Source organism: Nicrophorus vespilloides, unplaced genomic scaffold (genome assembly GCF_001412225.1).
Source record: "Nicrophorus vespilloides isolate i.1.1-1 unplaced genomic scaffold, Nicve_v1.0, whole genome shotgun sequence".
Classification (NCBI taxonomy): domain Eukaryota; kingdom Metazoa; phylum Arthropoda; class Insecta; order Coleoptera; family Silphidae; genus Nicrophorus; species Nicrophorus vespilloides.
The window spans coordinates 1-59,449 of NW_017099933.1; the positions used below are offsets into that span (position 1 = coordinate 1).

Below are 59,449 nucleotides of genomic sequence, written 5' to 3' on the forward strand. Positions count from 1 at the left end.
GAAGAAGACGCAACAACTTTGGACTTGTGGTACAAAATTACCACGGTCAGAGAAAACATTCATATAAACCTTATTAAATATGACGAACTGATGTTGTTTTGAAGGGCGTCTAATAGCCGAATGGTTAAGTCGCCATACCCACGTGCCAGTGGTCACAGGCTCAAATCCTGGTCAACAAGCCAGGCGCTTTGTGAGCACTCTCAGTGCTTGTAGCAATAGGGCCATCGTTCATCACAGATGCACTGTGAAATGAATGAGGTTCAGCATATGGACCTTCAGCCAAGTCGATGGACAGTGTTATAGATAGTAGCAGATTCACAGTCAAAGGAAATAGTGGAATCGCAGAGTATCAATGTATTACTGAAGTTATCCTACAAGACGGCAGCTAACCAACAAATTAAAATCAAATCATCATAATGGTAACTATCTACCGGGAAAGATTACCTAGCTAATGTCAGCCGCGATCTTAAATTTTCACAATCTTCACATTGATGAACAGATTGTATATAAAATTACACGACATAAAAAAAATGTTATTTGTAGAAAATTATTTGCATATGTGTAATATTATAAAACATATTAATATGATTCTATACAAATTTGTATTATATATTTTTTTTTCCAAAATATACTTTTTTAAATTAAATAAAGCTTTTTTTATGGTACTATTAAGTGTAACATCTCTCTTTTATTAATTATGAAATCGTAAAAATTATTTCAACATTATCAGTATTCGATCGGTCCAGATTGAAAACAAACTTAATTTAATGAATGAAAAATGATTTAAATTTATGCTATACATATTTCTATTAAATACTCCGATTTGTGCGGTTTCAAACAGCTTTGGCTTTATGCGAAGTATTGGCCATTGCACAAAGCTTCCTTACATTAAATGAATAGATTACTTTTTTAAAAATAATTAGTTTAAATAATAAATGTTAATTGATTGACAGACCAAACGTGATTTAATCAAAAACAAAATCCCCTCAAGTTATTCCTGGATGGAAATGAATTATATAAGGAAGGAAGTAAGTTGATTGTTGTACTACAGCAAAAAGGTTATATAGAATTATTTGTAAAATAAATTAAGTCTTAGGCTTTCTTGAAATATTAAGGTACGTCCTGCTGATATTATGTTTTATAGAGATTTTTTTTAATTAAAAAATAATTAAATTAATAATATTAGACATATGATTATTTTTAAATATATTTATATATAAATTTATTTAAAGTAGTTGTTTGAATCAATTGAAATTACAAATATACATTCAGCTACAAACAAGGGAAATATTGTATAATATTAAAATTAATAAGGTTTATATGAATGTTTTCTCTGGCCGTGGTAATTTTGTACCACATGTCCAAAGTTGTTGCGTCTTCTTCCATATGTTCCATTCGACATGTACATGGCTCCCTCGACTTCTGGACCATTCACAGTTTCCATGAATGTTCTGGGTATTCCCGAACTCTTCTTAATCGGCATTCTGTCTTTGCCTAAAGGACAATCATTAATCCAATGCCCTGGTATATAACATTTTCGGCAAACATAATTTGCAGGCATCATCCTATTTATTGGGGCAGTTTGGTTTCTAAAAATAAAAAGTTGCTCAATTAACATCTACATTATCATGAAATTATCATGGAAAAGTGTACTTACTTCTTAGAATTGTTATTTGTAGGGTTTCGATTGATGATTGCATCAATCTTGTCAGTCGTCACAGTTGCATTTTTATCTATCAATGTTTTAGGACCTTGTTTCTTAACAGCTACTGGTATTCTTCCATATAAAACACTGCTATTACTCGAGATTAACATTTTGTCATCAGCATATACTAAAAATAATATTGGAAATTAAAATACAAATTTATCGTGTGTGTTTTTTTGCATATCACTTACCTTTATTGGTATCTGCATCCATCAATTGAATGTAGAAATCGTTCAACTTGCCAAGACGATTCTTGATTAAAATTTCACGTTTAACATCTTCTACAGAGATGAAAAAATCACCAAAGTTCAATCTTTTAAATTCCTTTTCGGATTTCAGCTTGTAGAAAATCGACATAATTAAGTAGTCTGAAAAAACTGAAAGAAATTGTGATATATATATGCATAAAAATATCTTAAGAAAAACTTACCTTGAGTAAATGTTGTAATTTGAGGTGTTGCTACTTCTGATCTAAAGTGCAAACTGATAAATTGTGAATACTGTGTTAGTAAATATATACAATATTGTTGTAGTGGCAACAGAAGGTATTAAGAAATCTATTTTATTGCTGACATAGCCAAAGGTAACTTTTATAATAGTGCTATAGAAATGGTCGAAAAAAGGATAATATTTATTGCACATGTACTTATTAGCAGGTACAGAATACAATAACAAAAATGAAAGTCAATTGCTACAAAGGGCCATTTTCTTAACAACTATGTTTTGATAATAGAATATGAGTGTTGATATTTTTCTTAAATTTCACCGAAAAACTTTGGATCGTGGAAACATCAATTTTATTTGAATGGAAAATTCTCAATTCGTGGACCTGCTTATAATCGACTAATTTTATGGAGTGCAATAAACCGCTAGTCAATCCGAAATTTTCAAACAATAAAAATAATAATTTAAGTGTTAAATATGATCTGTTAATGAAATTATTACGTTAAACGTTAATTAGCAACATTTTTTATTCATTTTAAAAAATAGCACGAAAAATAGCACTGTTGTCTATGCAAGAATACCGGTAGCTTTAAGAAACAACGTCCTAAAACATTGATTGACAAAAATGGAGCGGTGATGACTGACAAGCTTGATGCAATCATCAAACAAAACCCTACAAATAACAATTCTAAGAAGTAAGTTCACTTTTTCATTATAATACATGTAGATGTTAATTAAGCCACTTTTTACAAAATAACCAACTGCACCAAGAAATAGTGAGGTGTCTGCAAATTATGTTTGCCGAAAATGTCATATACCAGGGCATTGGATTAATGAATGTTCAATAGGTAAAGACAGAATGCCGATTAAGAACAGTTCGGGAATTCCCAGACCATTCATGAAAGATTTGAAAGATTGAACTTTGATGATTCTTTCATATATGTTGAAGATGTAAAACGCGAAATTTTAATTTCTAGATTCAATTGATGAATGCAGATACCAAAGAAGTGATATGCAAAGAAACACAAACGAGATCACGAAAAATAGCAGTGTTGTCTATACAAGAATACCGGTACTTTAAGAAACAACGTCCTAAAACATTGATTGACAAAAATGGAGCGGTGATGACTGACAAGCTTGATGCAATCATCAAACAAAACCCTACAAATAACAATTCTAAGAAGTAAGTTCACTTTTTCATTATAATACATGTAGATGTTAATTAAGCCACTTTTTACAAATTATGTTTGCCGAAAATGTCATATACCAGGGCATTGGATTAATGAATGTTCAATAGGTAAAAACAGAATGCCGATTAAGAACAGTTCGGGAATTCCCAGAACATTCATGGAAACTGTGAATGGTCCAATAGCCGATGGAGCTATGTACATGTCGAATGGTACATACGGAAGAAGACGCAACAACTTTGACTTGTGGTACAAAATTATCACGGTCAGAGAAAACAATCATATAAACCTTATTAAATATGACAAACTGATGTTGTTTTGTAGGGCGTCTAATAGCCGAATGGTTAAGTCGCCATACCCACGTGCCAGTGGTCACAGGCTCAAATCCTGGTCAACAAGCCAGGCGCTTTGTGAGCACTCTCAGTGCTTGTAGCAATAGGGCCATCGTTCATCACAGATGCACTGTGAAATGAATGAGGTTGAGTATATGGATCTTCAGCCAAGTCGATGGACAATGACAGTGTTAAAGATATCAGCAGATTCACAGTGAAGGAAAATAGTGGAATCGGAGAGCATCAATATACTACTGAAATTAAAAAATTACAAAATTGTTGTCGCAACTACAATACAGTAAAAGAATATAAAAAAAGTGTTTGTTTTCGTTTAAATCGTCGATCGTTCAAAAACAATTTTCGTACTGAGACTAATTAATGCGTCTTGTCATTATTTCATAACATCGTCTAACCACGTTACGAGTAAATAAATTAAAAAAATATAATTAATCGAGTACAGAAAAACAATCGTGTATAACCACGTATTTCAAACACGACGAGCATATTTAAATCTAAAATACTGTGTTTTTTTGCAATTATTTGTAACAATTAAAATTAATTAAAGTAAGTTACATTGTCTAAGGTAGTTTTGAAATAAAAGAAATTTCCTATATTTTTCTTTGTTAGTCACTACTATACTGAGTTCAAAACGCGCAAACATTTTGTATGAATACAAGAAAAACCCTGATTTGAAAATGGAGGATGTTGAAAGTTTATTGGGATGGTTGAAAATGCAACCACATTTGCCTTCCAAAATATTTATCTTTTTACGAAGAGTTATAGTTAATTTGGATTTTTTATAAGTTACACATACTCCAGAGTTCTTTGCAAATAGGAATCCAAATAGTAAACAATTGAAGAAATGATTGGATATAACGTAATAATGTATTTACTAAACAAATTAATAATATATAAGTATAGTTATATTATACGTCTTATACATAGCAATTTTTTGCATAGTGCAAGTAATCGGTTCCGGCAATATCCCCAATCCAGATTTTTTCACACATTAAATTTTTTTGATATGGTTGCATCACTCCATCTGGAATAAGATGGCACAACGAATGGTCGCATAATCATCATCGATCTTGAAGGATGTACTTGGTCATGAAACTTGGTCTCCTTTCCAAGAAGAAGTATTTAATATATCTTCAAGTAATTAGATAATTTGCTTATTTATACACAAGTAATTGCACAACGCGTTTGAAACATGCACATTTCAAATACACGAATGTTCATTTTATTTTTAAATTTCTGTTATTACTTGAACATTATATAACTACACACGAGCAATATAAGTACATTTTGCAATGGTCGAATAATCAAGATCGACGAAAATATATTCAATGTTACTCATTTATTTAATTGATTTCAGAAATATTAAGTACAAGAACTTATCGTCTTTAATACATTATTGATTTTAATAATTTTATTACAAAAAGAATTAAAACAGAAAAAAATATTAATTGAATAGCATATTTATTGAAATAATTCTGCTAAACTCTTCACCATTACGTGATACTTCCCAAGTCACCTTTTTATAAAATATTGTAAGTAATAGTCTTCATGACTAATATTCTTTATTTCACAAGCTTATAATTCCCATAGTAACTGCCAATACTTTGGTTTACATACAAAAAGCTTATGATATAGTAAAAAGTTGATAATTTAAACAGAGTTGAATATAATTAGGATGCAATACCTTTTCGCCTGAAGGCCTTTCATTTTGTGAACGCTATTCCATTTATGGATAAATTTATGGCTATTATGAAGCCGTTCATGAAAAAGGAATTGATGGATATGCGTATTACAATTATCAATAAGTCAAAAACAAATCATCAAACGTCAACATCAATTCGATAACAAAGGAATGATTACCCCAAGAAAGTGGAGGAACCTGTGGTTCTATAAAAAATATATTTGGTTTTATTATTTTATAATATTGATTTTTAAATGATTACAGGAAGAATATTAATGAAAACGTAAAATTTTGTTTGTTTTTAATGAAATAATATCATTTCAATATCCTCCATCTTCTTGTTAACACGTAATGACTCTTTCTAATGCATTTCTGGATAGAAATTTCATATTTCATATTTCTTCAGGAATATTTTGCTTAAGTTGGTTAATTGTTTGGGGTTAATTCTTTTAAACCGTCCCAACAAAAATAAATTAAGCGCTGTTAAATCGGGAGAATTGGGAGGCTAAGCAAAATCTGAATTTTTCGAAATAATTCGGTCACCTAATTTATTGGCATAGCAAAGGCATTGTTCTGAATCCGGTGCCAATTTAATTTTCTATGGAAATATATTTAAATCAAGTTTCAATATTCGTCTTGGCAATGTTCTGGAGATGTCCAACTATGTAGCACGTCGACGTACTATGTCCTACAACCACCACATCTTCTTCATAGCTAATAGGTCGATGAATATTTCATCGTTGATGAACGACGTTCCTAAAAACGGATGTTTAAGATTTCAATCATGTTTGCACTGGGATATGTTTGGAACATTTTATTTATGATATGCAACAAAAAAAATCTTAAAAGTTATAAATAATTTAAAACAGTTGGCTTACCCTGTATATATTTTATTTTTTTATGTTTTAATAATTTTTATTTAAAATCTATCCAAAGTGAGCAATATGTAAATTTGATCGGGGGAAACATTAAATAGATAAATTTTGGTATTGCAGCCATCCTATATTTGTCTATTACTTATATATTTTGATAGAAACCTTTAGGTAATTTGTATATTCAATTTCATGGCTGCATTCCACAATTGTATATCATACGTACATATTAGTATTTTATATTAATAATAATATTTTTTTGCCCAGACAGCAAATACAAAAAAAAACATGGAAAATAAGAAGAATGGAAAGCAGGAACTGGTTTCAATCAAGGGTATTGGAATAGGGATAATGTGTGATATTTAAATTTGGGAAGGATATTTGAGTATCGTGGAGTACAGAATTTAGAGTGGGAGGCGATGCTGGACTGTTTGCATTTAAATTTCGGCATCGGGAATGTAGTGGGAAACCGTTGTCAAGGATAGGACGGCATATGGATTTGTAAATGGATGTTTGGCACTGTATGGATATTTCGGAGTTACGGAAAGTTAAGGAACGTAAATGACAGGATCTAAATATGATTTGTTTGGAATGGGAATTGATGTTGAGTTTAGGATGAAGAAGGATTCCAAGGTATTTAGCAAGTGGTGATGGGAAAATGGATTGATTATCTAACATAACATGGGGAGACGAAGGTGTTAGTATTTGATTATCCACTGATAATTCATATCCTAGACAAACATATTTCTAAACTTTAAACAGAAAACAAATCGTGTATACATACATATTTAATACATAACGTGCATATTTCAATCTAAAATACTGTGTTTTTTTTTGCCATCTAATTATTTGAACAATTATGTTCTATTTAAAGCTGTGTGGATATAAAAAAGATTTACGAGCGTTTTTTTTGTCAGTCACTACTGCAATGAGTTCGAAACGCGCAAACATTTTAAATGAATACAAGAAAAACCCTGATTTGAAGAAGGAGGATGTTGAAAGTTTGTTGGGATGGTTGAAAATGCAACCGCATTTGCCTTCCATTGATGGTAAATAAGTATGTTTTTACGAAGAGTTATGGTTAATATGGATTTTTAAGAGTTACAGGTTATATTGTTCTTGAATGCGTGCTATTATAGCAACGAAGCAACTAAACGGTGCATCGATATCTTCTATACAATTCGAACACATTGTCCAGAGTTCTTTGCAAACAGGAATCCAAATAGTAAACAATTGAAAGAAGGATTGAATATATCGTAATAATTTATTTACTAAACAGTATAGATTATATACATAACAATTACTTGCATAGTGCGGGTAATCGGTTGCGCCAATATCCCGGACTGTTTAAATCAAAGAACTAATACAAAAATTAGCCGCACAAACAAATAATTTGACTTCATAAAGGAAAAAAAAAACTTTTAATGTAAAAAATAATTGCGTTGTATATCGGACTATAATAAATCCGGATTGATCGAAACCGCACTATTTCACCATTTATAATTATTAATTAAATATGTTACCAAATACCAAAACTACCAGACAATACCAAAACTGAGATTTACTCATTTTGAAAGTATAACTAACTATTCCATTTTGTAGCTTGCATTGTCCTTTACCGAAGTTAACACCAGAAGGTTACACCATTTTCTACAACTGTTTGATCAACAAGAATCCAGATTTGTTCGTTTTCAACACCACCTTAAAACTTTTCGATATGGTCGCATCGCTTCATCTGCATGAATGTGGCACTTCGAATGGTCATATAATCATCTTCGACCTCGAAGGATGCACTTTAACGCACATCATGAAAATTGGTCTCCTCTCCATGAAGAAGTATTTAATATATCTTCAGGTAATTAGATGGTTTACTTGTTTATACATAACTAATTATACAACACGATGGAATATGTAAATACATGAACGTTAGTTTTTTTCTTTAAATTTCTGTCATTACTTGTATATTACATAACTATTCACAAGCAATATTAGTACATTTCGCAATAGTCAAATAATTGCTACGGATTCGACGAAAACATAATTAGTATTACTTATTTGTTTAATTAATTTTATATTTGTTAAACAATAATTATTTGTAGACGTCTTGAGTTTTGTTGACATATTAAGTTGTTACATAGATGATAAATAGATTCTTTAATATTTCGTAGCACAGACATTTTATTATGAGGAATCTTAAATGAGCAAAAGCATGAACATAATAATTTACAGGAAACTTATTGAAATAATACTGCTTAACTATTCATCATTATACAAAACTTACCAAATAACTTATCACCGTATTATCAAATATTGTAAGTGCTAATCTACATCAGGGGTACGCAACGTGGTGACCGCAATGCAATTCTAAATTGCTCGTGATCACCATTTTAAGCTTTAAAATGCCCGTTGGTCAAATATTCAATGATCTAAAAAACATAAAAAGTTTGGAAATTGTACCCGCCGAACTCCCGAGTTCGTGTGTTCATAGTCGAAAAGGTTACCGAGCCCCGGTCTACATTCTTCATTTTTTGGCAAATACTTGTTTCACATACAAAGCTTATTATACAGCTGAAAGTTGAGAATTAAAACTATGTTGAATTTAATTAGGATGCATTGCCTTTCCGCCTGAAAGGCTTTCATTTTGTTAATGCTGTTCCCTTCATGGATAAACTTATGGCTATTATGAACCCATTCATGAAAAAGGAATTGATGGATATGGTAAGCTTATGAATATTATTATTTTAAATACCTGACAAAAAATACCTTTAATGATATAGCTTCAAATACACACATCACCGAATACCAATCTCTTTAATTCAATACAAAAGGAATGCTTGCCTCAAGAAATAGGAGGAAGCTGCGGATCCATAAAAAATATATTTGGTAATATTTTATATTGTATTAAGGTTTCAATTAATAGTTATATATAATATATTTTTTCAGATGACTATAGGAACAATATTAATGAAAACGCAAAGTTTTTCATTGAAGAAGAAACTTTGGTAGTCAATGAATCTCGTAGATCTGGAAGGCCGAAAAATGCTGGAGACTTGTTTGGCGTTGAAGGAACTTTTAAGAAATTGGATATTGATTGAATATTATTGTTAATTACTTATACATAAAAAATATACCTGAGCAGAAAGACATATGGTCAATAGTCCTTCGTAGCAGTTAATCTTTTTTCTTTTTTTTTACTGTTGCAATAAACATTATTATTTTTTAAATATACTTTAATTATTATTACTTATTAGATTTTATTACAATAATAAACTAACTTCTATAGAAATAAAATATACATTAATTATTAAACTTAATTAAATTTGATCTACTCGTTTCTAATTTTCTTGTTTAGTTAAGTATTGATCGTGGTTTTCAAATGGCAGAGCAAATATGTTTCGCTTTTATATAAGCCAATTAAGTGATTATGTCGTATATATTCGTCATTGCCTCTTGTATTGCCTAACACTTATATATATTCGCACAATTAATAATAAAATACGATAGCGACAAAAATATGTGGCCACTAGATATCACATTTGATTTCATACTTGATGCACTGCTCATTTGTTAATTATTGAAAAAATAATTTTTTAATTTTATTTCAAGTTCAATACAAAAATATGGTTTCTTAATTTTGTGAATAATTATTTATTGGGAATACATCCAATTGCAATTAAACCGTTTTAATATTGTTATAATTAAATACAGTTTATGTATGATACGTTTAACAGTAATAACAGTAATTATAAAATTGATGATAATAATTAATATAAATTATATACTAAACACTGGTAGTGTATATCCAGCCATATTAATATGAAGATCTTCTTATATTTGTCTATTTCTTATATATTTTGTTAGAAATCTACGTATAATTTGTATGTTCATTTTGATGGCTGCATCCCATAATTATACCAACCAAACATCCATAATGGTTTTAATATTACCTTGTATATTAGTAAGTTATTATTCACTGATAATACCTATCTTAGAGAAAAAGATTTCTAAACTTTATTTCCAAATGTTCATTCATCTAAGCAAGTTCCGAGTAAATAACATTAAAAAAATATAATTAATGGAGTGCAGAAAAAAAGTTTAAATACACATATTTCATACATGACGTGCATATTTCAATCTAAAATACTGTGTTTTTTGCCATCTAATTGTAACTAATTTAGTAATTAAACTGTTTTGATTAATAATATTCTTTTAATGCAGTGTAGATATAAAAGAGATTTCCGATATTTTTGTTTGTTAGTCACTACTGCAATGAGTTTGAAACGCGCAAACATTTTGAATGAATACAAGAAAAATCCTGATTTGAAGAAGGAAGATGTTGAAAGTATATTGGGATGGTTGAAAATGCAACCACATTTGCCTTCCATTGATGGTAAATAAGTATGTTTTTATGAAGAGTTAAGATTAATTTGATTTTTTTTTAAGAGTTACAGGTTATATTGTTCTTGAATGCGTGCTATTATAGCAACGAAGCAACTAAACGGTGCATCGATAACTTCTATACAATTCGAACACATTGTCCAGAGTTCTTTGCAAACAGAAATCCAAAGAGTAAACAATTGAAAGAAGGATTGGATATATCGTAATAATTTATTTACTAAACATAAAATTAGTATTACATAACTATAGTTATATTATACATCATATACATAGCAATTTCTCACATAGTGCGGGTAATCGGTTCCGCCAATAACTCGGACTATTTGAAACCGAACTAATCAAGAAATGAATACAAAATTAAACCGCCCCAACAGAGATTTAACTTTATAAAAAGAAAAATAAATATTTTAATACAAAAAAATAATTGTGTGTAAATGAATTCGGATTTATCAATACCGCACTATGTAAGGTATTGCTGTATTCACTATTAATACTGTCATTTAACACTTTCAAATATTTTACTTTTCACAATTAATAATTTCTATTAATTACATATATTTTGACAAAACTGAGATTTACTCATTTTGAAAGTATAGCTAACTATTCCATTTTGTAGCTTGCATTGTCCTTTACCGAAGTTATCACCAGAAGGTTACACCATTTTCTATAACAGTTTCATCAACAACAATCCAGATTTTTTCGTTTTCAACACCACCTTAAAACTTTTTGATATGGTTGCATCACTTCATCTGCAAGAATATGGCACATCGAACGGTCACATAATCATCGTCGATCTTGAAGGATGTACTTTAACACATGTCATGAAACTTGGTCTCCTCTCCATGAAGAAGTATTTAATTTATCTTCAGGTAATTAGATGATTCGCTTGTTTATACACAACTAATTGCACAATACATATGAAACATGCACATATCAAATACACGAACGTTCGTTTTTTTCTTTTAATTTCTGTCATTACTTGAATATTACGTAACTACTCACGAATAATATAAGTACATTTCGCAATAATTGTTAAACAACAATATTTTTTAGACGTCTTTAGCTTGGTATTAATGCATAAATTATTGATTTACATAATAAATTGTTACACAACTAAGTTAATTAAACAAATGCTTCAATATTTTGTAAACAGACATATTATTACAGAAAGAATTAAAAGATAAAAAATATTACTGCTAAACTCTTTACCATTACGCAATTCACCAATTTTCATATATTGTAAGTGTTAGTCTCCATGATTTATATAGGATTCCCATAATACTTGACAAATACTTTGCTTAACATACAAGTAATTTATGATACAGTAAACAGTTGACAATTTAAACCTGAGTTGAATGTAATTAGGATGCAATACCTTTTCGCCTGAAAGGCTTCCATTTCGTGAACGCTGTTCCATTTATGGATAAAATTATGGCTATTATGAAGCCGTTCATGAAAAAGGAATTGATGGATATGGTAAGCTTATGCGTATTACAAATTTAAATACCTGAAAATCATACAATGCCATAGCTTCAAATACACACCTCACCGAACACCAATCTATTCAATTCGATACCAAAGGAATGTTTACCCCAAGAAAGTGGAGGAAGCTGCGGACCAATAAAAAATATATTTGGTAATATTGTATTAATGTTTGAATAAATAACTATATATAATTTTGATTGATTTTTAGATGATTACAGGAAGAATATTAATGAAAACGTCAAGTTTTTCGTTGAAGAAGAAACTTTGGTAGTTGATGAATCTCGTAGACCTGGAAAACCAAAAAACGCTGGAGACTTGTTTGGCGTTGAAGGAACTTTTAAGAAATTGGATATTGATTGAATATTATTATTAATTAAATTTCAAATTCAATAAAAAATGATTTCTTACTTTATGAGAAATCATGTATGATACAACTAACATAACAGTAATTTTGAAAGAAAATTAATAACTTGATGATAATAATTAATATAATAATTTCAAATTGAATAATATTTAAATTTGATTGCGTATAAAATTAAATAGATAAACTTTCTAGACAGATGTTTACCATTATTATAATTTACTTAAATCTATATACTAAGTCAATTTGTTGTTTTGCTTTGTATCAAGCAGATTAATAGCTATGACATGAATTTGTTACTATGTATTTGTTACTAAACTTTGGTGTTGTATCCTTAATCAGATTGATATAGAGATATTTAATTTAATTAAATAACGATGGTTAAGTATTTGATACTTTATTTGGTTTAATTTCTTCCTACTTCTTCAGTTTTCAAAATGTTAAAGATCTACGAATAATGTGATTATTGTAGTTACGATCTATTTTTTTTATTTACTTATTTATTTTTATTTAAATTTAAATTTAATACAATTCACGTAAGAAAATTAAATAAAAATATAATAATAAACAAAATTTATTATATTATATAAATAAAAATATTAACTAAATTTCAATATAGGCCAAATAATTAAAATGTGATTAATATTTTTTAAATTATTTTATTTTATTTGAACATTAAATTTAATTTAATATATCTTCCAAATGTGTTAAACATACTAAATATTTAAAATTTTGTAAAATATGTTGATATAATCAATTAAAAGTACATATATAAAGTTAAACTTAATTTTATGTATTTGTTATTGTACTAATTGAATGTCAAATGTACTTTAACATTTAATTGATATTTTTTTTAAATGTATAAATTAATTATAAATGAATTATTTTAATTCAAAAAGTGGTTTACAAAATAGATTTTAAAATAATATTATTAGTATATACAAGGTCGTTCCTTAATATAAATTGCTTTGTATTGCCACATTTCGAATTGAAAACAACAATTTCCGCTAGATTTATAAGACTATAATTTGTACCCAACCTCGTCTCTCAGAGAAAACTTGATCGTTAAAGTCGTGTAATCTCAACTTGAGTCGTGTCGTGCTTCATTTGGGCGTAAACTTTCCATTATTCTTTCAATTTATAAATATTTTCATTTCCAAGTGGACGATACGATTCTCATTAGAAATGTCGGACTGTGAAGTGCACTACGCCAACAACAAAGACCTGAAGAAGGAAGACGTTCAGGCCCTCAGGGATTGGTTGAAACATCAGCCGCATTTTCCACCACTTACAGGTAATAAAAATTGATAAAATAGAAAGTTTTAATCTACGATTTTTTTTTAAATTACAAGTTAAACTAATATCAAAAGAAATGATCATCAATAAAATAAATAACTTAATCCGAATTTACTATAGTCCGATTTGAAAATTTGTAAATAAATTAAAAATTAATTGAGAAATATCAGAATTATATTATATACAAAATTATTATATTTTATATTTAAATAATAGTTTTATATCTTTTATAAAGTCAAGTCTATTTATTTTCGTTTAGTCCGGTTTCAAAAGTCCACAATATTGGCGGAACCAATTACCCATTACTATGTGATGTAACAAGTAATTTATAGCAATTATTATAAAAAAAAAATGCAGGTTATATAATTATTTTAGATGAATTGTATTTCTACGAGACGTAAGATTATTTAACACTTAGATCAGATGCAATTATATTATATATTTTATAATTAAAACAAATAATGGAATTTGCACACGCTGAAATTTTTCACACAAACGTACTTAGATAGTGGATAGTGGCCATGAAATATTATATAACTTTAAAAAATATTAATTATAAAATTTAAAGAAAACATAGTTTTTATAAAAAAAAAAATAAGTAAATATATAATATTGACCGTCGCCAAGTTGGTTGGTCGCCGACTTGACCCTCGCCACTTGTCCGTCGCCGAGCTGTCGCGTACCCATAACAATATTCATAATAATATTGAAATAATTATAGAAATGATGAAATAAATAAAATTGATAACAATAATATTTATTCTAATACTAAATTACAAAATATAAAAAACTGATTACATATTTAAAAATAAAATAAAAATTCGACAACTTCAAAAGACTACTACTTTTCTTCAAATAATGATACCGCATTTAATTTAAAAAAAACATGCGACTAACACTTAGAGCTAAAAATGTATCACATTATAATTTTATTACTATTTCAAAAGTAGTTGAATTTTATATATATATTCGTAATATTGTTTGTATTTTTTTTAGAATATCAGGTGATAATATTTCTTCATAGTTGCTACTACAGCAACGAAACAGCAAAGAAAACTATAGATAATTACTTAACTGTGAGGAAAATCTGTCCGGAGTTCTTCGCAAATCGCAATCCTAGCAATCCCGACATCCAGACTGCTATAGATCTTTTGTAAGTTACATTATCAAACTTTAGTAAAAGGATTTAACAAATATTTGTAGAACAATTTCACCTCTACCAAAATTAACCAAAGACGGATACTGCGTAATGTATTACCGTTTGATCGATTCGAATCCTGACCACTTCAACTTCAACCATGTCATCAAAATGTTCGATATGGCCGCATCCTTAGCTCTGGAAGAATTCGGAACTGTGAATGGACACATCATTATTATAGATTTACATGGGTATACTCTAACACACGTCATGAAGATGGGGGTGATGTCCGTAAAAAAATACATGTTCTTTCTACAGGTATAAAATGTCTTTCTAACAAAACACATTTTAAATAATATTTTATTTAGGAAGCTTTACCCTTCAGACTAAAAGGTTTGCATTACGCGAATGCCGTTCCTTTTATGGATAAACTTCTAGCTCTAATAAAGCCCTTCATGAAAAAGGATTTGTTGGACTCGGTATAAACTATAAACAATAGTTGTAAAATACGTTATTTTCATAATCATTCTTTCAGTTACAAGTGCACACTGGGAATAACGAGACTCTCTTCGAAGTCGTGGATAAAAGCTGTTTGCCGAATGAAATTGGAGGAAGCGTTGGATCAGTATTCGAAATACACAGTAAATATTTGTGATTGTATAAATTATATTTGTTAATATTTTACGGAATTCATTTTTTTTAGATGCGTTCAGACAGAAATTTTTGGATAATACAGAATTTTTTAAGGAAGAAGAAAAATTGGTGGTGGATGAAAGCAAAAGACCGGGTAGTCCGAGGAATGAGGGAGATATTTTTGGAGTTGAAGGAACTTTTAAGAAATTGGATATAGATTAAAGATTATTAATTTGTTTGATTAATCTTTTGACACATAATTAAGAAACGCTACATTTTATATATATTTTTATAATAGTAATTAAATCAATTTAAATGGTTGTTTATTAAATGATGCTTTTTATAATTCTAGTTTGTTATTATTGTTGTAATTTTATAAGACGTCATATGATTTATAATGTGACTCTGATAAGATACAATTATATTACTTGATTTATGAACTATTATTATAATTAATGTAAATAATTAAACTTGAGGCGTGAAAAAAATTCCACACGAATATTGTTATAGAGAAACTTCGGTTCTCAGATGTCTCGTTTTCCGAACATAATTTCGGTTCTCGAATTTTTTTTCAGCAGAAAATCAGGGAACGAGGTTTGCACAATCTTCCATTTAATTCTATTCCATTTAATACTTAAGTGGTAAAATCTTTCCCGCACAGATTAAGTGATGTTAAATGTTCATCAACATTTTATCTATTTATTAAGATTATTATTACAATTTTGAATAAGATTTAATGCATATTATACAGGTCTTTTTTTGTCAGTTTTTATGACGTGACGTTTATAATATTGGTTTATTTATTCTTTACTTAAATCTAAATTGAAGTTCCAAGATCTAAATTGAAGCGGTTTAATTTTCTTGTTGTCACGCCATTATCGAGAAGGTTGACCGCCAACAAGTTCGTATGCGAATCAAGTCTGTGTATTTTTTGGAGAAATCTTTGGCAACCCCTTCCACCATTTTCATTTCAAAGTCCTTGTGCAGTCTCTTATTGGTGATGTACCATGGTGCACCCGCGAGTCTTCTAATACATTTAGATTGCAATACTTAGATTTTTTTAATATTACTTGCGCTTGCTGTTCCCATAATTGGATACCGTATGTCCAGACTGGTTTTAATATGACTTTGTACACTATCAACTTGTTCTCCAAAGTCTACTGAGAATTTGCGCGCAGCAGCCTATGCATCTATCTAAATTTTATTTCTAGTTGTTCACGTTTTGCCTGGATATGGTACTTCCAAGTCATTCTCGTGCCTAGGTGCATTCCCAATGTAAGTCTAGTGTTTTAAAACTGAATATTTCTATTTAGAATTAATTTGAAGAAAATGACTCGGTTTTAGAACAAATCCGTTTTGGAACTAGTTACGAATTATGTTCGACAACTGAGGTTTCACTCTATAGCAATACTTTGTCCAGATAATCGGTTCTATCTAAATACCACACTTTTTAAAACCGGACTAATCGAGGAATGCAGTAAACCTCACAAGAAGATATTTAAATCTATAAAGAATAAAATCATAGGTATAAAATATAATTTTCTGTAAAATTTCTTTAGAATTTACAGCATTATATTGACCAGACTAGAAGAGGTATTAATAAAGTATTTTAACAAAATCATGAAACATTAATAATTACAGCGTATCAAGGTTACTCATTCATATTATAATTTCATCACAATCAGCTTGCATTTTTCAATTTCTGTCCTGTATGCGTGCGCTTTATTGTGCATCCTCCAATTTGTTCATAAATTGCTTTAGATCCAGATCGAACACGTTTCATTAGCAATGTCGAACTGTGAAGTGCAGTACGCCAACAACAAAGACTTGAAGTTTGAGGATGTGCAGATTCTCATGGATTGGTTGAAACATCAGCCACATTTCCCACCACTTACAGGTAATAATCTACAAAAGTAGAAATAATCTACAAAAATCTAGAAATAAAAATATTTATCAAAAATCATAGGCAATAAACACATTTTCACACGATTCAAACATGAGACGACAATAGCTATGCATTCATTATAGTTGGCTAATTATTTACAAAAGCATACAAAGTTATATTTTTTTAATTAATTTAGATTGTAGCTATATTATATAATAAAGTAAAAATGATGACTTGGCAATTTTTATTACAGTAGTGTATGTACAATTTTATTTTCTATTTTATGGCCTGCTATATGCATTAGCCTTGTCTATGTCTATTATTTATTTCAAAATTATTATGTTTTTTAGTAATTAATTCACCTAACATGTTTGTCAATAGAAATAATAAAATTTTACAAGTTATGACATTGGTATTTCTCAAATTATTTATATAAAAATTGTATTTCTAGTTTTTCTAATGATGTATTTAACATGTAATTCAATTATTAATATTTATACTTAATGTTATTATTGACTTACAACTTTTAAACACCAAATATTTGAAATATTGTATCCTACAGTGACCGGTTTATAATGAATAATAAATTATATTTATTTATACATTTCCATTCATATTATGTCGTTTAACATATCCTGTCTGATCTAATTAAATTCTCAAACATTTTGCAAAATGGAATTTTTCAGAGTTAGAAACATTCTTTTATTTCACCTCAAACTGTCCGATCGGTAATAGTTTCCATTCGATGGTCTCCTAATTCACTTGGAACTCAATAACAATTTGCATTTCATTTGCCTTCTACTTTGTTCAAAATAATTTCTTCTCAACTATCCGTGACTCATATTTATCATAACTTCCTAATCAATGTTCAATAGATTGTTAATGAAATTGACAAAAAAATATCTTAGAAATGCTTTTTTTTTTTCAGAAAATCAGGTGATAACATTTCTTCATAGTTGTTACTATAGCAACGAAGCTACAAAAAAAACAATAGATAATTACTTAACGGTGCGAAAAATCTGTCCGGAATTCTTCAAAAATCGTAATCCAAGCAACACCGACATCCAAAGCACTTTGAATTTGCTGTAAGTTTCAGCTTTAAATGTATATGAGAGGAATACATATTTTTTTTAGCACTATTGCAACTCTTCCAAAACTAACCCAAGAAGGATATAGCGTAATATATTACCGTCTGATTGATTCAAATCCTGATAAATTCATTTTAAACCATGTTATCAAAGTGTTTGATATGGCCTCATCCATTATTGTTAAAGAGATTGGGATGGTGAACGGACACATCATCATTATAGATTTACATGGGTACACTCTCGCGCATATCATGAAGATAGGTGTGTTAGCCGTGAAAAAATATATGTTCTTCCTGCAGGTATTGAATCTCTTTTTTTACATTCAAATATTATACATGTAACTTCTCTTAGGAAGCGTTGCCGTTCAGGTTGAAAGGTTTACACATCGTGAATGCTGCTTCTCTCATCGACACTTTTATGGCCTTATTAAAACCCTTCATAAAAAACGAATTGTTGGAGACGGTATTATACTTATAAATATAGAATTAAAAGGTATTTTTTACATTTTCATTATTTCAGTTACAAGTGCATTCTGGAAACCAAACTCTATTCAAAATAGTCGATAAAAGCTGTTTACCGATAGAAATTGGAGGAAGCGTGGGTTCAGTAATCGAAATGCACAGTAATTATTGTGATTAAATTGGTAAATTTCTTAGAATTAAATTGATTATTTTTTAGGTGAGCTCAAAAAGAAATTTTTGGAGAATACAGAATATTTTAAGGAAGAAGAGAAATTGATAGTTGATGAAAGTAAAAGACCGGGTAGCCCGAGGAATGAAGGAGATATTTTTGGAGTCGAAGGAACTTTTAAGAAATTGGATATCGATTAGAATTAAAATATATTTTATTAATTTTACGTCACATTGAGATATAAAAAAAGACAATAAGTCAATTTTTATGTTTGAAAGAGCATTTATGCAATAAATTATGTTTATTATTATTAAAATGGCAGAAAAACATTTGATCGATAGCCCTTTGCCCTTTGCGTTGAATTTTATATTATTTTTATCATGGTATCATTGTATTGAGTGTAATTATTTTGTAATTTATTGTTGCAATAAATATTATCATTTTTAATAAAATTGTATATACACACTGTTGTATGATTTATCAATAACAAAATATTTTCTAAATTTGTTTATAAAAATTAAATTACTAATTATTGGGACAGCCAACTTTATGGTCTGTTTGACGAAAGGATCGGATCAGCCAAAATATTTCGTTAAACAAAATTACGTTTTTAGAACGAGAATAAAAGCTTTAACAATTTTAAAATATGAATCTAAACTTGTTTATTTTTCTCATTAATTTAACAATTACCTGTACTAAGTTTTTTCATAAATCATCTTTAAAATTTATCATTTTTTAAATATTTATCATTAATTTAGTCGTCATTTTCTTTCTAACCTGACAAGGTTTTATAAATCTTCCAATAAAAACCCATCATATTCTATATTCAATCAACTTATAACATTATTTTCATCAACCATGTTGAAACCATGTTCATTTTCAATTTATACAATGTTATTTTCGCGGTTTGTCCATAAATTTGAACATTTTTTATGGAAAATCGAAGTTTCGTTATCCGAGGTACTACTGTATTATATTTTGCGGTAAGAAAAATAATAGAAGCTGAAAAAATATTACATGAATATCGTAAAAATAACTAATGATAACGATACATTTGGAAAATTGTACGCAAACCTTTGAAGGTTAGTGTTACAAGAATAAATATAGCAACTATGGGCGAATGTGACTCCGAGGAACATAAGGTATTGAAACAGGGATAATGTGGGATATTTAAATTTGGGAAGGATATTTGGGTGAATAATTATATTTTTTATGTTTTCTTATATTTTTGTATGTGAAAATATGCAATTACATTAAATACCAAAAATGAATTTGTGTTTCTACGCGTGGCTCTTTATAAAACTGGATTGCGACTCTCTTTGCCCTCATGTGTGCTTACCTCTGAAATATAGCATCGAGTTTTGTTTCATGCATTGCTGCAGAATTTATATGTAAAATTTAGATGATATGTACGTGTTTCAAATATTTCTAAAATAAATACGAAATACAGTGGAACGAGCAGAATTCATTCCAGAATCTTACGTGAAACATTCGTTAAGCAAAACATTTTTTCCATTTAAATTAATTAAAAAAAACTCAATATTTTTAAGTATTAAGTATTTTATCTTTTTATCAATAATCTTTATATTTTTTATCGTGGAATTAGTGGAATGGAATACGAATTCGATTTGCAAAGAACAACAAAAAATCGAAATATCTAGTTTATTAATTATGACCACATTATTTTCTACTTCTCTTTTTTTATTTTTAGTCTGTCTTTTTCTTCAGAGACCTTTTTACAATGGTTGCTAAACTTTGCGCAAAAAACAAACCAATATGTCTGAACACAAGTTTGGAAAATGATGTAGTAGGCGAACAATCTGGGACTTCCCTTTTTCTTGTCACTAGTTTTGCTGTTTGTATGTTATTAAATTAATATTTATATAAAATCAGAAATAATTATATAACTATAAAAATTAATAATTAACAAATGCGAAAAGACAAACATATTAATTATATTTACGTCATTTTGTCCTTTGTACGTATGCGTGCGCTTTATATTTTCCAATAAATAATTTGACTTTTTACTGACAAGTCAATACTAACTAGCAATGTCGGACTGCGAAGTATACTACTCAAAAAATAAAGATTTGAGGAAGGAGGACGTCCAGCTCCTTATGGATTGGTTGAAACATCAGCCACATTTTCCACCGCTCACAGGTAATGGTTTAAAATTTGTCTTTTTTTAACGTAGTTTTCATTTCTCATAAAGCAATATTAAATTTTATTCAGATTAAAATAAAAATTGTGAATATACTAATAATAAATAACTTCTATTAACGTTTTTAACATTATTTATTTATGTGAAACTAATAATATAACTAACAAAATAATTATGTCTTATAATAAATAAAATAAGTTTATTTTGGAATAATAATCAGTTCCACCAATAAAAGCGCACAAAAAATACCGGTTATTGATGTATTAAAAATAATTATGTGTAGTACTTTTTTACAATATATTTATATTTTGTCAATAAAAAATTCATTTCATCCACACAATGTGAGAAATTCTTACTGCTAAATAATGTAATGATAAAATATATATAAGTACATACATCTTTATAATACCTATTATTAAAACAAAATATTCCAAATTGCTTCCTAAGCTTCACTTCATTTTTTATATATTTTATAATATTAAATACTTAAATTATCACTTTTTTGCACATAGAACAATCAAACAATTTAATATATGCATGCAATAGTTTCCAGCAAAAAACAAACTTGTCATAATAGTTCATAATTGAATACTTGGCATTAGTTATAAGCAGATATTGAACAGAATTTTTAGTTATATTTTTTATTTTATCGTCGATGTAATTTATTCGATGCCGCTTATTTCTTTATTTACTTGCAACACGTTTTTTAATGAAAAACTGGACTATTGAATGGCAATTAATAGTAAATTTATTTATATTTTGATAAATTGATATCATCGTTTTATTTCCAAGGTAATTACAATTTTAACTTCCAATGTTATAAAAACAATTATTATTGAAAATTATTGTTTAATTAATGAAAACATAAATGCAATTGCGTTTTCAGAATATCAGGTGATAATATTTCTTCATAGTTGTTACTATAGCAACGAAGCAGCAAAGACAACTATAGATAATTATTTGACTGTGAGAAAACTCTGCCCGGAATTCTTTGCAAATCGTAATCCAAGTAATCCAGAGATACAAAGCGTTTTAAATATACTGTAAGTTTTAGTTCGAAGATTATGTTAGAAGAATAACAGATTGTTTGTAGCACGGTTTCAGCGCTACCGAAGTTAACCAAAGATGGATACTGCGTAATGTATTACCGTCTGATTGATCCGAATCCTGATAACTTCAACTTCAACCATATGGTCAAAACGTTCGATATGGCCATATCATTGGCTCTGAAAAAGTTTGGAACTGTAAACGGACACATCATTATTTTAGATTTACAAGGGATTACTCTTACTCACATCATGAAGTTAGGTGTAATGTCTATAAAAAAATATTTCTTCTTTCTACAGGTATTAAATCTCTTTCTAATATGGTAAATATTAATCTAACTTCTCTTAGGAAGCGTTGCCTTTTAGGTTGAAGGGTATGCACTTAATTAATGGCGTTACATTCGTGGACAAATTGCTGGCTTTAATAAAACCATTCCTAAAAAAGGATTTATTGGATTCGGTATACATTTGATCCTTATGTAAATGTTTATTTATTAAAATTAAAAATTATTGTAACAGTTACAAGTTCACGATAGCAATAACGAGACCCTCTTTGAAATCGTCGATAAAAGTTGTTTGCCAAATGAAATTGGAGGAAGCGTTGGATCAATATTCGAAATACACAGTAAATATATGAGCTTTATTATATTTGGTGAAATTAAATGAATATTTTTAGCTGCGATTAAAAGGTTTTTTTTGGAAAACGCAGATTATTTTAAGGAAGAAGAAAAAATGGTGGTAGACGAAAGCAAGAGGTCAGGAAATCCGAGGGATGCAAAAGATATTTTTGGTATCGAAGGAACTTTCAAGAAATTAGACATTGATTAAAGATCATTAGATCTTGTAACTAAAATTATGTTTAATAAAGAACCATTTCCTCGATTATTTAGTTAAATTTAATTATATCAGTTCGATTCAGGACACGGTGCTGAGGTCTTCAAAACGTTACAAGAGCCTGTTTGTCCAACAGATACGGAAAAGTACCAAATAAAAAACTTTGGACGGTTTCAAGCTAAACGTGCGTGAAGTGATAACGAGATCGCAGCTGTCTAATCCCACAAAAATTTAGATCATTTTCAAAAAAGGAAGGTCCAATTACACCTCCAGTCCATAATTCACACCAAACATTGACTATTTATGGGTTCATCGTTTTTCATTAATAACTCAAGGTTTTTCATTGCCCCAAATTCGACTGCGTGAATTGCGTGACTGCCCCTATGAGCTACCCTATACAAGAGAACATTTCTAAGGTGATGAGGCAACTAACCTACAAAATGCGCCGTAAAGATGTGCACAAATACTTTCCGATACCTTGAGCTGGATGTCAGGATTTCACGTATGCAATGGACGATTGTCCAAACAAAAACAAGTGCTCCAAATGCCTGCATCCAACCAACCAATGCACGTTGCCACTTCCACCTAAGTGTATGACTTTCAACTTTGAGGACCACTTTGCCAAATGTATCTAGATACCAACTAAACATAATATCATTATAAGGTTATATCTAGACAAAAAGACCTAGCGGACAAGAGAATATTCAAGCCGACAACGATCTATTACCAGATAATGAACACTTATATAAATATGTTGAATTCGCAAAGAAACACTGAAAATTGTGAGGAGTCTAGATCTAACCGTGAAAAAAGACGGTTGAGGACTCTGGTGGAGAAGATATTTGTACGAGTCTAGGTAGAGAAGAAATGTGTGTGCTTCTAGAAGACGGTGTTGTTGCTAGTTACTTTTTAATATATTGGAAAGATAGCAAGATAAGATTTTATAATAAACTAAAAATACATCAAAATTATAAAGAAATTCCTGAAACTGCGACTAGCTTCTGTTCATAAACAGTGAATGCATAAAATTTGACTTTATAATAATTCTTGACTTTTGAGTTACAAAACCGAGTTTGAAAAATTTGGAACAAAAATTTGGAAAACAAGTAAATGCAAACTAATTATTATTCATTATAATTGATCAAATGGTAGAAAGACCTATTTATTTTCTTATTATGTTATTTTGTTGAGTTTGTACTATGGTGATTTGTAGCAATGAATGTTTTTATTATTAATCGATCATATATTTATATTGGGGTACACGACAGCTCAACGACGGACAAGTGGACGACAAACACGTGGGCGACTAACAAGTTGGCGATGATCAAGTCGGAGACGTTCAATTGGGCCGTCTGGACCTGAAAACTCGACGACGGTCAAGTCGGCGTCGGATACTCAAAAAATAAATGTATTTCATTATTTTTTGTCATTGAATCTGAACAAAAATATGTTTTTATTTATACAAATACATAATTAGATATATATGCTAGTGGTGGACAGACTTTTTGCAGCAGGAGCCATAGTGAGCAACCTGAAAATATAAGGAGCCGCACCTATACTTTTTTGGTAAATAAATTTAACAAAATTCTGAATGTATAATATGTACATAAAGAAATCTAAATATTAAATAATTAAGTTCAAATATTTTTTTATGTCGTGTAATTTTATTCACAATATGTTCATCAATGTGAACATTGAGTAAATTTAAGATCGCGGTTGACATTAATTGGATAATCTTTCCCGGCGTATAGTTCACCATTATAATGATTTGTAAGGTTCAAATTATAATAAATAATGTATGCATTTGCAACAAAAAGCATGATCTTGTTTACGTATTTTTTTGCAGTGTAAAGCGCACGCAGCTTTACATTTTCCAATTAATAATTTAATTTTCGATTGTATAAGTCAATACTAGCAAGTGATGTCGGACCGTGAAGTGTACTACGCCAAAAAACAAAGATTTGAGAAGGGACGACGTTCAGATCCTTATGGACTGGTTAAAACATCAGCCACATTTTCCACAACTCACAGGTAATAATGGTCCAAAAAATAATTTTTCATTACGTAGTTTTCATTTATTTTAACTATTTGAGGGGCAAGAAATTCCTAAATTTCTAGACGTGCGCTTTACATTTTCCAATAAATAATTTCATTTTTGATTGCATAAATCAATGCTAGCAAATAATGTCGGACTATGAAGTTTACTACGCCATAAACAGAGATTTGATTTAAAACATTAAACAAATTTTCCACCACTCACAAGTAATGATAATCAAAAAAATCAGTTTTCATTTTTATAACAAATAAAAATGTAATAATAATTTAGTTTTATTTTTAAATGTTCAGTATTGTCTAATAAATTCATAGTGTGTTAGGCTGCTTTTATAACCGGTTTTTATATCGCTCACAGACTGGTATTTACATTTAGGAATATATATTTTTAATATAGAAATAACAACTATTTGAACAGTCATAAATAAACACATCTTTATAATTCCAATTATTTCAATAAAATATTTCAAAACATTATTTTTGCGCACCTTGAATATTCCACTAATTAAAGTTAAAATTGCAGTTTCGCTGCAATTGCTATTTTAGAATTTCAGGTGATAATATATCTTCATAGTTGTTACTATAGCATGAAGCAGCAAAGAAAACTATAGATTAATAAGTCAAGGGATTGGTCCAGTAACCAACCTTAACATAAATACATTGAAGACTCACGCACAATCAAGACACGCACTAACGAACTGCTTATTCTAAAAACGATTTGGTAGGTCTTGGCGATTGTAAAGTTTGTAATTAATTCTGAGTTTACTTATTTCTTCCTTAATTAATCTGGTGTCGGTGAAGGAATAAATATCGTCGTTTGTGACCATTCTTAGCGTCTTTGATTGAAATCTCTGGATCACATCAATAGTGGTGTCAAGCCCCCATAATTGAATGCCGTATATCCAAAAGAGTTTTATAATAACTTTTAATATATAAAGAAAACATATATTAGTTTCAACTGAGATATGTGAATTTCTGCCAAGTTATTTCCTTTTCTTTTATCCTTTATGTGGTTCCTCCAGTGTTGAGGTGAATACCCAGGTACTTGGCTCCATTAGCTTATGGTAAGGGGTTGTTGTTGACAGCGAGCAACCGGTGAACCAGTTGTCGGGTTGTCCTGTGGAGCAAGAATTGCAATGTCGTCGGCGAAAGTAGCCACTATAACGTTCTGCAATGTCGCAAATAATAATTGATCAAACAATAATATTTATTCACAAACCCTCTCTATGTTTCATAATTCCGAATGTCAATGGTTTTTCGACGAATAACTTACCAAAGTGTTTTTTAAGTCGAGTTACAGAGTTACAGTTTTTTTCCGTTAAGAAAATTAAGCAAAGACATGAACAACAGGAAATCACAAGATCTAATTTGTGATGAATATGTCGAGTGGATTAACACATACCAGTCTAACTCCAAGAATAATGAGTAGTCAGATTAAAATTGTCGTTACGAAACAAGGCACATTGCCGATTTCATCATGATAGACGATTTTCCTGAATTGTTGTTTTTTACTAGTCTGGTTGTTTGGGTTTGAGTTTCTACACAACACAATATTTATTTCCAATCCCACCTAACACAAATCATAACTTTCTTTGTATAAAGATTTGTTAGTGACTAATGGTGATTGATTACACCTACTCGATATCATTTTCTTTCTATTTTATTGTATGTTTTCGCCGCAGTTTGATAAAAATTGACAGTTTTGATAAAATCTCTAAATTACTTTATTTTTTTCAGATACACAAGGCATTATTTTTCTATTTTAAAATTGATGAAAAAACGTTAGAAACAAACAAATTATATTCATACAGCAGAAATAATTACTAAGTTCCGAAGTTCCACATATAATTACGAAAATATCTATGTAAATCTAATTATTAACGAACCTGTCTATTATAGAAAAACTTCATCATCAATTATCGATGCGCGCGCTTTCCATTTAAATTTATATATTATTTGTGGTTTTTGCTGAGAAATCGTGATTACAGTAAAAATGTCGAACTGTGAAGTTCACTATTGCAATAACAAAGACCTCAAAAAGGAGAATGTCCAAGCTCTAATGGATTGGCTACAGCATCAGCCACATTTTCCACCACTTACAGGTAATTAAAAATTGTAAATTCAACTGTTTTTTGTCGTATATTACTTTTCTTATTTGATTAATGACAACAACAATCTTATTAACTTTTTTGATAATTATAATTCAAAATTTAAGTAAAAAAAAATGGTCAATAGCTCTTGCAGTAGTTTTTTTTTTGTTATATTATTGTATTGACTTTATATTATAGTAATTTATTGTAGCTATAAATATCATTATTAGTTTTTTTTTTTTAATAATTATAGAGCTAAGGTCAATTAATATATCATTTCTAAATACAATTCAGTAACATTGATGAAATAAATACATTCATAAAAATATATAGTGAAACCTCATAAACGTCATATCCGTGGACTTAAATCAAACATGAATGTTTCTAAAATGTGACATTGACATTCCAAAAAAGGTTGTATAACAAAACATTTTTTCCCATTAAAACGTAATATTTATTTCAAAGCTAACGTATACCGAGGTACCACCATATATTATTTGAAAAATTGCTATTTTTGTTAGACCTTAAAATGCAATTAAATTTATGATGTTTATGTTTTGTTAACTACCAATACTTAGTTTTTAATGGAAAACTCACGTACAGACTACTCGACTATTTAAATTGCAAATCCAATCATGTAAATTTAATACATTAAACGTATTTAGTTTTGATTTTCTTCTTATCTATTTTCACGTAACACTTTCTTACATAATAGGTTGGTATTATTACATCAATATATACACGTTATTAATTTAAAAAATACTTTTTACAATATACAAATTTTGCTTAAGAAAAGTTTAATTTGTATAATGTGCAAATTTGTAACAATGGCAGTGAAGTTACACAATATTTTCTCTAAAAAATTTATTATTGTAAGTTATTGTTAAATATAGAAATATTAAAAATGAAAATGTGTTTGTGTTTTTAGAATATCAGGTGATAATATTTCTTCATAGCTGTTACTACAATAACGAAGCAGCAAAGAAAACTATTGATAATTACTTGACGGTGAGGAAGTTCTGCCCGGAGTTCTTTGCAAATCGCAATCCTAGCAACCCTGATATCCAAACCGCCTTAGACCTTCTGTAAGATCTATTACACAAATTACGTAAAATAAATTAACGTATATTTGTAGCACAATTTCACCACTACCGAAATTAACCAAAGAAGGATACTGCATAATATATTTCCGTCTGGTCGATACGAATACTGATAAATTCGTCTATAACAATCTCATCAAAATGTTCGATATGGCCGCATCAATTGCACTGAAAGAGCTTGGGACTGTAAATGGTCACATAATTGTTATAGATTTAGAAGGATATTCTCTTACCCACATTATGAAGATGGGTGTGATGACCGTTAAAAAATATATGTTCTTCTTGCAGGTAAGGAATCTCATTATTTTTTTTTTTATTCAAACACTATATAACTTATAACTTCTCTTAGGAAGCGTTGCCGTTCCGATTGAAGGGTTTCCACTTCGCGAATGCCGTTCCATTCATGGATAAACTTATGCTTTTAATGAAGCCCTTCATGAAAAAAGAATTATTGGAAATGGTAGTAGACTTGTAAGGATGCTAATGTCAGGTGATTTTGCGTATTTGTAATTTCAGTTACAAGTGCACAGTGGAAATAACGAGACTCTATTCGAATTTGTGGATAAAAACTGTTTGCCGAATGAAATTGGAGGAAGCGTTGGATCTGTATTCGAAATACACAGTAAATAATTCTGAATATAAAATTATATTTGTTAATATTATACGGATTTTTTTTTCAGACGCGTTCAGACAAAAATTCTTCGATTACAAAAATTTTTTCGAAGAAGAAGAGAAATTGGTGGTGGATGAAAGCAAAAGGCCGGGTAGTCCAAGGAATGTTGGAGATATTTTTGGAGTAGAAGGGACTTTCAAGAAAATGGAGATTGATTAGAGATTTTTAGGTGGTAGATTTAAATAATTAGGATAAACTATAGCAGCGTTTCTCAACCTATGGGTCGCTTTAAATTTTAGATGTCACCTTTGACGCAAGGTCAAAAAATTATATTCTAAATAATTGGGTCACAGTACAACTACAGTAAGACCTCGTTTAGTGCTGCCTCGATTAACGCTGATTTGCTATAACCTTAAAAAAGCTCAAATTTTGCACTTAATAATTTCAATACTTTCTAAAATGTTTCTTAATAAATAATCACCGATAAATTCAATTAATAAACAATATTTATTATAACAGTCATAAATATACAAAAATGTACACACATTTTGAATTCGCAGTACAAAAAATAATAGATAATAAAAAAAACTTCTTACTGTAGTTTTATTTCTAGAAAATTGTCTGCTAAATTTATATTATATTTGTTTTAAACGAACAATGGATAAACTTACTAAAATTTAAAAGTGTAAAAAATAATAGTTTCTGAAAAATTGCGTACAAACCCTGGAGATTAAACTACGTTCCAAACTCACAAATGCAAGTCATAAGGTAATTAACTGAAGATAAAGAGATTACATATATAATACAGATTATATTTTTGAAATTATTATTATATCTACTTTATATTAAGTAGAGAGTTGAACCAAATTGCGTTACCGTTTACGGTTATGTTCCAAATAAATGATTGTCGTTCCAGTTTCGGTTCTTCTAAAAATTCGCATTATTTAAAATTAAAATCGAATAGAACATCAAATATTCCGGTATAAACTTTGGTTTAATTTTATTTACCTTTTTCCTTTTATTTTATATTATAAAATTGATGTCTCTTATACATAGTTTGTTTATATACTCTATTAACAATAATAATAATAATAGTTGGACACAACACAATCATGTCAAATCTACAATAACACTAAATATAACATTATCGCAACTCTATTTATATTTATAACTTCTTATAATACATGTAGTTTTTTCATTATTACCTCTTCTTATCTTTTCTCCTCCATACTTCACTCAGCTTGCGCATCTTTCACAATTTCGCCAGCCTTTGTTGATCGATACTAATCTAGCCTGAGTTACCGGGGTCTGGGAGGAAAAACATGTGGAATGACTACACTAAATAACTGCTTTCAAACCGGATTCAGTATAAGGATGTTAGGAGAGACCTCGAATGGTTAATATAGATTGATATTTTTATTTGGGAAACTGCACGTGTGGTATTGGGTGGTCTAGTGGTACCCAACTCTCGGTCCGTGGATCAAAAGATACAGGGCCGCCGAAGGAACATTAAATTATTTCCATTTTATTTTAACTCACTAGAATCTAGTTAGTTAAATGTATAATCATTTTTGGTATAACTGTATCCACGGGCCGCGGTTAAATTATCAATCCGCGGCGATAAAAAGGTTGGGGAGCACTTTTCTATAGTGATACTTTTGCAATCTTAATAAATTTTAAAAGACACGTATAAATTTTTACATTTTTGGAGCTAATAAGGACAGAAGGACATTGTTGCTAATCAATTCACTATATAAAATTGTAAGGCTGGTCAATATTGATTTTTCATTATAACTATACAACTTGACTTGCATACTGATACTGGTCAATTTAAAACGATTCAAAATTTTTCTATATTTACTTCTTTTAACATTAAGAAATATGCTTGTTACGATAAATATTAACATTATCATTATAGATGGTAAATTAGTATTTATATTAGAATTAAATCACTGTGATCGAAGTGCTGAAAATTTTGACTGATACAAAAAATTAGTTAAACAAATTAGATAAACAAACATAATGTAACATTGGAATCAATTGATCATAACTTATGCTATTATTTCTTTTATTCGGAAAATCAAATATCCAGCTATTTTAAAAAAATGAACCAACAGCAATTTCTTCAATGAAAAACAGAGTCAGTAACGTCATAAAATCGTATAAATTTGTATACAAAAATTAATGCTGTCCTAAAATGAAAGAACTAAATGAAAAATTTAAATTGTTAGAAAATACATTAAATAAAAAAGAAAATAAAGATACTGTACTGGATGAACTTGAAATAGAGCCTAAATTGTTATCTCGAAGAATTACTGGCATTAGTACATCAAAGACGTGAATTTATAATCAAAACCTTGAAGAACTTTTTCTATTTGGCACTGATTGAACTGACATTACTTGTTGCAGTTGGTAAAGTCGAGAGAACTTTTTTAATCTTAAAATAATTTAAAATTTCCAGGAAAACTTGAATGGTTTAGAAATTAATTTAATTGAAAACAAAATTAATTAATTAAAAAAAAAGATTCTAGACTTAGATTTATTTACTAAAATATACTGTAAAATTAGGCGAAAATCGATTTAAGTTTATTTCAAGTAATGAAAACAAGTGAAATTTTTTCAAACATTTTGTAGGTTTTGTATAAAGTTTATTTCAAAGTAGATATTAAATGAAAATTGTTGCTTATGGTATGTGACTACTAGTAATTAATGAGAAACAAGGTCGTACATAAATATTAGAATATATAGCACATTGATTTGTTTTTCCTGTAGTTTAAAGGTCTGTAATTACAAGCAAACCCCATCTTCTATAGAAAATTGTTTTAATAATCGTCGTGTAACGTCGTCTTGAGTGCCGATGACGTGCGGTTTTAAGGCGTGCGCTTTCCAATTTCAAATTTAGATATATTTAGGTTATCATCTACAGAAAGCGAATCTACTTAACAATGTCCGACTGTGAAGTGTTCTACAAAAACAACAACGATCTCAAGAGGGAAGATGTACAAACTCTCGAGGATTGGCTCAAACATCAAACACAAATTCCACCAATTACTGGTAATAAGGACAAAAACATTAATGTTTCATTTTTCACTTACATACAAATTTTATTTAAATATTTACTTGATACAATATATACAAATATCAAGTGTTGCATTTTGATTAAATATAGTGACTAAATATCTAATTAAAATTTATAATATTTATCTAACAAATGCAATTTGAATAAATCTATTTAAGATATTTTTAATAGCATAGATAGAAAAAATACAACAAAAATATATTTTTTAACAAAATTAGTTATTGGAATAAGTCAAAACTAACATACAATTATTAAACTAATATTATTTAAAGGCCAGATTGTACACAAAATAAAATATATAAATAATACAATTACATCAGAACTAGTACACAAAATAATATAGAATTATATAAACTCCCTGAACAAAAAGAAGAAGTCAACTCTAAATATAAATAAATCAAACTGATAATTATTTACCCAAAATTGAAAACAAAATGACTATAATATACATTAATTAATAATATTTCTCTAATTACAATAGAATAATAGAATTATATATTAAATATGTATGGTATTTTGAAGGTTATTACATTTCTTCTTCATGTATTGAACATGAATTTGCATTTAGTTTTTTTGTTAATAAAATATTTCAATCAAAAAGAAATGGAGTGTCTTACTTAATTATATTATAATCCCTAATAATTTAAGAAAACTTTAAAATATTTATCTTAATTTATTGAAATAAACATTATATTAATATTACTGGAAAATTGGACTTTATCTAATTGTAATTTGTTTTTAAAGATAAGCATAAATGAAATAACATATGACAATGTTTTATTTACATTTTATTTTTAATGAAAAGGTTTTCTTTTAATTAATATTTTAATCATTTTTTTGCTATTAGTTCATAAAAGTAAACTGGACTATTGAACGTTGTGCAATTAAATTTACAAGTACAACACATTCACGTATAAATGTTATTAAGTAAATTTAAAAAACACGTTTGTTATACACGATATTCTGTTCATGTCTAAATTCTAAGGTCATTTTATTACAACATTGAATAAAATAAATTTCGCATTACGCAAGTTTTACCATAAAAAATGGAAAAATATATAACAGGTTTTTTTAATAAATTATTGATTGAGATAAACATCTTTATAAGCATACAGTATCTTTCCGAATAAAGATGTGATCATAAAGAAAGTATATATTTGCATTTTCCGTTTTCTCTTTAATGAGAATATCGTGTGTTAATATTTCTTTACAGCTTTTATTACAGGTTTATGTACAATTTTCGCATCTCAAAGTGTTAAAGAGTTCGAAAATAAGATATTACACCGAGACAGGGAACCATTGCCGATGATCTTATATGGGGAGAGCATAAATCGATGATATGGAATGAATAGTTTGAATTTGTTTAATTTTTATTTTACCAGAAATAAAAAAAGCAACAATAATACCAATGTTCAAAAACAAAGCAAAATATCGAGCAGAAAATTACAGGCCAATTGCAGTAACATCAGTATTTGCCAAAATAGTCGATAAAGTAATCCACAGAAGACAGAATATATGAATGAGAACAACCTGATCAATCGACAGCAATACGGATTCCAGGCAAAATCAAGTACTATTGCGGTATTAGTAGACGTGACTTCAAAGATAAGAAGCATTGCGGTAATTATAGATCTCAAAAGGATTTTGGCACGGTTCACATGGAGAAATTGCTCCATAATATGAGTAGTATGGGAGTGGTTGGCCGAGCATCGATGCTCTTTCGGTCATACCTTATAGATAGACATCAAGCAGTTAAGATGATGGATTCTGAGGTGTATGAAATGTACAACAAATTCGAGGTCCCACAGGGAGGAGTCCTGGCTCCAATGTTGTATAGTATTTACACTAATGACATAGCTGAAATTGAACTAGAAGGGAATTTGTACATGAATGCGGATGTCACATGTATTCTCTACGAACATAAAGACGAAGCAACATAATAGAATAGTATCAACAGCGACATATTTATTTTTATTATCCCTTATATTCACTACTATTCTATAATAAAAACATTCAGTAAATGATCTAGCGGTTGACAAGATTTTAATTGGACATCACCCATTGGCAATTATCGTTTACTTATTGGTTATTTGTTGAATCTCAAGGGTAGATCCAGTGGCTTGTGTCGTTTCAGTCGCTGTGTTGTTAGGCTAGAAGATTTACAGCTAGTACGTTTGGATGTCTGTCTAGTCTATTTTGGTATCGGCTACTGTTTTTCGTAATTGTTTCCTCTGCTGTTTCCATTTGAAGGTCCTCATAAATTCTCCTGTTAGTAATATACCATGGAGCATTATGATCCTTCTTAGGCTCTTCGACTGGAAAGAGCCTAAGAGCCTATTGTCGCAATGTAGGATCTGCTGCTGACTCCCCATAGCTGTATTCCGTATGTCCATACAGGTTTTAAAATTACAACTTGTTTACTTTCGAAATTATTACGGCCAGTAGAGTTTCCTGAACATAATTTCGAGTTGTTTTCTTTTTGCTAGGATGTGATCCTTCCAGGTCAATATTCTATTTTATTTTTCAATATTCAATATTATTTTTTTGTTAATCGTTACTGGTAGACAGGAGTCCATTCTCATGGTGAAGATGACATGTACTGATTTCGATTCAATAACCTTTATTCTCCATGTTTGTAGCCATCCCTGTATTATATTCAAGTGTACTTGCAGGTGATGTGATGCAACTGCATCAGATGCAATATTGCACTATAATCGGAAAACGTTTCAGCTGATGTCTTATCCCTTAAAGGCATATCTGCGGTATATCGTATACACCTGACTTGATTGGAAACAAATTCATCACCATATCGAACACTTTCAATTTAAATAAAGTTTCAGAAAGACATAAATAAGCTACAAAAATGGTACGATGACAACCTACTACTACTAACAATAAATAAGACTAAAACGCATTACATGATAATGCAACAAAAAAAAAACATATAGCAAGTGGAACAGGAAAATTACTTGGAAATAATAATAATAATAATAAACAAAAAACTAAGTTGGGATGAACAAATAAACATACAGAAAAAAAAGTATACTTTATTATAATTACAAAAAATAAATCATTCATAAATAACAAATATATTAATAATTTTTGTCTGATTTATGTAATAAATTTCATGCACTTATTTATGATTTAATGACATAACCGTTTTAGTTACAAGACAATTTCTACAAAATTTCTATGAAATGTCAATAAAAAAATGAGTTTGATTTATACTAAAAAACATTATAAAACAATTATATAACCATTTCTCCGATGATTTGTATAAACTAAATAATTAAATTGATTTATGTAATTATTGTGTCCTACCACTGATTTTTCTATAAAAAAAAAATCCTAAAAATGTATTATTTCATTTTCAATACAAAATAAGAACTATTTCGTCGTGTGATGAACGAATTAATTTCGCTTAAATCTCTATATAAAACTGCAACGGACATTTATAAAAAGGATGTAAATATAATACTAGTTTGGGCAAATGGCCACCAATATCTGCCAAATATTTCTGGTAGACAAACATTCATCTAGTTTTTTTTTGTTAAAACATTTTTTCCTATTATTATGTTTTAGATCGACTCCTAATTCTGTTTCTACACAGCTGTTATTACCACATTGAAGCAACGAAGAAATGCATCGAAGAGTTCTTCAAAGCTCGTCCACTTTATCCAGAATTTTTCAAAAATCGCGATCCAAGGCAATTCGAAACGAAGTTGATGAATTTGTAATAATTAATGATAATTTCTATATTTTATAAATAATACATTTATTTGTTAATTTTTAGTTGCATAGCGCCATTATCTAAACTCACTCCCGAGGGATACGGTATAATATACATATCACTTATAAACACAGATCCACAAACGTATGATTTCGATTTGCACGTGAAAACGTTGGACATGATCTGTCTGCGTTGGCTTCAGGAGGTCGGATGTTTGAAAGGTCATGTTCTTGTTTTTGATTTAGAAGGTGGATCTTTAAGCCATCTAATGCGTGTTAAATTACGCTCAGTTAAATCACTCATACATTATGTACAAGTAAGACATTCTATATTTATTTTTATTCGAGTTATTTTATTGGCGCTTCCTTTTTTAGGATTCTTTTCCCATCCGTTTGAAGGCCATCCACTTTTGCAATCCGATCTTAATGATGAGTGCAATTATGAAATTAATCAAACCATTTATCAATAGTGGTGTAATGAGTGTGGTTGGTATATCTAATGAAATGTTAAATATTATTTATCAACAATTTGATACATTTTAGTTACAAGTCCATTCCGGCAATGCCGTTCTGGACCATATTCCTGCTGATTGCCTTCCTGATTCTGTAGGTGGAACATTGCTTAGGAGTAAAATACACGGTATATTTTAGCAACATTACAATAATGCGCTTTACTTAACATTAAATATTGGATAAAACTTATATAATTTATTGAATTTTTTTTAGCTGAAGCAGTAGATACACTCATAAAGAATGCTGAATATTTTGTCGAAGAAGAAAAGAAATTTACAATAGAAACAAATTAAATTTAAAAGCAACGCAAATTTGCTCGTAAATTATAATGTATTGTTAATATATGTTTTATTTGTATGTTTTTTGTATGTAAACAAAATACATGATGTTATTTGAAAATCTATCAAGATCAATTTATAATCAATTGTTGTCATTCTATTCAAACGTCTTTTTACCAAATTGTAACTACAGTGGAACCTCGCGTAACGAGCATAATCCGTTCCAAAATTTCCGGATTTTTACTCGTATAGTGAAACAATTTTCCCCATGTAAAGTTATCTAATATATGATAATGCGTTCCATTTTGCGAGTAATTTTTCTTACAATTTATTTTGCTCGTTAAGGTGTTTTTTAAGCGAGGTTACACTGTAATAGTAATTAATAGAAAACTTCTAATAAAATCTAAGAAAATATAAGAACTATCAGCTTTATCACAACAATTAATATGTCAAATGAACTAAACAAAATAGGCAAATATTACCATCACATGGAAATAATTGTTCATACTTTTTTAACTTAAGAAAGTGATTAAACCAAGCAAAATAGCCAATAAAATATTATTAATATTATAAAAATAATCCTTTATTTCTCCTTTTTTAACTGTCATTATCCTAGATTTTAAACATTTTGTTAGGATTAGGAAATTTACCATTTTATAATTCTATATTCTATATTTACTATAATTTTGATAAACTATTTATAAATGAGATAAAAGTGTATTGTTGGTAGCATATATTATAAATATTATAAAAAATCTTCAAAGCCGGGTTGGGCGTGAGTTTCTTACGTGGGAAGATTCTGGGCGCCACTTCCTTTTCTCGAGAGGAAGAACTTCAACTAAAAACTTGAAGTTCCTCCAGATCAACACTTTTCTTCCCTTCCGGGCTCCTTAACCGTATTCATTTACGGTTCTGGTCTCACACAAATATTTCTACTTTTTTATATATAATATACAATAACATTTCTAATGTATGCTCCTCTGTGGATTAAAGGTTTTGGCTTGGAGGCCTCCAAATTCAGGGTCTCTGGACACATACCACATACACTTGATTCACGTTAGTATTCTAAATTACACCATTTATAAAACAAATTATTCTGATGACACTGCTCTAATAATAAAAAATAGCATAAAACATCCAAAATTTTAGACGGAGCACATGCAAGCTGACTACAAGGTCACGATTGGTGAACACAGGGTAAAGCTATTCATTGAATTTACTACAATTCAAAACACCAACTAGTGATCTAGACTTATTTTAACAAGAAGACGTGAATTGTTAATGCAAACACGCAACCTCTTGCATCTATCCTATAGTAAAAATGAACCTACTGGCCAGTCATAAACAAATAATCAGATTTATTAGACTTTGATGTGTGAAGAGAATTTCTAACAGTTATCTCGGAATAGACACAAATCTGGATCTGAATTATCAGATTCTTCATTAATAATATCATATTTAATAGCAAACAAACACAATTGGAATTCATTAGAGCAGGGTTTCTGAAACAATTCCTTCAAAGGAACACTTCGTAAATTCTGAAATTATCACGGAACACCTTGTTTATTTTGTAGGTTAAATAATAACACATACTCAATAAAATTTAAAACACTGAGAAAAAACATTAATTATTTAGTTCTTATTTAATTCCATGTCTTCACGGAACACCTATTAACTTTAGTGTTCCGCGGAACATAGTTTGGGAAATCCTGTTTTAGAAAATGCTCAGAATCAACCCTACTATCGAATATCAGGTTAAAATCAGAGCAATATCTGCATAACTCAGTTGGAATTGTAATTATTTCAATCAGCTGCATGCAGGTCAACAAAATAACCTTCGGCCTTCGAATATGAAGAATAAATAAACAAATGAAGCATCCTAAAGAACAAATGTCAGCAATTTGCAAACCAGATAATAGTTGGTCAAGAAGCGACAAGATCAAAACATAATTATTTGCTGACCACCTCGTTAAGGTTGTATAGGAAGAAATTAAATCAGTTCCTGGAGTCTCCATTCCAAATGCCGCTCCCATAAATCCATTTATGGTGATTCAGGATGAATTGATCCATATTACAGAGGCAACTGCAAATTACTGTCCAAAAAGTAATTACGCTCAAGAAAGCCTAGTAAAGTAATAAAGCTTTGTAAACTTCCTACAGACCCATCAGCCGTCTACCAATTTTATCAAAGTTGTCCGAGAAAGTACTGCAAAAACTAAGGTCTTGACTGCTGGATAACACGTCATAATAGATTGTCAGTTCGGCTTTCATGGACTTTTTCGTGGACAGTTTGTTTTTATTAAAACTGTAATAAAGAATATAAAATTAAGAATGGATTTTATAATACACAAGTTTTAAATAATTAATTTGACACAATAATTTTGAATAATTTGCATCTATATGTTTCTCATCTATTTCCTGTTATATACATTACTTAATACGATTGAAATGAAACAGTCTCACCGGCAAATTGAACTAAACTTTTAAAAAAACAAAAAAATGTTGAATACATAAGGGATAACTGTAAAATTTAATGTCACTAAACCAGATAAAAAAATTTTAGACAAAAAAAATTGAAATAGCTAAGATTTCTTACAATATAAACTATTAAAAAATATACGGTTTGGCATCTACACTTAATTAAACGAGTAGGGAACAGAATGCTATTTAACAAACAGACCAAGGCTATAAAAACAAATGAAGTATATACGATACACTGTGTATTTTACGTTGACGCTAGTACTGTGAACATCTACAATTGTGGTTTAAAGTTGTGACAGTGTACAAAAACCAAGGGACAATATCGTGAGTTTGTTAAATATAATATATTGAGAGACTGAGACTAAGACATATATTTATGAATATTCTATATATTTATATATGAATTATATAACAATATCAATTGTTAATTAAAGTTACCATGCAATAGGCATGAGCAAGTCAAGGTTGATATGCACAGTACATAATAATATATTCTTGCAAATAACAATTTACCAATTTATATAATCGTATTTAGTTATTTTATTTTAATTTTATGAAAGTTTTATTGGCTCCATAAATAATATATATAAATTAAAAAAAATGTTTTTCCAAACTTTTATGTATGTATGGTTCATACAAATTAAAAAAATAATTTTAAATAATAGAATGTAATATAATAATTATTGTCTGCACAATGACAAAACTAACAGCAATTTTCACCTTGATGTGCAGACATGTTATTTCAATTACACTTACATAAATAATTGAACAATAAACTTTGACCAAACAATTAGAATAAAAAATAATAGTATATATATGTTCTACTTTTACATATAAATCACCACAAATGCAATTCATTATTTAAATTTTTTTATTTCATTTTAATTATGTTTTTTTATAAACAATTATTTACGGTAATATTATTGTTTAAACAAATATTTCTGGACTACTGAAATTAAATATACATGTATTTTACAAAAACCAGTAATTTCAGAAATGACGTCAATAAATTTAACTAATTATATATTTTTTTGAATTACATAAGAGTAAAAAGATTAGTATCTTCCCATTAAATTACCTTGCTATAAAAACAGGTTACTTTATTTATATTTTAGTAACAATTACTTTTTAAATTGTTGTTTTTAATTAAATTTGTCATGTTTTCTACGGAACAAAATTCTACCATATCAATTTAGGAGAGAAAACACGAGTTTCTTAGAAAGTGTATATTGCTTAATTATTGTCTGTGCGTAATTAAAACTTGTTATTGTAAATTATATAACTTAATACAATACAGTTTTATTCGCTTTATTTAAAATTTGAAAAATAAATATTGTTCTGTTCTTCATTATCGTAAACTGTAACAATTTTTTAATTTATTAATACAATTAATTATTTATTTTTATGATAATTATAAGAACGGTTATTTAAGGATTTCAGGATTTACGAAGTGTTCCAGGAAAAGTTTGGAAAACTCTGCGTTAAAGTAACTTCGTTTAGCGCTTATCGTCTAGCAACGCATACTCTGCGTTAAACGAGGTATTTCTATACACATTGTTGTGAGTGTACATAATTTTATTATTACAGGAAGATGGCAACTAACAGCGTTGACGTGGAAGCAATGTACGAACGAGTCAAGGACTTGAAACGCGAAGATATCAAAATACTGCAAGAATGGCTGAAAATGCAACCTCATCTACCGGAAATTACTGGTTCGTGCCTTTCCATTAGTATCATTAATTGATGATATGCAATAATTATTTTTTAATATTTACTTTGATCATAAATTACTTTATGATATAAACTATGATTATATTGTCTCTTATTATAAAAAAAAATGCAAATACACTCAAATCTCCATTTATAATTAACCACTTTTTTGCTGAAATAAAACAGTTTTATTAAAAATCAACAATTTTGATGAAATATCTCTTTATTAGACAATCCTACTGTCTGAAACATCCTTCTGATCACAACACGTTTGATATATGCATTCTTGTCAAAGTTGTCTTTCTTCCAGCAATCAAAACTTTCCGGATTCTATCATTGACTTTTATTATCTGCGTCAAACATTAAATTTATTTAAACTAGAGTAAAAGAAAATATCAATTAAAACTTTTGGAAAAACTGTTTTTAGAAAGATATTATGATGGTTGATAAGATGATGGTTTTTCAGTGGAAGTTTTATAATATTGTACTATCGAAAAACGAAAAAAAAATAAGACAACATTAAACAAGTTACTGCCAAAATAATTAATAGTTAATAAGCAAAGATTTAAAAATTATCCTGTTTTAGGAAGAAGTGTTGTGTTCTTGAGCGATCTAAATTCAATAATTCCGTTGTTTCCTTTGTTTAAAATAAGCTTTTCATTTTCTTTATTCTGACTTTTACCTCTAAAAATAAAATTTTACTTAACGAAGAAAATTCGTAGTATGCATCCAATTTGTTAATTGAGTTATGACTGTATTGGTGTTCTTGGAGTTATTATTACTATTGCAGCATCAAAAACTAACAAATCCATAAAAAAATAAGTAATATAACTTTTAGTTTTATCGTTAAATGTATCATAAATTAAAGTGTAGCTTAATTATTTTTTTTTTCTGTAGAACTGCAACTAATTCTGTTCCTGCACAGCTGTTATTATAGCATAGAAGCAACGAAGAAATGCATCGATTACTTCTACACAGCCCGGACGCATTGCCCTGAATTTTTCAAGGATCGAGATCCCCGCAAATACGTCAAAAAATACGAGAACTTGTATAATTATATAACGATTTCAATCAACTGAAATCTTTACAAGAATCTTTTTTTTTTCTTCAAGTTGCAATGCACCTTTACCGAAGCTCAGCCCGGAGGGATATGGTATAATGTATACGTCAATAATAAACACTGATCCAGCCTATTACGATTACGAGTTCCAAACCAAAACCAGCGACATGGCGATGAACCTGTGGTTGCAACAGGTCGGATGCTTGGAAGGACACGTAATCATCTTGGATTACGCGGGCAGTACTTTCGCGCATCTCACCAAAACAAACTTAACGGCGATCAAGAAGAGTTTGCAATACTTTCAAGTAAGGATGAAATCGATAGGTTCATTTTGAATTAGCTAAATTTGATTTAAATTTTAGGAGGGCTTTCCGTTTCGCTTAAAGGCTCTGCATTTCTGCAATCCTCCGCCATTTTTGGATAGCCTTATTAACTTACTAAAACCTATCATAAGCAAAGAGTTATTTAATATGGTATTTGTACAATTAATTTTAAATGAATATAAATTACTTGATGAAAACAAAATTTTAGATACACGTTCATCAAAGAAATGACTTAACGAAGAGTATACCAGCTGATTGTCTTCCAGATGCCGTGGGTGGTACCTTATCTAAGAAAGAAATCCATGGTGAGTCATAATGTTGTAGCTTGTTACGTATTCTATTTATTTATTTTCGGTTTTTTAGCTAATGTCATTAAAAATCTGCTAGAAAATGCGGATTATTTCGTCGAAGATGAAAAGAAATGCAGCGATGAGAGCAAAAGACCTGGAAAACCGAAGAACGCTAGCGATTTATTCGGAGTGGAGGGAACATTCAAAAAGCTTGATATTGATTAAAGAATGAATACAAATTATTATACATTAGAATAACAATTTATAATAATAACAATTAAATCGATTATAGGAAATGTTAATACACAACTATCAATTAAGTAAATAAAAGAAATATATATATTATTCAAATCTTGCATAGGCATCACGAGTGAAGTCGTGGTACTATGGAATTCTACCCACTAAAACCTCTTCACTTCTTCATCGAGGACCAATACTTACGTTACTCTGCAATGTTGATTGTATTTTTGCTAGCACATTTAGCACTCCGTTCACTGTTAGTATTGGTCATCTCTACAACCTTCTTCGTTGTCCTTCTCCACCCTGCGAACGTGTTTTCTAACAAACACTCTTTGGATTCTGGACTAGTACATCTTCGCGCATCTGCAGCATCTGAAGATAGTATGCTCCGGACTTCTTTGTGGTCCACCACTGTGGGGGATCGCAATAAAATGCAGGTACTTACCAAAACACCTTAACCTGTTAATGGCCTGGCTTACGCGGAAGTGGGTTTTGTCGTCGGGTTCAGGCTTTCCTTCTTTGAGCTATGCTATTTATCTACCACTTTTCCAGCAGTCTCTTTATTCGCTTCCATCTGGTTCCCATCCGGCTAGTGCATGCACTGTGCCTCCGAAGATTGCTCTTTAAGCACTCAAACCTTGCTCTTCTCCGCTGAACCGTTTCCAATGTTCTTCTTGACACCCTCATGATGTCTTCCTATATATGAACAGCATACAATATTATTAATTGAGCCAATTCAGCTCTAATAGCCACTGCCTTGATTTGCAGTGTTGACTCATCGTCCGTCTTTGTCATCACAACCACCACCACCATGTCATCCACGTATCCGACCACTACTATGCCTGCAGGTTGCTCGATATTCAGCCGTTTACATGTTATATTTCATTTCTTATATCAGCGAATGATATAACAGTGTTAGGAGTAAAATACGTATCATTTCTTCTAATTGGTTTCAATATTTAATAATAACTTTCATGGAAGCTATGACGATAATTTAAGATCAGTCGATTATTAATAGTAATTTAAGAAACTCTTAAAGGGGTCGACCGTTTTGCGACCTTTAAAGATTTCGATTGAATCAAGTATTAATTATTTGTTTTCTTTATTATATTATAATATGTAAAACATTTATTGATGGTGTGTTCTATAATAATTGAATAAAATAATTATTCGTGCAAAGTATTTTGACATTTCATTTATCTTCATTGAATTTATTTTCTGTATTATCAAATAGTTAAGATTAACATTTCATCTGTACATAATAACTTTAGGTCGATGACTCTTTGACTTTTGTTTAATATAATTATGCGAATAGTTTGCATAATTATGAAAGGTTACAAATACTGGTTTTCACGTTCCACATAATCACGTTCCATAGCTGCGAATTTAGTAGTTTGCCATCTCGTTAAATGTAATCTATTAAACAGGAGGATATTTACTTAATATTGTGATTTTTACACTAAAAGTAAGTAAATAGTGCAATTATATAATATTTTTTTATCACGTCATTAATTAAATTCAATAATCCAGTTTAACGGCATTATTTTGTAAAATTTTATTTTTTAATATAGTAACTAACAAATAAAATATTCAATTATATGAAATATATCCATTTAAATTGTATTCTTATTTTAATATAAAATAATTATTTATTAAATCTTTTTAACTTTACCAAGAGCTTATAAATTAATGATTTCTTCGTCCTTTATTTTAGGACAAAATGACCAATATTTTTTGAATGAATATAATTAAAGTAATAAATAGTATTAATTAGATTTTTCGCAATTGAAAATACTTAACAAAAATGTTATCTATAATTACTTTTTTTAACATAATTGTTAAATCAATTCAAGGAATTAAATATTCATATTCTATTAATACGAATACATTTAAAACTAAAAATAATATTGTTTTTCATACCTTTCACGATAAACAAATAGTCTTGTTACTTAGCCGATAACACATTTACATATCTTTTTTGCAATTAACTTAATGTATTTACAAGAAATATTCACAAACAAAACTATAGTTATAAGCTTTTCAAAACAAGAATAAAATTAAAATGTACAGCAATACCTCTCATAGAACGGATTTGATTAGTCTGAATTGACCATAGATTTTGACCATCTGATTTTAATATTAAAAAAAATGAATTGAGCAAAATAAAAATAAATTTTTGAAAGTAGTACACAAAATTGTTAGTTTTTTGTACAAAAATGATAATTTTTCTCTTATTTCATTAGTACGCAATATTGGCGGAACCGATTATCCGTACTATGCGAATTATTGAATTCCTTATGTACTTTTAATTAAATTTTAATTTGTAAATGTCATATTCAATGAAACTGAATAACTTTGATATTTTATTTTCAGTAAAATGGCCAATAAATTTGCGGATGTTGAGAATTTGTACAAAACGTGCAAAGATCTCAAACGTGAGGATATTGAAGTACTTCAAGAGTGGTTAAAGATGCAACCACATTTACCACAGATTACAGGTTTGTATATGCAATGTCCTTTTAACTTAAGGGCTATCAACCAAAGTTTTTCTACTGAATAAAATGGATTTTTTTTTATTCAAATGAAAACACGTGTATAATTAATAAGATATGTTTCATTTCATTTATATTTAAATGAATCAAAAAGGTGACGCAAAACGTAGCCTCATATGTGTCACAATCGCAGATTAAATTAATTTACATAGTCCATCAAGGAAAACATCTTTAAAATTTTATTTATATAAAAAAAAGTAAAAATAAAATATTTACATCCAATTTCGTAAAATTTTGTAGTTTGATAATTTCTAAACAATCAAATTTTTAATTCAGTAAAATAATATAAATTCTAAAAGAATGGTACACATATTTTTTAAATAAAAATGATAGGTTTTTTTCGTTTATTCAACCAATTCTATTTTTTTACGTTTTAAAGTTCTTGTTTCAAACAGTCCGGTATATTGGCAGACCGATTACCCACACTGTGTGTATTGTATATATTGTATTTTAACTTATTTTTTCAATTGTTTATAAAAAAATGTATTATTTTAAACTTTTTTTTTTATTCAAGAATTACAGTTGATCCTGTTTTTGCACAGTTGCTATTACAGCATCGAAGCAGCAAAGAAATCTATCGATAACTTCTACACGGCACGTACTCATTGTCCAGAAATCTTCAAAAACCGCGATCCTCGTAAATTCATCAAGCAATGCGATCATTTGTAAGTTTCTACTAACGAGTTAATCAATTTCCTTAAGCGATGATTAAATTATTTTAAAGTTTTAACACGACGTTACCGCAATTAACACCAGAAGGATACGGCATGATTTATGGACTGCTAATTAACACTGATCCGAAGAACTACAATTTCGAAATTAGCATGAAAACGTGTGATATGCTTATGCATCTGTGGCTGCAGGAGGTAGGATGTATACAAGGTCACGTTGTGCTCGTTGATTTCGCAGGAAGTTCGTTTGGTCATTTCACAAGGATCAACTTGATGACACTTAAGAAAACTCTGCAATACTTTCAGGTAAATTTTAGGTATTGATTTTTTGTTGAAAACTTTGATTTTTATTTTTAAATATATTGCAGGAGGGTTTTCCGTTTCGTTTGAAAGCCATACATTTTTGCAATCCACCGACGTTCTTGGACTCAGTCATTAGTTTAATAAAACCGACCATGAGTAAAGAATTATTTAACATGGTATTTATTTGAATGCTACGAAATAATATCTATTAAATAACATATAATTTGAAATTTTCTATTTTTAGATTCATGTCCATCAAGGAAAATCCATAACAAACATCATCCCAGCTGATAGACTTCCTGAGTCAATTGGTGGAACTGTATCCACCAAAGAATTGCACGGTATGACAGTGAATATACAAATCTTTATAAATATAATATGTAAATGTTGTTTTTTTTTTTTTCTTAGAGGATTTCATCAAGAAATTGTTGGAAAATGCAGATTATTTTGTCCAGGATGAAAAGAACTGCGTGGACGAAAGTAAAAGGCAAGAAAAAGCCAATGGAAGCGCTTTCTTTGGAGTTGAAGGAACGTTCAAGAAGCTAGATATAGATTAAATTAGAACAAACTGTAATTTACTTTAATTGATTATTTTATTCATATATACCTATTACTACCATTAGCGGTTAAATGACCGCTTCAAAAAAAAACATATTGCAGAATGAGATTTTTGCCAATTGTTTTCAGCGCATTTTTTTACAAATTACAGGATTTTACAGTAACTTTTTATATAGGAAATTCTAAACAAAATTTCAATAACGGTCATTTCATGATTAGTTCTAAAATAAGTTTCACTTAACAAAGCAATTTCATGGAACATATCCTTTTCGTTAATTGAGGTATTACTTTATTTAAACTACTAATTCTGTCATATTTTACATATTCCATAAATATATGGAATATATTGGATAAAAATAGAAATTGAGTTGATAACATTTTATAAATCAATTCAAATTATAAAGAATAATCTAACTACTTGAGAATTGCGAGGCGAAACATGCAAATTGTGTTCTATTTTTTTGTTTTAAAAATAGATTATGAATTAAACAACAGGAGCGACAAGATTACAGTAATTGCTTGCGTGTCCATGGTTTGTTAATAACGTGTTCAAATTATAAATCTTTCGGTAAACTTGTATTAACGAATGCCAGAAAAAGGTCAATTTAACATATTTGTTGCAAAAAAAAAACCGTCCCACATCTACATAATCCAAAAGCAAAGCTAATAAGTAATTCAAATAAATGTTATAATTCCAAAAGTAACACACTTTCACGCGATGAATAAAACAATAGAAGATAACTTATCATGTGGGTATATAAATATGAGCAGCTCAGTGAAATTATAAAGTTGCAGAATAAAATGATTGAGAAAACTGTGGTTTTGGTTGTACTGGGGCTTGTGGTAAGTTACTAAAAATGTAAGATTCTTAACGTATTTACTATAAATGTTTAGGTCTCGAGTCAAGGATGCATGGACTACGAGTCCTGTGTTGTGAATATTGAAAATGCTGTAAATGCGGCGACAGATACCATGTCCTCGTACTCGCAAGAAAGCGAGGATTTGAGCAACACAATTAACGAGAATATGTTGGCAGCAGTCAGTAAACTAAACGAAGATATTCAGAACGGTCCAATTAATTGCCAAAAGTATTCCCTACCTAAACCTGCCATTTCCTACGTGGAAAATCTTTTCGAGTTGTGTCCATCCACTTACGTGGGTGAAGCAGATGCGGAAGTCGAATCTAAAATCACTTCCTTCCCCTCGGACTTCATGGAAATCAACACGGCTGAAGAGAGAGAATATTACTGTACTTATATAGTACCTGGTATGAATTTCTATTGCAACCGTTTGAGGACAGCTATTGATGACTTCAAAAACTGCGACCTACTGAAAATGTTCGACGAAGCTTACAGGATGCCTTGGGAACAATGCATCAATTTGTAAATAAATACGTAATTAGAGTATTTTTGGTTTTTAATAACAAAATATAATAGTAACAAGTGTATATAAATATATGTATCTACAATTATTTAACGTATATGAGTATTCAGCGTTAAGCTCTAAAACGATGTCAACAAAAAAATAAAAACATGATCGACTCTTAAAACGAATCATCCTAGATGAAATCTCCGGTTTTTTTCCGAAGTAAATAAAATAACAAAATAAAAATAAAATGAGCGAGAAGCGAGTATAAAACAAGTGAATCTCAATGGTATGTGAGTATCCTTATTTCTTCATTGGACGGAAGATAAAAGTATGAATGATTAAGTATATAAATTATTTAGAGAGAACAAGCTCAGTCTTGGTTCAGATCGGAACGATCACTGATCAGTTGCAATCAATCTGCTCTCCCCTGTCATGGTTCTGCCCAACTTCTCAATGCTCCTGCAGGTCCTTCCTCTAATCACCAAAACTATGGAGAGCAAAGTGATGAAACCCATTAGAAGTGAGCCGATTTTGAAAGCCATATCTATTCCGTTCACTAAATAAGTAGAATCGTAGATGACTTGCTTCGCCTTATCAGAAAGATCTTTAGCGTCCACTCCAAATTCCATCCATGCAATTGGTAGAAACATGTCGTCCTCGAACATTGAAAGTTGAGTAATTCCGAAGGATTTCTTAACCTGTATATTGGTTTGAACGCGTGTCCAGCCTTGCGTGGTGAAGCTCATGAATGGATGAATGTCGATAAAACTTTGATGGTTCTTTGGATTTGGGTTCAATCCGGTGACGGCTTCAAACAGACTGGGATCGGCTTGGTAGAAGTGTGGTTTCGAGATAAAGAGAGGAGTACCAAAGGCGCATTTTGTGGCGTTGAAGAGGCCATGAGGTGGGCATCCTCCCTCCATGTCACAGTAACATTGGTTTGAGGGATTGTCGATGCTGGGATGACCATAAACGTTTTCATCAACTGTATATCTATAACAAAAATTAATAATTTAATAAAGTGTCTTCATACGCTATTTTTTAATATTATACCTATAGGCTTTAATAGTATTGTTCATGATCTTAATTTCCTTCTCAAAACTGTATGGCATCTTCCTGCAGATATCTTTATACAATAATTCGACTGGGGCTTTGTTGTGTATTTGTTTTGGCGAGAAAAGCACTCCTTCGACGGCATCCACGTTGTTACAATCTTCGTTCAACCAATGATCATAGTTAGCTTTTTCGGCCATGCTCTTGATGGTGCCAACCTTGTTGATATCATCTTTACCCGTGTATATTTCAGTGACGTCTTTAGCAATTCCATTCCTCTTTATAAACAAAAACAAATAAATAAATACCATGACCAGAAAACTCAAAAATTAAATTAACTTACATTAGCTAAGAGTCCAAATTTCTCAAATGGCAGAGGTTTAGTCAGAGCCAAAACACCTTTAGCCAAATTGTAAAGATCATCGTCGTAACCAAATACAAATCTATCGATTGGAAGGGTAACAAATGGATGAGCGTTTAAACTCCTGAACAATCCGGACATTGCCATCCTGGTCAAATAGAAAGAATCCTTGCTCATGGCTGCAGCGCTGAGCAGAGGCATATTAGGTACAACAATTCTATCATTTTGTCTGCGACCCTTCGATAGATGTGGCAAGAACTTGAACGTATGTTTTTCTTGGAATTTAACTGTGTTTCCATCATCGCTGAACTTGACATTCACACGTTCCATGCGATCTCTAATTATATAATAAAAACAACAATTAGCAAACCGTTTTAAAATTAATCCAACTTTAAAGATGATCATCCGTTTGAATACTTACTCATAAATGAAAGGTCCTAATTCATTGACGTTCAACTTGTCATCGTATCCGGCTTCGACGTTTTCAACATTGGTGTAATTGAAGATGTAAATGTGGAACCTCGTCGGCGTAGGACTCACCCAATCTTGGTATGCTTCAGATTCGTTGGAGATTACGAGTTTCTGAAGGATTAAAAAAAATGTTTAGAAAATTTTATTTATTGAGTTAATTTGTAAGACTTACGGATAAAATGGCATTTTGAAAAATGCTGGTGCCCCAGAAAATGAAACCGACACTGCAACTGGCCACGAAAAGGATGAATAGGGCAATGAGTACTGCAAAAGACAACAAAAAAAAATATCAAGATTAGATTCGATGCAGTTTGAGGATGATTCTGTTTTGAGGTCAGAGCGATAAGTCTTTAAAATTTCAATTACCTATTATTGCCAGACATATGATGATAACCAATGCAAGTACGAGCAAGACAGGCGCCGCATTTGATAGGTTATCGATAATACATTTTTAATTCAACTGCATTTTATTTTTATTTGCATCGATTTATTCTGAACGTGGATCTGAGATGATAATTAGTATTGGCGATCAGAGACCTCTGCTTATTTTATTTTGTTTTTTTGTAGATCTCTTCTCCAAAGCCTCAATTTGCCAGCGACTTTTGACGCATTGCGATAACACTTTCGGAATTAGATTAGCCGACGGATTACGTCCGTTCATTGTGTAAACATCGAGATGAACTCTTTGACATGCAAAGATCACACCACCCGAAGCCAGATACAACTAGCTTGCATTATGTCCGATTTTGAAACTTTGTGGCAATTTATATGAGATTGCTTAAAGACGTCTTCAATCGGAACGGGGTCGAAAAATCGTATGTTCAGATTCTGATTGATGTTTGAGCAGAAAAAATGTAATCGTATTTGTATTGTTGCATTTCCCTCACGTGAATGAGCCTCAGTTACAGATAAGTCATTAATGAGAGAGGCAAGTAGCGAATGGTGCAATATCTATTAACAAATTATTTGTTGACATATTACATAATTATCGATAACAATGTGAGCTCTCCCAGATAGAACAATATATAATAAAGTAATGAAATTGATCATTATAATAATGAAAGTTGTTCTGAACATGTACTATTTTCACAATGATAAGCTTTGGTAAAAATTTGCCAATTTTTCTAAAAAAAAATAGCATCGCATTATACCAATAGATGATGACAAGGTTGCCAACCGGGTGATAACCCCGACCCGAAGTCTAGACTTGATATCATCTTACCAGAAAAGAAAGAGATTCCCGCGCGCGTCATATATTTATTGCAGAAAAATACAACTTTTTTAAATCTTGCCAATATCTCGTAAGTACCAAAGTTTATTGACCACTGCAAAGCAGTTGACATTAATCTATTTAAAACCGATTCTGTTTACTATCAATGTTGAATGAGTTTTCGCAAGGTCGTTAAACCTACTACAAAATTTTGTTGACAACTACCTGATTTGAAATAATTTGTAAGCCCATTTAAAATCTAAACTTGAATTGTTCGATGTATATTAACTCTAACTAATTCCATAACTTGAAATATTATATGTTCTGATGTTTAATAAACTATTCCAATTATACCATTCGAAATCTAAACTTCAAGATTTTTACTCATGTTAAATTATGGTATTCAAAAGCTTAAAATTAGTTTGAGACTTACCGGAAATCTGCCTTATGTGCAATTCATATCCACAGAGTTCAAAATATTTGGGTCCAACCTCGGTGTTCTGAATTTTGTTCAGCAGTTCTTTCGTGTTGAATATCTGCTGACAGTTGTTCTCGAAGTTCCTTTGTGGCGCGGTACGAATGCGACCACTCTCCATATCGGATTGTGAACGAAACATTGTTGTTTTTTTTTTTTGCAGAAACTACTGTTTTTTATTTATCACAAATCGATGCAATATAAACGGACGAAGTAGTAGTAATAATAAAAAAGAAATAGTAATAGTAACCGAATAGGAATTAATTGATCTGTTTGCTCGGTGCTTGCTGCTTGCAGAGATGCTGATTAGACTTGAATGAATCTCTTATCAATATCTGGAAGGTATTTAAGTTGCCCGGCATCGCGTGATCGGGTGGGGATTATTCGATTGGATGCCCAAAGAGCTTATCAGTACAGAATTAAAAAAATATATATGTACGAGAAGAAGACGTCGAGAGATGAAAAAAAAATATACTATACATATACATAAGTAAACAGATAGTCGGACGATGCGCTAATTTTTTTTTCATTGCTACCACACACTTATTTTTTATTTTTTTTTTTTTCTTGCGCAATGAAAACATCTTTTTCGATATGTTCGTGAGATTCGCGTTATGAACGTAAGAAGACGGGTTTTATCATCATCAATTGGGTTGCGCCAATTATTTTTCAGACATCATAGAGCTGATTACATTTCATAACAATCATTATTGAATATTATTATGATAGCGATTATTTAATTTTTGTATTATGTTGATTATTTGCAGACAAGATTTATTGCCGTTTACGATCAACATTTGCGCATTGCATTGATGCAAATTCCCGTACTGAACGTAATCAATGTAAACCTATGTAAGAGTATTCTATTTATTTTCCTAGATAAACACCGTAATATCTCTATATTATTGAACGCCAAAGGGTGTACGCAAATAATCCATTCAAAATAAACATTTCGCACGTAATTGGACCAAATGCTATAAGTTTTTTTCAGACTTTGGATTTTCTAAATGTCCTGGAAGATTTAAATAACACCGTTTTATCAATTCCTAGAAATTTTGTTGTTTGCATATTCCTAGTAATAATGACTTATACCATCTAAAGCAATACAATGATTTAATATCTCGTACTTTAGCAGAATAATAAATATTAACATTAATACATAAATGTAATAGTTCCACCAACAAACATTATTCTTATATATTTCAAATAATAAACAATTAGGGGCTTAAAACCTTAGGTCAGGTGTGTCCAACCTAAATTGTTTGATGGTTCAAAAAAATATTACTTACTTTAGATGGGCTACACATATAAAAAAAACGAAGAACTTATTCAAAATATATTATTACCTTATAGTTAATGTGAAACTTGTTTTTGTACACCAAAATTCAAAATATAGAAAGCTGAAAACTGCAATTGGACAGGCATGGCTTAGCTTAGCACCCTTTAGGTCCGCCCACCAATCTCCATCAGCGCCCGCAAACCCAAAAAAAAACCGTCTCCCACCGGCAATCCCCGCACACAACGCATCCCCCGACGATGACCCAGACATAACCCTATTTCTTAACACCGTCAAACCCATGTTTCTCCACCCAGACTCAAACCTCCGCCTACCAAATCTTGCCAACTAATCATTTTCAGCTAGCATGACTTAATCTAACCATGTAAATATTGTATTCTGGCTAAATGAGCAAAAAGCTCACATGGCGTACATGTACTCCTTAAATTATCATCCTGTATATATCTTAATCACATAAATAAAAGTCTTCTAAACTGAACTGAACTGCAACTTGCGCTTATGGACGGCAAATCTGGCCGCAAGCAACTCAAAAACAACACATTTTTATTATTATTATTAAATAATTAGTAAGAAAGTTTTTTTGAGATTTCAATAAAATAAAGGAAAAAATAATTATTCAGATTTTTGCCTCCTTTTAAGTCTTCATTTGATTAAGAAATTAATCCACTTCTACTAGAACAATGTTAACTATGATACTATAAAATGGATTAGGTTCTAAAATATTTAAACAAAACTACCCAAAATATACAAAATTTGAAAGAATTAAAGATCAAAATATTGAAATATATGTGTATTATCTAGAAAAATAATTAGTTTTAGGACTTTTAATTTCAATATTATTAAAGATTTATTCAATATTTCAAAAATAAGAAACAGGAAAAATGTTTCTAATTACTGCTAAAATTGTTGAAACAATAAAATTTTTAATTTTGGTTTTAATTAAATAATATAATATTAACTCAGTTCACAAAGATATGATAAAAGCTAATTTAGGCAATGAGAAAATTCGGTATTTTATTTTCTTGAAATAAAATCTAATTTAAATATCTTAAAACTGAAACTATTTAATTATTACAATAACTACTGTCACTAGCCCTTTCTATTTAGTTATACAAAAAAATTGTTAATTATTTTTACATTTGTTAATCATAATTTATTAATTATTAAAAATTTAAGTATTAATTTTTTATCTTAATTTAAAATAAGTCTTTTCTAATTCATTTAAATAAATTTTTGCTTTTTCAATTTATATTATCAGAAAATATTGACAATAAAAAATCTTAGAATAATTGAAATTATATACGATATTGATGAAATATAAATTTATATTTTGATTTAATATTGATATATATATAATTTTGCGTCAGTTACTAACGTATTATGATGTCTAATAATAGCGTTGTTGATTACCAAAAAAAAAACGCTGTTCATTAACATTATCATTAAATTTAATCATATTTGCGCTTAATTTCAGCTGATGTAGCCTTTCTACCATAAGTATATACATAAGTATTTTATTTAGATGTCTGACGTTTCTTAGCTTTTCCATTTCTGTTATTCTTCGGTAATGTTGAAACAACTTGAAAAAAAAGTAGGAAATTATGTCTGCCTCAAATGCGCATTTTTACTTTCTTATCGCGCGACGTTCGAAGGTTTTTACATTAACATTAATAATAATAACATGGATCAAGATTAAACCGATCTTTTTTTAATGTTGTGCTAATGATAATAAGCACGCATATTTTGTTTATTATATCGTTTCCCTGCGCATCTACCATGTTTATTTATTTTGGGTTATATTATGTTGAAGTGCGTAAACAATATATGCAATAGAAATAATATTTTTATGTTGTTTTTCAATAAAAATGGGTCAAAAAGCATGATGCGAAAATGAAAGAAATACACAACGTTTATATAAATAATTATAATATGATAATTTATGTTTGCTCTTCATTTAAACAACAAAATTTTTGGTAAAGCATTATTTTACAAAATATGTTCTGCTTAATATCTACTAAATGAAAATAAGTTACAAAATATGTTCTGCTTAATATCTACTAAATGAAAATAAGTTATGTCACTAGTTGTACTAGTATTCGTTCAATGCAGGCAAAGTTTCTTTTAGTAATAGAATAGCGGCTGGCACACAAAAATTAGCGACGGGCGCACATGAGCATACCGTAATACACTAAGTTATGTGATATATTGGTGCATGAATATTAACTAGAAATAAATATAATATCATCAAACACTCCTGCACTGATGCCCCGCAATTGTATATCAACGGTTTACTATCAACAATAATTAATTACCATATTTTTTTTCCTTACTTATTTGCTTCTATCAAAAAAGTTTGTTCCGATTTTTCACGAAAAGGGATGATATTGTCCGTTAAATTGTGCATATATCTTAATGGTTTATGTAAGCAAGCTTCAAAAACTTTCGTCGATAGTTGTTCTTGATATTTTTAATATCTCTGCTCATTCACGAGATTTCAGCATTATTACTAGCAGAATTTTAAGGCTGAAATCATAAGCAAACATTTAGAGAATTATGTTCCTAAAGTTCATTCAGCTAAAGCGTAAGTAGAATATATCTTAGTTATTGGTTTAGTGGCATTTTTGGCTTTACAGTGATATTAAAGGCTAAACTGCACTTTGCTTTCTTCCATCTTCACGAGGGTAACTCGTAATGTGTCAGTTTCATTTGATCCAAACCATTTTTTTTTCTATGCGGTTGAAATCTCACTTTTTAGAATATATACTATCGCAATATAGCAATATCTCGCATAATACGGGTAATGTTTCAACAATATCGTTTGAAACGAGTACTTTAAAACCACACAAAAGAGACACAAAAGATGTTACATCTCACTCAATAAGATTGTAGGATAACTAATAAAACAACAACTTTTGGGCAATATTCGACTTTATTCATGAACATAGTCTCTTTCAAGAGTGATAAATTTATTCCAATGCTTTTCTAACATATCAATACCTTTCTTGTAGAACGATTAGTCTCAAAATACTTTTCCTTTCGGCAATCACTTCTTCATTGGATCCAAATCTCTTTCCCTTGAGTATTCTTTTTAGGTTTGCAAACATGTAGAAGTCGATTGAAGCCAGATCTGGAGAATACAGTAGATGAGGAAGCAATTCAAAGTGCTATTCATGCATTTTGCCATTGTTTTTATCGACTTGAAATAGTCTTGATTTTTCATCTTTACCTGTGCGAAAAAACGCAATTTCTTCCTTCAAACGAACCAATAACGCCATATAATATTCGGTATTGATGGTTTTTCCTTTCTCAAAGTGAGCAATCTATAAAATTCCGTGAGCATCCCAAAATACGGAGCTAGTACGGTAGCTGTCATTTGCGTTTTTGGTTGCTTTGAACGGCTTTCAGCCTTTGCTGACTACCGATTTGACTCTCGAGTGTAGTGGTGGATACAAGTTTCATCCATTATTACAAACCGCGTGAAAAAATCCTTTTTAATTCGCTTGAACAGCTCCAAACTCGGAATCATCAACTCACAGTGGAGAGCAACTACGGTACCCATTTCGAACAAAGCTTTCTTATGATGAAATGTTCATGCAAAATGATAAATGTCATTTCCACAATATTTTTTAATTTTAATATAAATGTGCAATCTTCATAAAAATTTACAAACAAATTCAGTTTACACTTTTGTAAAAATACCAGACATGGCCAATCCGTGCCCCAATTGACGTTTTCGGCTTTCTATATTTTGAATGAAAAGGATATCAAACAATATACAAAAACAAGTGTCACATTAACTATAAGGTAATAAAATATTTTGAATAAATTCTTCATTTTATTTATTTTTTGTATTTGTGGCCCATCTTAGCTCATTATTATTTTTTTGGTCCGCCAAACAATTGGGCTTGAGCAATATGATACAATAAATATTAGAGTGCGAAATTTTTTAAACAGTTTTAGAGACCCCATAAGCTTTAAATTAACAGACGAAAACTATTTGATCTGCATGAATATCTATTAACTTGACATTGTATTTCAACACATTGCAAGCATCTATTCTTAACACAATTCAATAATGTTTAATAATGATATCTGGATAGACATAATTCACAAGGACCAATATCATTAATAATAAAATTAGCACAAAAAGAGGAAATCGTTTATTCAAATTGATTAGTCAATGCATAAAACATTGTGTCTCCGACATCCAGATTATGTTTCTCATAATCTCAAACAAGCTTTGATAGTAAAATCTTTAAATAATTCTCATTCAATGTGTTGATGCGTGTACTAATTAAGTTGAAACAAATTAGTTAACTATCACTACCACAGTCTGTCCTTGGCGAATTTCATTTGCGATGTTTTCTTTTTATCTAGTTTTTTTTTGTCGCTGCAAATTTGGACGTTTTTGATTATTTCTGATTATCTGGTCGAGACGAATACGTGTAGAAACGAAAAAAATCCCATCTCGTATCAGTTTGGGTGAACGATAAGCTGGTAATTAAGGGGTCGTGTCACAGGATCGATGCCATAATTAGCCCCGAAAAGCCATTAAGATTATGATACAGAAAGTTGCATAATAATTGTGCAGAATCATTTCGGCGGCCAATTAAGCGTTCATCTCTCATTTAATGGGTTTTCCAGATCCTGGACTTCGGGAAAAACAACATAATTTTCTTTTAATGTTGCACATATCTTTTTTGATAAAAAAACATGTATTGCAAATTAACTTGTTTGTGCCAGAAATACGAATGAACGTGTACTTTATTTTTGTCTGCTTCTATTTTCTCAAATTGCTTTTACTCAATTTTTGTTTTTTTTTTCTAAATTTATATAAATAAGCTTTATGCTGCATCCACACTATACTAGTTATAGAACATAAATCACTGGCTAGTACGGAGTTTATGTATATAATCTTCAAATTACAATTGCACGCTTTGTCCGCATGCATATTTGGTACTCTTGACACATATTTATGTTTACTGTCACGTATAGTGGGGATGCAACATTGCATGTTTTCCTAAAAGAAATGAAATTGATTTTTATATAAAATAATCTAATTCAGGCAAACTTTAATAACAAAGTCCGCAATTGTTCGAAAACATTGATAGAAATTTATTGAATGCAGAAAATGATGATTTTTTAGTGGAAGATTTAAAAAACCTTGTTAGCAACGAAGACAAAAAAACATTGAAAACGTTTTAATTTATTATTTTAAAACATTACAAGTATCTATTATTAATTCCAAATGTTTTAATAATAGGTGAAATTAGTGCTATTGTTAGAAACAATGTTTTGTTTAACGAAGATATTTTGTGAACTTTCTTTTTACATAACAGAACATAAATCAAGAGATTCTTATCCAGTGAATTTGTTTAAAAGACTAACTTAGATCACAATTTGATTGAATTGAAATGCTATCCTAAATTGGTAAACAATGTACTTTCGCCTATTTAAATACTACCACCGTGTCATATTGCTGAACTTAAATGAAATACCTCATAAAAATAATGGAAATATGTAAAGGGTGTTCCATTTACGATTTTTTTTTAATAAAATGTTAACAAATATTAATAATCACTGAAATAACCGCATCGTGATACTTTTCATGAATTTTTAACCATTTGAGTCCTAGTGTTATTGTGACAAAATCACCTTTTTAATCATTTATATTGTATTTTTTTTTCGTTTCGTTTCATCAAGAATCAATTTAAACTTTTGGGGACGAGCAGTGGATATAGCTGGCCTATTCTTTATAAGAGAAGACTACGGTTATGTAAAATTGTATACAAGTTTTTACATTAACATTTGTGTTACAGAAATATGCCACAACATAACAATACACCAAAGTTTCCTAAAAACAGTTGAAAATGCAACTTTAACAAAAAAGCGTTCCATGTTAGCTTTGAGGGTATGAATTATATCTGGCTTATTTACATAGACTTTCGCTTTAAGATCACCACAAGTAAAAGAAGGCGTCAAATCGCATGATCTTAATAGATAATTGAAAGACTAAGCAAATTGCAGTGCATAACGAAGTGGAAAACGGCCGTATTTTTTCAAACACGTGGTAAAAAATGTCCAGAAAACTGCAATCTTATTATGGGCAGTCAAATGAATGAGGTTCTTCCACCCAAATAAGTGGATAATGACAGTGTTAAGGATAAAAGCAAATTCACAGTCCAAGGAAATAGTGGAATCGCAGAGCATCAATATACTACTAAACTTAACCTACAAGACGACAGACAACAAATTAAAAAAGAGACGAAAATAATGGTAAAAACTTCCAATCGAAAGTTTATAAAAAACAAATGTCAACCGCAATAAGATTTACTTAATGTTTGCAGGAGTATAATAAATATATGATATAATATTTAT

At 29.7% G+C, this 59,449-nt stretch overlaps 13 protein-coding genes across 14 annotated transcripts; 11 read left to right on the forward strand and 2 right to left on the reverse strand.

Annotated features, from left to right (window-relative positions):
• Positions 1-1,354: 1,354 nt before the first annotated feature.
• On the reverse strand, positions 1,355-2,062 carry LOC108566104 (uncharacterized RING finger protein P8B7.15c-like; the record flags this gene model as incomplete). Its single annotated transcript, XM_017925825.1, has 3 exons — positions 1,897-2,062; positions 1,658-1,832; positions 1,355-1,589 (listed from the first exon to the last, which is right to left on the reverse strand). Coding segments are annotated over exons 1-3 (576 nt in total), but the record flags the coding sequence as incomplete, so codon positions are not given.
• A 1,395-nt stretch (positions 2,063-3,457) lies between these two features.
• On the forward strand, positions 3,458-5,531 carry LOC108566105. Its single transcript, XM_017925827.1, has 5 exons — positions 3,458-3,548; positions 4,296-4,424; positions 4,473-4,533; positions 4,763-4,823; positions 5,361-5,531. The coding sequence occupies exons 1-5, from the start codon at positions 3,458-3,460 to the stop codon at positions 5,529-5,531; spliced, it is 513 nt and encodes a 170-aa protein (XP_017781316.1).
• A 1,636-nt stretch (positions 5,532-7,167) lies between these two features.
• Positions 7,168-9,370, forward strand: LOC108566106 (alpha-tocopherol transfer protein-like). Its single transcript, XM_017925828.1, has 6 exons — positions 7,168-7,288; positions 7,339-7,495; positions 7,842-8,094; positions 8,847-8,957; positions 9,017-9,122; positions 9,183-9,370. The coding sequence occupies exons 1-6, from the start codon at positions 7,168-7,170 to the stop codon at positions 9,332-9,334; spliced, it is 900 nt and encodes a 299-aa protein (XP_017781317.1). The 3' UTR covers positions 9,335-9,370.
• Positions 9,371-10,508: 1,138 nt separating this feature from the next.
• LOC108566107 (alpha-tocopherol transfer protein-like) lies at positions 10,509-12,563 on the forward strand. Its single transcript, XM_017925829.1, has 6 exons — positions 10,509-10,629; positions 10,683-10,839; positions 11,254-11,506; positions 12,003-12,113; positions 12,168-12,273; positions 12,331-12,563. The coding sequence occupies exons 1-6, from the start codon at positions 10,509-10,511 to the stop codon at positions 12,480-12,482; spliced, it is 900 nt and encodes a 299-aa protein (XP_017781318.1). The 3' UTR covers positions 12,483-12,563.
• Positions 12,564-13,511: 948 nt separating this feature from the next.
• On the forward strand, positions 13,512-15,816 carry LOC108566171 (alpha-tocopherol transfer protein-like). Its single transcript, XM_017925939.1, has 6 exons — positions 13,512-13,777; positions 14,776-14,932; positions 14,983-15,235; positions 15,286-15,396; positions 15,453-15,558; positions 15,621-15,816. The coding sequence occupies exons 1-6, from the start codon at positions 13,669-13,671 to the stop codon at positions 15,770-15,772; spliced, it is 888 nt and encodes a 295-aa protein (XP_017781428.1). The 5' UTR covers positions 13,512-13,668; the 3' UTR covers positions 15,773-15,816.
• Positions 15,817-16,730: 914 nt separating this feature from the next.
• LOC108566173 (alpha-tocopherol transfer protein-like) lies at positions 16,731-19,380 on the forward strand. Its single transcript, XM_017925941.1, has 8 exons — positions 16,731-16,825; positions 16,877-17,075; positions 17,312-17,447; positions 18,364-18,520; positions 18,570-18,822; positions 18,875-18,985; positions 19,043-19,145; positions 19,202-19,380. Exons 3-8 carry the CDS (start codon positions 17,339-17,341, stop codon positions 19,351-19,353), a joined length of 885 nt encoding a protein of 294 aa, XP_017781430.1. The 5' UTR covers positions 16,731-16,825; positions 16,877-17,075; positions 17,312-17,338; the 3' UTR covers positions 19,354-19,380.
• A 1,814-nt stretch (positions 19,381-21,194) lies between these two features.
• Positions 21,195-23,242, forward strand: LOC108566172 (alpha-tocopherol transfer protein-like). The gene is made up of 6 exons (XM_017925940.1): positions 21,195-21,313; positions 22,201-22,357; positions 22,408-22,660; positions 22,710-22,820; positions 22,880-22,985; positions 23,037-23,242. The coding sequence occupies exons 1-6, from the start codon at positions 21,205-21,207 to the stop codon at positions 23,186-23,188; spliced, it is 888 nt and encodes a 295-aa protein (XP_017781429.1). The 5' UTR covers positions 21,195-21,204; the 3' UTR covers positions 23,189-23,242.
• A 3,957-nt stretch (positions 23,243-27,199) lies between these two features.
• On the forward strand, positions 27,200-29,548 carry LOC108566174 (alpha-tocopherol transfer protein-like). 2 transcript variants are annotated; one of them, XM_017925943.1, is made up of 7 exons: positions 27,200-27,348; positions 28,265-28,421; positions 28,472-28,724; positions 28,786-28,896; positions 28,953-29,058; positions 29,117-29,278; positions 29,349-29,548. In XM_017925943.1, the coding sequence occupies exons 1-6, from the start codon at positions 27,240-27,242 to the stop codon at positions 29,266-29,268; spliced, it is 888 nt and encodes a 295-aa protein (XP_017781432.1). In that variant the 5' UTR covers positions 27,200-27,239; the 3' UTR covers positions 29,269-29,278; positions 29,349-29,548. The 2 variants fall into 2 exon arrangements, with proteins under 2 accessions (XP_017781432.1, XP_017781431.1); XM_017925942.1 differs by having other exon boundaries at positions 29,117-29,548.
• Positions 29,549-31,978: 2,430 nt separating this feature from the next.
• Positions 31,979-36,671, forward strand: LOC108566125 (alpha-tocopherol transfer protein-like). The gene is made up of 6 exons (XM_017925847.1): positions 31,979-32,103; positions 35,711-35,861; positions 35,922-36,174; positions 36,233-36,343; positions 36,401-36,497; positions 36,584-36,671. The coding sequence occupies exons 1-6, from the start codon at positions 31,995-31,997 to the stop codon at positions 36,661-36,663; spliced, it is 801 nt and encodes a 266-aa protein (XP_017781336.1). The 5' UTR covers positions 31,979-31,994; the 3' UTR covers positions 36,664-36,671.
• Positions 36,672-39,363: 2,692 nt separating this feature from the next.
• Positions 39,364-42,816, forward strand: LOC108566124 (alpha-tocopherol transfer protein-like). Its single transcript, XM_017925846.1, has 7 exons — positions 39,364-39,453; positions 40,717-40,841; positions 41,737-41,887; positions 41,952-42,204; positions 42,262-42,372; positions 42,431-42,527; positions 42,586-42,816. The coding sequence occupies exons 2-7, from the start codon at positions 40,721-40,723 to the stop codon at positions 42,735-42,737; spliced, it is 885 nt and encodes a 294-aa protein (XP_017781335.1). The 5' UTR covers positions 39,364-39,453; positions 40,717-40,720; the 3' UTR covers positions 42,738-42,816.
• Positions 42,817-45,129: 2,313 nt separating this feature from the next.
• Positions 45,130-46,835, forward strand: LOC108566108 (alpha-tocopherol transfer protein-like). Its single transcript, XM_017925830.1, has 6 exons — positions 45,130-45,250; positions 45,819-45,969; positions 46,029-46,281; positions 46,344-46,454; positions 46,523-46,619; positions 46,687-46,835. Exons 1-6 carry the CDS (start codon positions 45,130-45,132, stop codon positions 46,833-46,835), a joined length of 882 nt encoding a protein of 293 aa, XP_017781319.1.
• Positions 46,836-47,568: 733 nt separating this feature from the next.
• On the forward strand, positions 47,569-48,242 carry LOC108566161. The gene is made up of 2 exons (XM_017925919.1): positions 47,569-47,679; positions 47,731-48,242. The coding sequence occupies exons 1-2, from the start codon at positions 47,584-47,586 to the stop codon at positions 48,220-48,222; spliced, it is 588 nt and encodes a 195-aa protein (XP_017781408.1). The 5' UTR covers positions 47,569-47,583; the 3' UTR covers positions 48,223-48,242.
• Positions 48,243-48,262: 20 nt separating this feature from the next.
• LOC108566159 (scavenger receptor class B member 1-like) lies at positions 48,263-52,105 on the reverse strand. The gene is made up of 6 exons (XM_017925918.1): positions 51,733-52,105; positions 50,262-50,353; positions 50,040-50,200; positions 49,601-49,955; positions 49,258-49,535; positions 48,263-49,197 (listed from the first exon to the last, which is right to left on the reverse strand). The coding sequence occupies exons 1-6, from the start codon at positions 51,914-51,916 to the stop codon at positions 48,600-48,602; spliced, it is 1,668 nt and encodes a 555-aa protein (XP_017781407.1). The 5' UTR covers positions 51,917-52,105; the 3' UTR covers positions 48,263-48,599.
• Positions 52,106-59,449: the final 7,344 nt, after the last annotated feature.

Bases quoted from the DNA above. Each gene is read 5' to 3' on its own strand.
- LOC108566105 (XM_017925827.1), top strand. From the start codon at position 3,458: ATGCCGATTAAGAACAGTTCGGGAATTCCCAGAACATTCATGGAAACT. The intron at 3,549-4,295 runs GTACATACGGAA...TTTCTTTGTTAG, and splicing joins AGCTATGTACATGTCGAATG to TCACTACTATACTGAGTTCA. The intron at 4,534-4,762 runs ATTGGATATAAC...TCGATCTTGAAG, and splicing joins AGTAAACAATTGAAGAAATG to GATGTACTTGGTCATGAAAC.
- LOC108566106 (XM_017925828.1), top strand. From the start codon at position 7,168: ATGAGTTCGAAACGCGCAAACATTTTAAATGAATACAAGAAAAACCCT. The intron at 7,289-7,338 runs GTAAATAAGTAT...TGGATTTTTAAG, and splicing joins GCATTTGCCTTCCATTGATG to AGTTACAGGTTATATTGTTC. The intron at 7,496-7,841 runs GTAATAATTTAT...TCCATTTTGTAG, and splicing joins AAAGAAGGATTGAATATATC to CTTGCATTGTCCTTTACCGA.
- LOC108566107 (XM_017925829.1), top strand. From the start codon at position 10,509: ATGAGTTTGAAACGCGCAAACATTTTGAATGAATACAAGAAAAATCCT. The intron at 10,840-11,253 runs GTAATAATTTAT...TCCATTTTGTAG, and splicing joins AAAGAAGGATTGGATATATC to CTTGCATTGTCCTTTACCGA. The intron at 12,114-12,167 runs GTAAGCTTATGC...ACAATGCCATAG, and splicing joins AAAAGGAATTGATGGATATG to CTTCAAATACACACCTCACC.
- LOC108566171 (XM_017925939.1), top strand. From the start codon at position 13,669: ATGTCGGACTGTGAAGTGCACTACGCCAACAACAAAGACCTGAAGAAG. The intron at 15,236-15,285 runs GTATAAAATGTC...TATTTTATTTAG, and splicing joins AATACATGTTCTTTCTACAG to GAAGCTTTACCCTTCAGACT. The intron at 15,559-15,620 runs GTAAATATTTGT...CATTTTTTTTAG, and splicing joins ATCAGTATTCGAAATACACA to ATGCGTTCAGACAGAAATTT.
- LOC108566173 (XM_017925941.1), top strand. From the start codon at position 17,339: ATGTCGAACTGTGAAGTGCAGTACGCCAACAACAAAGACTTGAAGTTT. The intron at 18,521-18,569 runs GTAAGTTTCAGC...TATTTTTTTTAG, and splicing joins CAAAGCACTTTGAATTTGCT to CACTATTGCAACTCTTCCAA. The intron at 18,986-19,042 runs GTATTATACTTA...TCATTATTTCAG, and splicing joins AAAACGAATTGTTGGAGACG to TTACAAGTGCATTCTGGAAA.
- LOC108566172 (XM_017925940.1), top strand. From the start codon at position 21,205: ATGTCGGACTGCGAAGTATACTACTCAAAAAATAAAGATTTGAGGAAG. The intron at 21,314-22,200 runs GTAATGGTTTAA...TTGCGTTTTCAG, and splicing joins ACATTTTCCACCGCTCACAG to AATATCAGGTGATAATATTT. The intron at 22,821-22,879 runs GTATACATTTGA...TTATTGTAACAG, and splicing joins AAAAGGATTTATTGGATTCG to TTACAAGTTCACGATAGCAA.
- LOC108566174 (XM_017925942.1), top strand. From the start codon at position 27,240: ATGTCGAACTGTGAAGTTCACTATTGCAATAACAAAGACCTCAAAAAG. The intron at 27,349-28,264 runs GTAATTAAAAAT...TTGTGTTTTTAG, and splicing joins ACATTTTCCACCACTTACAG to AATATCAGGTGATAATATTT. The intron at 28,897-28,952 runs GTAGTAGACTTG...TTGTAATTTCAG, and splicing joins AAAAAGAATTATTGGAAATG to TTACAAGTGCACAGTGGAAA.
- LOC108566125 (XM_017925847.1), top strand. From the start codon at position 31,995: ATGTCCGACTGTGAAGTGTTCTACAAAAACAACAACGATCTCAAGAGG. The intron at 36,175-36,232 runs GTAAGACATTCT...TTCCTTTTTTAG, and splicing joins CACTCATACATTATGTACAA to GATTCTTTTCCCATCCGTTT. The intron at 36,344-36,400 runs GTTGGTATATCT...GATACATTTTAG, and splicing joins ATAGTGGTGTAATGAGTGTG to TTACAAGTCCATTCCGGCAA.
- LOC108566124 (XM_017925846.1), top strand. From the start codon at position 40,721: ATGGCAACTAACAGCGTTGACGTGGAAGCAATGTACGAACGAGTCAAG. The intron at 41,888-41,951 runs GTATAATTATAT...TTTTTCTTCAAG, and splicing joins GTCAAAAAATACGAGAACTT to TTGCAATGCACCTTTACCGA. The intron at 42,373-42,430 runs GTATTTGTACAA...ACAAAATTTTAG, and splicing joins GCAAAGAGTTATTTAATATG to ATACACGTTCATCAAAGAAA.
- LOC108566108 (XM_017925830.1), top strand. From the start codon at position 45,130: ATGGCCAATAAATTTGCGGATGTTGAGAATTTGTACAAAACGTGCAAA. The intron at 46,282-46,343 runs GTAAATTTTAGG...AATATATTGCAG, and splicing joins AAACTCTGCAATACTTTCAG to GAGGGTTTTCCGTTTCGTTT. The intron at 46,620-46,686 runs GTATGACAGTGA...TTTTTTTCTTAG, and splicing joins ATCCACCAAAGAATTGCACG to AGGATTTCATCAAGAAATTG.
- LOC108566161 (XM_017925919.1), top strand. From the start codon at position 47,584: ATGTGGGTATATAAATATGAGCAGCTCAGTGAAATTATAAAGTTGCAG. The intron at 47,680-47,730 runs GTAAGTTACTAA...ATAAATGTTTAG, and splicing joins TGGTTGTACTGGGGCTTGTG to GTCTCGAGTCAAGGATGCAT.
- LOC108566159 (XM_017925918.1), bottom strand. From the start codon at position 51,916: ATGTTTCGTTCACAATCCGATATGGAGAGTGGTCGCATTCGTACCGCG. The intron at 49,956-50,039 runs GTAAGTATTCAA...TTATATAATTAG, and splicing joins TTAGGACCTTTCATTTATGA to AGATCGCATGGAACGTGTGA. The intron at 49,198-49,257 runs GTATAATATTAA...TTTTTGTTATAG, and splicing joins AATACTATTAAAGCCTATAG to ATATACAGTTGATGAAAACG.